The sequence below is a fragment of the Physcomitrium patens genome, chromosome 5, assembly GCF_059467195.1.
Source record: "Physcomitrium patens ecotype Gransden chromosome 5, ASM5946719v1, whole genome shotgun sequence".
NCBI classification, from domain to species: domain Eukaryota; kingdom Viridiplantae; phylum Streptophyta; class Bryopsida; order Funariales; family Funariaceae; genus Physcomitrium; species Physcomitrium patens.
The window spans coordinates 7,677,658-7,729,434 of record NC_143414.1 but is presented as its reverse complement, the minus strand read 5'-3'; the positions used below and the strand labels follow the sequence as shown (position 1 = coordinate 7,729,434).

Here is a 51,777-nt window from a genome sequence, read left to right as displayed (position 1 = left end):
AATTATGTGATATAAAGTTTTTATGTAATATTAATTTTTTGAGTCTATGTTCAAAAGATCTTTTATATATATATATATATATATATATAATGTAAGAAAATCATATGTAGCATTAGTTGTTTTATTTAAAATTTATGATTCTATAAATTTTAGAGCTTGTTAGAATAATAAATTTAACAAATTTGAATGATAACTAAAGAAACATAATATGTAATATTAATCCACTTGTTCAAAAACTTTAGATAAACATCTATTTTAAAAAACACAACAACAATTACACAAAAAACAATAACTTATTAGAAAGTCTTTAAATCTTGTGCATATTATTTAATACAATTTTGAAAACCAAATTCATGTCCTTGTAGGTTGTAGTCTAGATTCTTAAGAGCACTCAACCAAATTGTTGCATAGAGACATCCATATGTTTACAAAATCTTATGCTTAATCATATATATTATAATTACAAAAAAAATACAAGTACTTAATTGTATAAGATTATGTATATATATATATATATATATATATGAAATATTAAAATGACCCAACTATTTACTAAATCAATCAACCCTATTGTGGAGAATAAGAGAGGTTGGGATGAGAGATATGATTGTAATGATGGTTTTTGGAGATGATCTATTTTTCTAATGAGGGTTATAAAAGGGTGGATTGATTCAGGAGACAAATGTGTCATTTTAACATTTTCCTATGTATATAATTTATTTATTTTTTGGTTTGTATTAAGAACAAAAAACATTAGTGAAGAGATTTTTATGTGCCATTTGAGAGTATATGTTTTTATTAACTTATAATATAAATTTAGAATCTATATTAATAATTATCCAATAATAATAATAATATTATTATTATAATATGAATATCAAGGTATTACATTTTATTATACTAATTTAATGTTGCTGAAATGTTCTTTTTTAAATGGTTCTATTTGAATGTATCTTGAAGGCAACTTGATTCAGTCATTAAGTTTTCTAAAATATATAATTATATTTTAAGAAATAATAGTAGAAAAATGTTTATAAAATATATCAGAATTTATCAGATCAACATTGTTAAATAAATAGAAAAACATTCAATCTATATTAAATTAATAATCAATAAAAATATACTTTTTTCAGAACATGACCTTCATTAATTATTATTAATTACTTTGGATTTTTCCAATGAAATAAATTTAATTGAAATACATCTTCTTGCAATTATTTTTTTGTAGTTACTAAACTACAAGTTTTTCTTCTTGCTCTCGAGGTTCAAACATAAATTTAAAAATAAAATTACATATTTTTATTTTAATATAAATGTAAAAAATTATAATTTAAAGTAAAAGCAAAATTTCCGTTTTCATCATTTTGCTTAATTTTCTGTCTAACAAATTTACGACTCTATTTTATACATGCAAATGAATTATTTAAGATTTTGCAGATTCAACTCCAAAATAGAAATTGAAGTGAGTTTATTTAAACATTTTTTTTGTTCCATTTGTGATTTTTGAGTTTTCAACAATTTTTTCTTTGTTTAAATTTTTTTCTACCAAGTCATATAATTTAATGAATTAACTATTTCTATTTTTTATAATAATATCATAAAAAAATTCGTACAAGGTCTTTTACATTATTTTTAATTTTTAATTTACAAATGTAATATATTAAATGCATAGATTAATTTGTGATTATAAGAAGGTGCATCCCAAGTCATTATATTAGAAAAACAAGAGAAATAAAAGAGTTGTTGAACATAACTCGTTGAAATCAAGTAATGTTAATACAATGAGTCTTTGTAACAATTTACTTCATAAAACCAAAGAAACTATTGACTATATAAGGTAATATAGTATTGGTCGTGTTGAGTGAGAAAAACAAAATGGGTTGATTATAATTCAAATTTGACTTTAATGAGGTTAACTATAATAAAGGCTCCCTATGTAATTCTTTTGTCTTGTGCATAATTAGTTTATTTTATAAAATTATAGAATTCCATCAAATTTTTATATTCTTTTTCTAATTCTATTCATGTCTATAGCCACCTATGATATTACTTTGCAACAAAGAATAGCTTCATAATATATAAGTTAATTTAGCATCTTATGTATTAAGAAATTTTGAATCATCAAACTATTTTCTTTCAAATTGATTTTAACATATTTTTTAATGTATTTTTTTACTACTTCTTTTTATTGGAAGAACTAAAATTATTTTATAGCTTAATTATCTAAAGGCATTTGTTTGGGTAATCGAATTTTATCTCTATATAAATCTCTATGTATTTTTCTTTTTTTGACTACCTTCAAAATTGCTTCTTTGATCTATGGATCCTCTGTCTTTGTGGTATTTCTTAATGTGGCATGTCTTTCCATAGTGCCAACATTTCTTACAATTACTAATTGATCTAGACTTTGATCTTAATCTATCTCTACTAGTGTTTTGAACTTTATCATATCATCTATCTCTTATTAACAAAGCTTCAAAACATTTTTTGTTCACTCATCAATATCTTTATGAACTTATTTTTAAGAAAAATAGATGTAACATTATCTACTACAATGATTTCCTTTCTACACAACAAAGTCATAATAAGATGTTCAAAAGAAGGTAGTAACAATGTCAACAACATCAATGCTATGTTTTCTTCCTCAATCTTCATATTAATACAAGTTAACTCATAGATAGTACAATTGAAGGCATTTAGCTGCTTTATGAGTCTCTTCCTTCTTTCATTAGAAAAACATACATTTTTTTTTATATATAAAATCAACTAAAAAACAAAGAAAAATCTAATTATTTTTAATTTTTAAAATTTAGAAGGAATATCTTTTGCAAATTTAACTTGTTTCTATAAAAATACTTTCTATTATATCATTTTTTAAACACTTATTGCTAATTTATTCAATACTAATTTAAATAAAGTATATTTTATTTATTAATTTATTTTCTTATTATATTTTATGCAAATATTTATTTAAAAAATATTTTATTTGATTTAATAATTTTTACTTTTCTATAACATATTTAATTTTACTATCATAGATGTCTTTTATTTATTGCATTTATGCTTTATATTTTTGAATAACTAGAAGAAATAAATATTTAAGTATAAGATTATCTGTGCTTATGCTTATCTAATTGTAATCTACTTATTTGAAAATATTCCTTTCATAGATTGAAAATAGAAAATTTAAGAAAATTCTAGCCACTACTTGCCTAAGGCTTCTGATAATATTTGCACAAGTCTATGTCTTAGAAATGTTTGTATAATAGAATCACAACAATAAAATAGATGTACCATTTGTTTTGATATTGAAGCTAAGAGTGTTTCTTTTAAATCAAAAATATTTAGATTACTTTATTTTTGAAGTTTACAATATTTTTTTAGCCTCTTTACTTTAGATAAGAGATTTTATATTACTTTGAAAAAAATTATGTATAATATATTGTACTTTTATAGAATTTTTAGAATCATACCTATATTAAAGTAAATAAATTATTTTTAAAATGAAAGATATCATTTAAAATAATAACTTTGCTACGAAAATTGATTATTTTATATAATAATAATCTTATTTTATGTATAATGATTTTTACTAATAATTCTTTATATTTTAAATTTCTATTAAATATTATAAGAAAAATATTTAAGTATTTTTAAATATTGTGTATAATTTTTCATATTTAACTAATTATATTAGTCTTAAGATAATTTAGAGAATATTTTATTAAAAGCATATATATTTTGTTATTACTATATATAATTCTAAGTCTTACTAATATTTAAATTCTATCACTATGATTCTGATATGCAAAATTAAGATTCTAACTTAGATTAAATAATTTGTGTGATTAAAGTTAATTTAAATAAATTGTTATTTTCTTTTGTTAATATTCTAATACAATTAGAAAATTTATCTTTTTATATCTTCATTAAATTTTAAACTTTATATATAATATAAAGAATGTTTTTGGCAGTAAATCTTTAGGTTCATATTATCAAAATATATATATATATATATATATATATATATATATATTACGTGCATATTTTTCCACCTTAAATTAAATTCTATGAATATTTTAAAGAGTGATCTATGAAACTTTACTATCCATGAGAAATTTGTTATTAGTGACTTGATTTTTGGTGTGAAACAAAACAAAATAAAAATTCATAATTCACATACTTTGACTATATTTGGATTAATTACAAAACGACTGTCATATTTTGTAAAAATCAATCTAAACATGTATTGGACATTTGGCTATAGAAAGATTTGATCTTATCTTAAATTTGGATTTACAATCCAAAAAAAATGCATAAGGTGTATAAAGATATCTCCTTGGAATTGTAAATAACCATATTATGCTTTGAATAATGCTAAGTATTTTTATTAATCTTAAAAAAAATGTATAAAAATCTTACCACATTCTAATAAACTCTAAATAAATCTTTATAATCCTTAAAAATCTTGATATAATCTGAACTAAACTTCTACAAAAACCTTGAAAACTTTTATTAAATTCTAATTAAAGTCTATATAAAATTAAAAATCTCAATAATTATTTATCTAATTGCTAATCTAAATTTAAAACTTTGATACTTTTTAATCTACTAGTTGACAACAAGCATATCAAATTTGAAGAGAATCAAACATATAGATTAGGAGAATATACTCCTAATTTGTTTGGATGTTGGTTGTCTTACTTCTTTAGTATGAATAAATTTTTTAATATGAATAAATCTCTTTTGAACTATTCCTTTTCTATTAAAATTTGTAAAAATATTATAAACTAAGTGAATTATTAGCACATAAGAAATTATTCTAATCTAATTTGTAAATTGTACTAAAATGTGGAAACCTTCATTGCCCTTCAAAACCAATTTTTGGAACTCCTAATCATTTAATTTTCAATTACTTTTAATTTGACTATCTCAATAGCTCATTTTGACAATATACATCTAACACATTCATATTCACAAACTCGAAAAAAAATTATTTGTAGATTTGCTACAAAATTCTTTTGATTACATAATTATAACATTTTTTTACTTCTCTAAAAATGAAGTCATTCAAAACAACCCTAACTTTATAAAGTTCTTACAAAATCATTTTCTACTCTAATTTATTGAATCCAATATTTCAAAAAATCCAATCAAATTTTCTTGCAAATCATATTCTTTGATTAAAAATTAAAAAAAAATCCCCACATTTGCCATAGATACATGGTCTTGTATTTTATGATTTGGTTTTAATCCTAGTTCACAACAAATCTTCTTTGAGTATCAATCTAAGGTTTTTTTACATAATCTTTGTTAAAAGCTATCCTTTAAATTTACCTAAATATACCTATAATATTATTTTTTGTTTATTTGTTTGTTTTTTTGTCTTATTTAGGATCATATTAAATAAATAGAAATCATATTTACACAAAAATATTAATATTAATACTTTTACCAACTTCTTAGATTTTATCTATGTTTTAAAAGTAATTTTTTAGTTTATTGTCAATTAATCTTTTTATAATATTTTTTTCTACTTTTATCTAATATTTGTGTTATAACATGATACCGTCATATAGACCATAATGGTTGACTTAGTTCCCAAGCTCTTTTATAATGTAAATTATATTCTTAAATTATTATTAAATAAAATAAAATTTCATATTATTATTATAACTATCTAATTTTTTAAATTTAAAAAGATCATCTAAACTTCTAATATTATATTATAAAATATTAAATATCATTTAGATTAAAAAGATATAAGAATAGAATCTATTGTCTCATAATATTTATCTTAAAAAGTATTATCACTAATTTTATTAGTTGATATTTTGGTTGTCTTTTTAATTGTGCATAATTAATAATTATACATGTGTCAACCTTCTACTATTTATCTAAAACACTTTCAATCAAATTTAGTATAAAGAGTCATTTATATCAAAATTAAAATATTCAAAAATTTATTCTAGATTCTAATTTAAATCCTTAAAGTAATACAATTTAATGTTTAAGATATTGTTTTCATTCTATAGAATTTTCATGTAATTTAATCTTAAAATACTTAATTATTAACATTATATACATATAGAAATAGAATATTGAGTGCCAAGTCTTTAAATAATAGCTCTTTATTCCTATCAATTGAATTATAAATGATCAATATTACTTCTATTAAGTTTAGTTAGCCCTTGTTTAAAAAGATTATTTTTTATGATTTATTTATTGATTTTATGTATCTTAATTATTAATTATTTGATTTTATATTTAAACAAAAGATTATAAGATCATCTATTTTTTATTGGTATTTGTAAAATACTATGTGATCTTGTTTGTGAGCCTTTGGTTTTCTTGTGACTTGAATTTGATGCACAATTGTTATTTTTATTTTTTATCATATAAATTATCAAGAAATTTATTTTTTCAGCTTAGTTACTTTTTAATTCTATAATATTTGTATTCTTATTTCTTGTGTTTCCAAAGATTTATGATTTTTAGAAGCTTTGAACTATTTTGTAATATTGACCTTTGACCTTTGACCTTTGAACACTTAAATATCTATCTTTTTTATTTCTAATATTAGATAAATTTCTTTTTGATGTATTAATTCTATCAATAGATCGAATTTTATACCATTATTTGATTTTCTATTACTTCTATGTCATTGTTTTAAATTGATAGTATGTGTATTTTTGATTTGGTATAGGACCAGCTGTAGTATGACCTACCAATTGCTATTTATTAAAAATGTGATGTTCTTCTTGAGCTTTGTTACTAGGCTTTTTACTATAAAAGTCATCTTGTTATAATAAATCTTTTTATAATAATGTTATACTTTTGATGACTATAGTTGCATGAATAGTAATAAAAATTGTTGTTAAAGTCTTTTCTTGGTGCTTTACTCAAATATTTCTATTAATTACAATTAGATCATTGATTTTTTATAGTTTGATAATTGTAACACAAATTATATTTGTTGTGTTTACATTGGCTTGGAATACAATATAAATAAGTATGATTGTCGACCTCACATGTTATTTTGCATTGAATATATTTTTTTGAATTTGTTGAATTTATCAAATTTTGAAGAAGAAAAAAAGATAAAAATGGAGGAGAAAAGAGGTGGATGCCTTATATCTATTTATATTTTTTGAAATTTTTATTATTTTGGTTAGACTTAAAAAATAAATAATAAAATAAATTTATTACCATTTTTTTATAAATTACCTTTCTTTAATCATATTTTATAATAGATACTTTATTTTCTATTTTATTAAATTGGATATAATGTGTATTGTTTCTCTTGTTTTTTAGTTATGTCACAATTTCCTATTTTTTTAGAAATAATAATTATTATACATGTTTTTAATTTATAGAATGCCAAAAAATAAAACCTATATTTTGTTGGATAATGACTACGTTAAATCATGATTGATTTTTTGTTTTGAAGTGACATAGTAAGTGACTACTATTTTTGACTTCTATGTTTAACTAAATAGTAGTATCATACAAAACATAGATCTTGAAACTTATCATATATTAAACCAATTCTATCATTTTTTTTTTAACATAAACAAGTTTTTTTTTGCAATAATAGCATTAAATTCAAATGAATAATTATTTATAATTGTCAACATTAGAAACTTGAGTAATTTTATAAAAAAATTAAAATAAAATTTAATGTTTTTTTATTAGACCAAAATTTAAATTAAAAAGTTGAAAGATGTTGATACAAATAATTGTTTAATTAGTGACAATAGCAAAAAATAATTTATAATTTAAAATAAAAAATATCCAATAAAAATATCTTAAATTAATTTTTTTGAAATTTAAAATTAGATCTTTAATTATATATTACTAAAAGTGAGAAAAAAATTAAAGTAGATCTTTAATTGACTAAATGTATTGACTCAATCTTTAATCTTGTATCACTAAAACAAAGAAAGTAATACAAATAATAGTTAAATATAAGATAGAAAAGAAACTACAACATTTATTTTTAGTCATAAATAAATAAATAAATCTTGAATCAATACTAGAATACAAATTATATATAATAAAGAGCATAATAGCCTTGGTCTAACTTTTATATATACTAACTACAAAGAAGGTCTTGTAGAAACTTCTTGAAGACCACAAGGCTTTTGGCCCAAACATCAAGTTCTGGATTGCTTCAAATAAAACTTTCTAAAATTAGAAAACTTATAATAAGAAATTTTACAAGATAAAGGCAAAATCATGAGAATGAAGATCTATGATATAAAATTATTTCTAGATAATTTTAAAAAATTACTATGTAAAATATTTAAAGTATATCACATTAATACAATGAGATAATTCTTTGTCATATATATATATATATATATATATATATTTTCTTCCTGATAAAATCTTTGGAGGAGAGATAAAGAGACTTGAAAAGTTCGTCAAAAACCATCATGGTGCTAGTTTTGCCTTTTAACTATATTTTATATAATTTTATATATTTTCTACATGATACCTTTTGGATATCATGAGGGAAATAACGGCCAAAAATGCATTTAACGTTTATTATAGCAGTTTGAAAGTAAATTAATTCTTATAATATTTTGATTTCATCTAATTGTTGTTCATATTTGTATGTGTTGGGATTAAAGTAAAGATACAGAATGAGATCATAAAGTTGAAATTCTAAGGTAAATTTTCTAAAAAAAGTAAAAGGAAAGTGATAAAAAACGCAAGACACGGCTACCGTCCAGTCAAAGAAGAGGATTTATATATCAACCTCAAAGAAGGAATACAATAAATTAAAAACAAGCACTGGGATACTTTCATCCAATGGATGGTGCTAATGGTCCGAAGCTAATTGGCGGAGGGTGAAACTTTCCTAAATGGACGGAAATCATCCATTCGCTCCTTTGAAAACGTTCCAGTCCATATCCGACGTGGCAGGCACATCACTCATGTGCACCAGGAAAAAAGTGAAACAGGAGGATAACTCGAAAAATAAAATAATTTAAAACGTGTGAGATTCAGAGTTATCCTTCTTTTTCACTTTTCTCATATTATTTTTATTTGCCATTTTTCTTTGGTGAGAGTCTATACAAATGAGTAGAATAATTCACTATATTCAGGTTTTAATATATTAATACTAATAGTCATAATTCATAAGCTTTTCGATTTAAAAAAAAACAAAATTATGAGTATCCATGAGTACACAAGAATAACACATTTGAGCCTTCTTTTGATGTATTTAATGTGATTTCGATTACTTTCAGACAAGGCTTGGATCAAATGAAGTCTACTAGATTCACTCTAAACTTGGAACTTGTATGATGTGAAACTCCTTCAATGCTATCACCATCCAACGTTATATTGATCAACACTGTGATAGAAAACAACCAACCATCCTTTTTAACAAAATTGCATTAAGAATATTACAAAAAAGTGGCCAATGCAATAACATTGAAAAAAAAACGTGCTTCTTTTGCAAACAACAGTTCCACACTGTACTCAACCGTTCAATTCCACAACTCCCCCAAAAAATAAAAGATAACAATAGAAACAAATAAGGTCACACAGCAACAAATACACTACAAATTTTTTTTAAATTCCGGCTTCGTTGACGACCGAAAAAGTCCAAAGTTCCAAATCACGTCAGAATTAGCGACGTGACCGGCAGTTCAGACTGACAGGCGGACCCACATATGCACGCATGGTCGACGGAATCTCAATCAACGTCCATCGAGGGGAACGATTACCGACGAAAATGACGACGGGTGCCATCAATCACGTCCACAGTAATGTGGTCGACCGGACGAACGTTCGTCGGAGAGAGATGAACAGATCGTGAAGGTTGTGACGAACGAAGCCGAAGGGGTCGTGGTGGTGGACAGAAGCGAATGGCTCGGTGCAATGGACCCCCCCCCCTCCGTCCGAGGAGGGTCCGTCTGATCGGAGTGTCCTTTTTGTGTGGCGCCGCTGATGGCCAACCATCACACCGCGATCACTCGCTTCGGGGTGGCGTGGGCTTCCTCATCGCATCTGGTCTCGCCCTGCGTCCGCTGGATGTTTCTGCGGCGGCATTGGCTGTGAAATGAGAGGTTATTTGGAGGCGCTGGTAGTAGTGATTACTTTGTGGTGAAGTGAAGTGAAGGGTGTGTCTGTGTGTGTGGGTGTGTGTGGGTGGTGAAGATTGCGTGGTGGAGTGCTGGGTTGTTCGATTTTTTGAGTGTTGGGGCGGTAGAATTTCTCGTCATGGCGTCGGGGAAGGTGATGGACCCAGAGAATTTGAACCTGAATGTGAAGAAGACCGTGTATGCGGTGCGAGGGGAGCTGTACTTACGAGCTTCGGAGCTGCAGAAAGAGGGCAAGAAGGTGGATTGCATTTCGGGTTGAGTTGTTGGGTAGAATTTATGGGGGAGAGACGTTGATCGAGTTCGTTGGAAGGAGGGGAAGCTGAAGCGGCATGAGTTTGCTTAATGGTGGTGGTGTTGGTGTGTTTTGCCTTGGGGAGTGTAGTGGTTTGTTCGGTGTACTTGTCAGCTGTGTTGTGTGGGTGTACTGCGTGGTGGGGGAAGAAAAGAATAGAACGGTTCTCATGAGATTTATGGCTGAAATTTGTAGAGACGATTTCATTCTTGGATTGTCTTGGTCTTCGCAGATTATCTTCACCAATGTTGGTAACCCACATGCTCTTGGTCAGAAGCCCCTCACTTTTCCTCGTCAGGTGAAGTCCTTCACTCGTTCCTTGTCTTTCTTCAGCTCATTGATTGCCTTACAATTTAGTGAAGTCTACATCAATCGGTGAAATCGTAAGAGGGATTTGTCTTCATCTTCTCATCATTGACTTTGCTGTATTACGTCGCTAGGGGTGCTATGTGTTAATTGAGTTAAACGGCGGAGGCAATTAATTCTGAGCTGCTATTTTGCTGCTACAGGTCATGGCTCTGTGTCAGGCACCCTTTCTTATGGACGATCCACACGTGGGATTACTGTTTCCTGAAGATGCCATTGCTAGAGCGAAGCATTACTTGGCTATGACCTCAGGAGGCGTTGGTAAGTAAATCATTTGTTCTCTACTCTGCAGTTGAACTATGTGGAAATTTGAATGTATCTTTATTAGTATTAGACAGAAAGCTTTGTGGACGGTGAACAAGTTGGTTCACCTTAGTTCTGGTTGATTAGTAATAATCAACCAGGATATTGGTTACCTCACACACCGTTGAGAAGGTGAAAAGGGAAATGAAAGATGATGTCAGGCCCACTTTCTTGGCCAATCATCAGTTAAGGCCTGGTCGTTGTGTTATCAGTCTTCACAACCACAGGATATCTGTGAACTTGGGTCATGTTTTATACAGATGGTCTAAAGATGGGCAGATCTTCGGAATCAATGATAGATTTTCGCGTGCACAGGGTTCAAGCCCCAGACATTGGGTGATATTTTGCAATAATGAACAGCGTGTTAATCAACGTAGATTGTAAAGGATGCGCATTCTTGTTACCCCGTCCTAATCAAACGTGCCTACAGAAACTTATTTTGCTTTATGTTATGAGCAGGGGCTTACAGTGACTCGAGGGGGCTTCCTGGGGTACGGCAAGAGGTCGCAGAATTCATCCTGGAGCGTGATGGATATCCCAGGTGAACATCCACTGTGTGTAATCTTTTAGTAGCATCAGATATCTTAAGGAGTAATTTCATATGGACTCCTAGTGTTTTTCAAGGCGAAATTTTTACAGTTTGATTGAATTGCAGTGATGTGGAGAATATTTTCCTCACTGATGGAGCCAGCAAAGGTGTGGCGCAGGTCCTCAACGCTCTTATTCGTAATGAAAAGGATGGGGTAATTTCTTAGTCCATGCACTCGTAGAATATGTGTACCCCCTTGGTTTTCTGACTTAGCTCGTATGTGTTCAAGTCTAACCTTTTCCTTGTTGCATCATGGAAAGTATATTTATCTTCTAATCTTGATTTGAATAGATCCAGAAGTCTCCATGGACGGTGTGTCTTTCTCTTTGTGGTCGTTACCAGCATTTTGATTTAATGTTGTTGGGTCACAGAGTTTACTTTCTGCTACGTTAACGAGTCCCTAACAACGATGCAGGTGCTGGTTCCCATCCCGCAATATCCTCTGTACTCCGCAACAATTCAACTTTTGGGGGGCACATTGGTGCCTTACTATTTGACTGAAGAAGACAACTGGGGTATGGATATCAAGGGGTTGGAGAAATCTGTAAATGAAGCTCGCAGGAAGGGAATAACTGTAAGTTGTCTAGCCTGTAACATAACCTACTCCAGCGGTAACGTGCATTCCGGGTGGTGTATCTTGCGTGTCACTGGATCTGTATCTGATATTAGAATCATTCAAGGGCCAACGCCTTGGTCTCAAGGATCAATTAATTTGATCTCACGAACATGATAACAGTTACCAGGCTGATTCTGCCGGATTATGTCATGTTGTGCATACAACTGGGCATATGATCCCAATAGTTGATGTTCCATGAGCAGATTAGCGTTTCTTTATTTCAGAATTATGTTCAATTCTCGTAATGTTTTGCAATGACGTTTAGAAAAAGTGACCAGAAGTGTCAGCGACATTTTACAAGTTGGCTTTCTTTAACCTGTTTGTGGTTTATATCATGTTCAGCCCCGAGGATTGGTTTTTATCAATCCAGGGAATCCCACTGGTCAATGTCTATCAGAGAAGAACTTGCGGGGTTTGATCGAGTTCTGTATCAGGGAAAGAGTTGTGTTGATGGCTGACGAGGTTTACCAGCAAAACGTATATCAAGATGAGCGGCCCTTCATCAGCGCGAGAAAGGTATCGTGTTGCAATGCCATTGCTATTCTCCTTATGGGTACCTGAGCTCCCTTGTTTCAGAAGTTATTATGCAGTATTTATCTCTGTGTGTTGAAATCGTAGGATATATCTGTTGTTTTTGTCTTGTGGTATGCAGGTGCTTATGGGTATGGGACCTAGATATAGTTCAGCCTTGGAGTTGGTTTCTTTTCACACAGTGTCAAAGGGCTTCCTTGGAGAATGTGGACAGCGTGGTGGATACTTTGAAATGACCAACTTTCACCCCAAGGTTTTTGACTACTACTTCACCATTTCGCTGTGGAATCAAGACGAATATCTTCCTGTGTAGTCGCATTGTTCGTGCTCAATACATGTCAAGTGTCAATTGTAGGATCCCTTCATGGTAGTTCTCGGTATCAAGTATTATGTCTAACTGCTCTTCTTATGTCCAGACTGTGGAGGAGCTGTACAAGGTTGCCTCGATTGCTCTGAGCCCCAACGTCACTGGGCAAATAATGGTATGTGTTCTATGCTGGCTATGAACTTTATGCAAAATGAAGTCTAGCCCTCGCCCTGAACTAACATCCGCAGGAGCATAATTTAGGATACGGTACTGAAGTGAGTATTCGACTTGTGTGTGTTGTAGATGGGTCTGATGGTCAAACCTCCAAGACCAGGCGACGTCTCGTTTCCTCTATACGCTGCAGAGAGGTACCTTTTTACGAATGTGCTTAATATTGATGTAGTTTGAGGTCTTTGATTGCACCTATTATTGTTCGTACGGGGACAACGAAAACCCTACTCAATGGATGAACAAGTGTAGACATCTTTTTTTTTGGTTGATTGACATGTAACAGTATGTGTGCGCTAGCTATTGATTCACGTTTTATAGTTTGTTTACTGTGTGTATCTAACAGTCAGTGCTGTTTGTCATTACAGCGCAGCTATCATGCAATCATTGAGAAAAAGAGCGCATATTATGACGGATGGCTTCAATGCATGCGAGAACGTTGTCTGCAACTTTACTGAGGGTAATGAATTATACCATGTGTATTGATGTGTACTGATGAATTCTCAGTTTTAAGTGCGATTCTCTGGTGTTTTGAATCCAAGTTATGGGTTGGTTATCCATTTTATTGGGCACTAAAGCTGTCTCTTATAAGTGCACATCTCATATCTACTCAAGGCCGTTTTTGATTTCTATATGAACGGATAAGTCCTCTGGATGATGATTGTCTTTCTAAACTTAATGCACTAGTTGTGATGTGGTTGCAGGAGCTATGTATTCTTTCCCTCAAGTGAAGTTGCCTAAAGCAGCTATTGCCGCCGCCAGGCAAGCAGGCAAAGCTCCTGATGTCTTTTACTGCTTGAGGCTTCTTGAAGCCACTGGAATTTCCACTGTGCCAGGGTCAGGGTTTGGTCAGAAAGAAGGGTATGATTTTCTACACGTGCATTGCGTTTCTACCATCATCGTACATTATGCTTCAGTTAACTAAATAGCAGTTGATCACCGGAGTTGGATCAGGTGCTGCTTTCAAGCAGGAATGATTTTCTACACTGTTGATCACTACTGACGTCGGCCTTAATTTGTGCACAGTACTTTTCATGTTCGAACGACGATCTTACCGTCAGAGAAGGACATGCCTGCAATTATGGAAAGCTTTAAGATGTTCAATGCGGATTTCATGGCTCAATACTCGGACTCCAAGTCGAAGCTTTGAGCGTGTAACCCACACTATCTCCTACTTCGGACCTCGAGGCGAACCTCCTTCTTGCGCCACTTACCCTGTGGAGTTCTGGGGGCTAGAATTATTCTTCTTCAACTAGGGCACTACGAGAAGGATCTTAATGGCATAATTTTGTATTATGAGATATTTGTAGTTCGCTACAGGATGTTCTCAAACAAGTGTACCTTCAAGAGTGACCCTTCCCTGTCACCATATATGATAGCTCTCAAATGATTATTGTAGCATAAAAAACAACAGCCATAGAGGCTAGCGTTGATATTAACATACTAAGATGCTTCAAGTTATCTTGGAAAACAACCAAAACAACATTCTGGTTAATGTAACACACGCTTTTGGTGTTCCGGAGATGATGAATCGATCTTCGTGAACCAAATACTGGCTTGGATGGTAAACCGACTCGTTTCTCTGCTCCTTGTAACTGTTCCCAGAGAACTATCACAAATCTACAACTCATCTCTTTCTCTCAAGCACTTTCAATAAAATTCAAGGACAGCAGGGCAAGGTATCGCCACGTTGCACGAAGACACACATATTGAGGAGTTCAAGAATCAACTATCATAACAGCTGTTGCTGATTCATGCAGCTCAGCTGGATTCCACGCCACTCAAAAGAATAACGATTGGAACCCATGATTGAACATACCTCCACGCAGTTCACACACACATATCACATTTGTTCAGCAATTTTCCACCTCCGCAACTATTCAACACACAACGTAGACATTCTCCCAAGTCTCACACCGTAATTTTACTGCACTGTGCCTGCAACTGAGCATGGCCCAGAAGTCCAGAGAATCTAATAAGAATTTGTCGGGGAAAAGACCAAGGCTATCTGTGTTGGACTTCAAAGTTGAAACACGTGTGGATCGGTGGTGAGGTTACAGAAACTTTGGGAACCCAGGGAACGTGATCGGAGGAGGTTTTGTGGGGTCCATTTCACGTCCGAGCCTCTTCGCCTGGGTCCTCTTTGCGGAGGCCTTTGTATCCATGCCTTCAGTTGTCTTCCGCATTTACAAGTGCCAATCACCCATTCGCATCTAGGTTTCTAGCCTCACCTCGCCGTCTTTCCTGTCATTACACCACTCGCTGCCTGCGTATTTCGTTTCTCGTCGCAGCGTGCATTCTGATCTTGAGTTGGGCGATATTCCTTGTGGTGCGATTTGCGCGTGCAACAGGTTTTTGGAGTTGGTTTAGTGGGTTTGCGAGGGAGGAAGTGTTGAACACCATGTCGTACGCGTACTTGTTTAAGTATATCATCATCGGTGATACAGGTGGTTACCAAAAGCTTTGATTTTGATTTCACTGCTAGTCTTTGTGGTTTTTCGGCCGCGGGTTGGGGTTGTTCAAAGGATTTTGCGAGCTGGATGCGGCGGTTTTGGGTTGATTTTTTTTGTTGTGAGTGGACGTAGGTGTTGGGAAGTCTTGTCTGCTGCTGCAATTCACAGACAAAAGGTTTCAGCCCGTGCATGATCTGACCATTGGCGTGGAATTCGGGGCGCGTATGGTGACGATCGAAAACAAGCCCATCAAGCTGCAAATATGGGACACGGTATGTTTTTTTCATTGGTCGCCCTCGTATGCCCATCGAGTAGGACAAGATGTGGTTATATTGAAGAATTTGGCCCTTAATTGAGTATTTGGCGCACTTCCTGTCAGTGGTGAATTCTGTGATAATCATTTGAGTAGATCTGTTTTGCCATAAACGTTCACAAGAATCATTGTGGATTATATCCATTCATCTGATTATTAGGTCTGCAAATAGTTCATCCAGCCTGATTATGAGGGTGCCCTTGTATATCTCCATCTTGATTTTGGTATATAAGTTGGTTTTATGGTCTGTGCATCTCAGTAAATATTTGATTCTATTGAAGGAACCGTTAGATAATCTTTAGTTATGTTGGGGGTGTTCACTCGCATATTTTTGTCTTGACGATTATGGAGTACAACTTACTTCTTTTGAGGAGCTTTGAAGCTATGTATTCTCACAGTAAGTTTAAATGTGAATCTGTGCAATTAGTGGTCTAAAATTAGGGATTGTTGATAATGCGGAGTCTACCACGTAGTATAAGCCTGTCATAAGTTTCTTGCTTGTGATTCGTATTGTGGTTTCAACACTTTGCGCATGTTGTGGTTCCTCAGTTTTAGCTGATTTACCTCCGGAGATTTCGAAACAAACATATCATAATCATCATGTCCGGAAGCATTTAATAGCTCGAGCTTAGGAGCCTGTATTGACTACTTACAGGTACATGTAGAGTTTCGAAACTTAGACTAACATTTTGCTGCCCAGGCTGGCCAAGAATCGTTCCGGTCCATCACGAGGTCGTACTACAGGGGAGCTGCAGGAGCTTTACTTGTCTATGACATCACCAGGTTCTCAACCGGTGGCCATCTAGATGGGGATAAGGGGATTTGTTTTTACCTAAATTTATAGTTCCTCTTATCTGTATAATGCCGTACTAATCTTTGTTCCTGTGACCCTCGTTGAACATTGCAGGAGAGAAACATTCAATCATCTTGCAAGCTGGTTGGAAGATGCTAGGCAACATGCTAACTCTAATATGACCATCATGCTTATCGGCAACAAGTGTGACCTGGCTCATAGAAGAGCGGTCAGCACTGAAGAAGGTGAACAATTCGCCAAGGAGAACGGCCTGGTATTCATGGAGACTTCCGCAAAAACGGCCCATAATGTTGAGGATGTAAGTTGATTGCAGAGGCTGAAACCTTTCATGCTTGCTCTTTACGTCTGTCAAGTTTTAGGTATTTAACAGACGCTAAAATTTTCTGAACAGGCATTCATCAACACCGCCGCTAAGATCTATCAAAAAATTGAAGAGGGAATCTTTGATGTTTCTAATGAGGTAAACTTATCTGATCTATCACCATTGCTAAACTTACAGAATCTAGGGAATTTGTGTATTTTCTTCTTCCTACTTCTTCTCAAAATCCATATTTAATTGATGTTGAGATGCTCACTTGTTGCAGAGTGTGTAGTTGTTGAGTACATTATTATGACCTCTGGAAACATGAGACAAAAAAATACTGCAATAATAACGTTGCGAACTCGTATGACTGAATCCAAAATTTGATACTACACCCCATACGTGGAAAGAGTTTACGAGTCCATTCCATGTGACTGTATCTGCATGTATTTTGAAAGTGCGCCTATATGCGAAGTCTAAAGGTGATTTTCTGGCAGACTTATGGTATCAAGGTTGGGTACGGAGGAACTGCTGGTGCGGGCACTGGAGCTGCAGGTGGTGGTACTGCCGTTCAAAGAAGTGCTTGCTGCGGTTGATTGTACACTTAATAACCTTGTTGTTTAATATTTAAGTTTCATTTCAGGCCTTAGCGAGTTTGAGACTACCGAAATCCATTCATTCCAGTGTAGAGGCATTGTTCCATATTGTCCTGTTATACCTAATACCGTGTGCACAGCTGTTCAAGCTCTGACTCAGCCACTTAGCTCGTATTAGAAATCTTTGGGGGAAAAAAAAACTCAGTTGATAATAGATATTGGATGTAGTATTTTGACTTTTATGCACAATCATACGCTGCTGTTTTGACGCCTTCTCTACAAGCTCTTAGATGCGTCATTGGGTCTCCATCAGTGTTAGAAGTACTCCAACTTACCGTAGTTCCTTCTACAGTGACGCATGTCGTACATGAAGGCTGCGATCTGTCTTTGCTGGGTTGAATTCGTCAGTGGTACTGCTCTCATCCTATTCCGTGCTTGGATGAAAGCACTAGCTAAGGTTACCGAATAACGGTGTGAGGTACACCTGATGTATGTTTTTGCTTAAAATTTGTAATTACATTTACAAGTAGACTTCGACACTTACAAGCCATACCTTTCATTTTTTTCTGGAATACACGAACTCGACTTTTATTTGAGTTGATGAGCGTGAAGTTGTGTGCTTGGGTTTTCCCATCATGTTCGTCGTGGTTCAATCTCTGTTGAGTAGCCTTCAATGCTCTCATGGACATCGCTGATAAACCTGTAGAGGTTTGGGATTTATCTTTCCTGATGCACTTTTGTTTTTTGGTTACCAATGTTATTTTTATTTGAATCCGATTGCTGTCATATGCTGAAGTCAGGGTTGCAGAGGAATAGGTACCCAATGCATATCATGGTGATTTTCCATTCATGGATGAAAGGACATTGGGCAATTTTTACAAATTTTATATACCTATCTTTGCTTATGCCTACTTCCCAGTCCGCAAAATTTGGGACCGAGCAGAGGTCAAGGAGCCTTGCTAAGAGCCTGAGGGCTAAGAGAAAGTGGAGAGCTAAGACAAAGTGCTGGGGAGAAACGATTGAGCATAGAGAGGAGTCAAAACATAAAGTTAGCATACATTTCACATCAAGTTCGTAGATGGATTCAAATCCAAGACCAAGAAATCCCCATTGGGGTTATATTCTGCAAATAACATGGATCTATGTGCCACACCATTGGTTTACATGGCCATTAGCCAAATCTTTACAAATCATATATTCTATGAAATCTAGCATACCAATCTAAGATGTCTCTATTCTAAACTAAAGTATCATAGCCCATCTTCAATCTGTCTAGAAAAGTCCTTACCATGCAAGTTTGAAGTTGTTATAAACCTTGAGAGCAACCTTATTGTCTTGCATTCTTTCTCTACTTGTAAGTACTTGTGTTTTTAGCTGTTCTTAGATATAAGGTTGGTTAATTTGTATATGTAATATTCTTCTTTTATTATTGTCATGTTTGCAATTAAGGCCTCTTTGTATTGGTCTACTTTTGCATCTAATAGCAATTCATCTATTTCGTTTTAAAGTGCCATATTGAGAAACTTAGCTTTGTTTGTATTGAAGCATTTGATCAAATTGGTTGTTGTGACTCTTTTGTTTACATGCTCTAGTAGCCATTGGTATTGTTGTGGTTCTTGTTGCCTTTGATTTGTTGTGATGGATACACAATATTGATTATTAAAAATGGTCAATGGCTTTGGTTGTCTTCAAAATCTTATTAGGCTTTTGTCTATATTCTTTTTTTGTTAGATTATGTGTGTTTATCTTGCTATTGGGTCTTTGGTCCCATTGCCACTCTATGTTCTACTTGTCCTATTGCATATTCTGGGGGAAACTATAGTTGTATATTAGAGTCTAGTTCTTTTTTGTTGCATCATGTTGCCTTTGATTTTGCTATCTCATTGGTTGGCGTCTTTCGAACTTGAACCAAACCTCTTCAAATAGTATATCAATAGCCTTGTTTGGATGGACTAGTTGAGAATCTTTTGTATCAATTGCAAGTTGCAGTTCTCTTCCTTAAGAGTATTGCAAGTCTCTCCATGTTATAATGCTTTTGATCAATTGATTTTTTTGATATTGTTGGAGTATAGGTTGCAAGGTGTTGGAGAAGAAATGCCTTTAATGGTGTTGGCTTCTATTTAGGTCTAAATCCTTATTGTAAAAATGTCATTTTTGGTCAAAATTATTATGAATCTTTTTATTATTGTTACTTTTGTCTATGTGCTTTATTTATAGTGGAAGATCTCTTTCCAAATCTCTAAAACTACATGTATTAATAAAATACTTTACTTAAGTTAAATTTGTCTTGATTGAGTTATTGCATGTATTTGGCTACCCAAATATTCTATAACAAATTGCATCTTCGTACTTCTCCTATAATATTATATAATACATGGATTTTATCCACTATGTCTTTAAGATATTAGATCTTGATGTCTTACTATCTTAGTGCATTGATAATGCCAAGTAATACTATTTGCTTAGAGTTGTATGCTTTTAGTAAGTATGCCAATTGCTTTGATGATTTGACTCTTGTCCAAGCTTCTTTGATTTGTAGGCATGTGTATAATGTGTATGATGTTGTCTCGACTCTTCTAAATATATAAAGCTTATAAGTGCCTTTCCTCTTTTTTTTTTTTTTTCACTCTCCAATAGGTCGATGTCCTATAAGTATTAGCCATATCATTGTAGAGATTTTTCTTGTAGGCCGTACATGCCATATTTATTGATTAATTATTTGATTTCTTGATTTTTGTATCTTCATAGTTTGAGTTGAATGATCCTTAATATTATATTGAGAAATTTCAATAGATCAATCTTATATCCATATTTTATGGCCTAGCCAAAGAAATTTATCTTCATAAGTGTATTGATTTTATTCTATTTCCAATCCTTAGGATCCTCAGATAGGCCTGTATATATATATATATATTTTTTTTCAAACATCTATACTTTAAAGCCTTCAAGAAGTATATTTGTGGAATTGTATTTGTCTACTTTTTTTTTTAAGTCTATTTGTTAAGAATACTTAAACTTATTACAATAAACGAATTGATATTTATGTCAATTCTTCTTATTGTTGTATGAGTTTCTCCATATGTGCCTTCTTGTAGTCAATCGATTGAAACAATCCTTCTTTTCTCATCTGCAGGTAGTAGACAATGATTATCAGACCTTGTAACAATAAAATCACTCATTTCCTTGACTGTTTTTAAAGATCACTTTTGAGGTTATAGTTGGAGAGGCAACTGAGAACTAAGAGATGTTGTATGTTCATTGATTTGGACTTGGTGAACATTGCTATATCCTTCAAAGACTTTCATTCTCTTTTGTCTCTTTTATAGATGTCCTTGATGGCAAATATTTTATTAATATCACATATTAAAAAGTTAGAGTTGTGTTCTAAATTTATTTGCTCATTGTATGGTTGAATTATTAAGGGGTTTCTAAAGAGATATTATTTAAATTTTCCATTAGATTTGTTAGTTATATTTAAGTGAGACATGTCCTTATCTTTGACCAAGGTCATAGTATGGATTTCTATAATAGTGTTCCTTCATGAAGATCTCTTCTTGTGTATATGATCAAGTGATGGTTGGTTGGCCATCTTATTATGCTTGTAACTTGTGTCCATTCTAGTTTGTATTTCATGAACAACTTCTATGGTTTGAAGCCTAATTTCAAGCCATTGACTAGTAATTTTATCATCAATACATCTACTAAATTTGTAGATCTAGAATTTTTAAGCCTATAACTATTATAGGTTAAATTACTATATTCCATGATATTTTTGCTTTAATAGTACTATCCACTAATGCTTCCAAAGTATAATTTTGTATCATTGCTTTGATTCATTTGAAGATTATTATAGGAAAATAAGTGCATAAATAATAATACTATATAATTGCCAAAATAACTAGATTTATTATTAGGATACAACTTGCAAAAGATAGGTTCTTTGGGCTTTAACTAACCAAGCATTTGTTTACTATAAGCATAATTTTGTTATCCACCTCCTCTTGCATTATTTTAAATCTTAAGAAAAATCCTAGGTGCATTGTAGTTTGTTGTTCTTCTAGCCACTTAAGTTATGGATCCGCTTGCCATTGCTACTTTGATTGTTCTTGTATTTCAAATTTTTAATAATTTTGTTTGATTCAATTTAATTACTAATTTTATACTAATTTATTTTGAAGATATGCATTGCTATATCTTAGTTAATCTCTGTTTTGATCAAGTAAAGTCTTAAGTCATTTGCAAACATCATGATGGTTGTGATGGATCCTCTTGGTAGTCTAAAGCATATAAATTTTTTTTATTGGAATCTTTTAATATGATATTTAATACTTTTTTTTATTAATAGATAATGTTAAAGATATAAATCTTAAAAGCTTAAAAGATCAATACATTCTTGTATCACTCAAAAATATTAAAAAATCACTCAAAGATGATATAATATTAAATTAGAATAGCCAATGCCAAAGACAAAAAGACTAAAAAGTCTTGAAATAAGATTAAACATTAAAAAGGTATTAACAAGAGTGAAGAAGACTTTACTCTTGCTTCCATATATATTATCCAATAAAGAGCTATGTGTCATAGATATATATACTTATTTTAATATTTATTTATATGATTAAGAAGAAATACATAAAAATAGATTTATTTCATAATATTTTTTAGAGAAGCTTTATAGACACTACTTTGATTTTATGTGTATTTATAGTTGATTAGTAGGTTAGAAACTCAGTCAAAAAATTAATCATATATTGATAGCTTATAGAAAAAACTAATTATGTGGTGTACATATAAAAAAACTTATCTTATAAATTAAGATACGTGTCTTGCAAAGTCAATACATTTTTGAGATCTTATAAGCGATATAGTTCTTAGTTAAGAATACATATGGAAGCAAGAGTGAAGTCTTTTTTATTCTTGTCAACACCTTTTCTAGTCCTTAGTCTTATTTCAAGACTTTCTAGTCTTCTTATCTTTGATAATAGCCATTCTAATTTAATACTATATCATCTTTGAGTGATTTTTTAGTCTTTTTAAGTAACACAAGAGTATATTGATATTTTCGTTCTTTGAGGTTCATATCATTAATAGATAGACAAGAGTCATAACTTATTATTTTTATCTTGTTTTTGAAGTGAGTGGATTATTTTACTTCTATTATTATATTTTAAAGGTTACAGATTATGTTCTTTTAAACAAATTGTTTAATTTTCTAACACCAATTATTTTTCTTTAAAAAAAGTGGATTATACTTCTTTATGAAAAATTTCATTCAATATTAGAGGTTATAGATTACTTTCTTTTAATTTGACTTGTGAATTTATTAAATTATTTGAAATCAAAGAAAAAATCATGGATGCTATACTTAGTGGAAGTGAGAATAGATTGGCAACTATTCCAAGTCTTTAAGAACTTGTCAACATTTTTAGAATGGAAATTTCACACATCACCAGTGCCAACCACAAAAACATTAATCTTGTGCATATAAAAAAAGTTTAAAATCTATAATAAGAATTTATACAATTAAAAGAAGCAAGTAGATCAACTTTATAATCAAATCCAAGAAGTTTTCCTTCTACAAGTATAACAAGGATAGAAATTAGTATGCCTAATAAGTTTGATAGAATAAGATCAAAATTTTGAGGATTTTTGTAACAAGTGAAGCTCTATCTAAGATTTCATCTTTTCCAATATCCCGATGGATTTATTCAAGTTGGATTCATAGGCACACTTCTATTTGGAAGTATTCTCTTTTGATTTGTATTATTGACAAAAAATGATTCATGACTCCTTTATGATTTTAATTCATTTCTAGAAGTATTTATGGTTACATTTGGAGATAGTGATAAAAAAAGAGTAGTAGAGATCAAACACTTATCTTTACAATAAGGATTATAGTCAACTACCATATATGCTACTGAATTCTAAAACCTTACTTGTGACATGAATTGGAATGATAAAGCCCTTATCAATCAATTTTAATATGAATTAAAGGATAATGTCAAAGATTTGTTATTAACAATGCCAAAAGTAAAATCTTATGCTAAAATACAATGGTCCTTTATAATTACTGTTTGAGAGTAGTTGATCTATATTAATAGATAGAATATTATTTTAATAGCCAAAATCTTAGCTATTAACTTATATTTTAATTTTAGCAAAGCAATAAATTTAAAGTTTATAATTTGTATTAGATTGCTTGTTTTAGATAAGAAGTTAATCTTACTTATATTGAATGATTTATAAAAATTAAATTCTTTAAAGATCTTTATAATTAAGGCTAGCAAATTATCTTTTTTGCCATCTATAAGATTTTTGAGGATTTATAGAATTTTCTCTATCTTTGGCATCTAATATATAGTTTAGTCTTTTTTTATTTTTTTTTAATTTTTTAACTCTTATATATTTGGTGCTCTTATAAATCTTGAGTTTTATTCTTCTATTATCTAGATTAATACATTATTTAGGAAGTCTCATCTATTATTATAATTATTTTCTACCATGTTGTCTTTGGATTAGAGTGTTGTATAAAAGTTATTTATATAAGTGTCTATTTTGTATCAGTTGACCAAAATTCTATTGTCTTCAATTAATTCTTTAATTAAAATTAGTCTCTTCTATTTTATATGATAGTTGAAGAATCCTTTATTGTGCTTGTTTGTTATAGAAGTCTATTTGGCTACTACTTTGTTATATTTTTTTTTCTATTTGGTTATACCTTACCTTTTGTATGTGTACTTAAATTATATAAAATCTATCTCTATGTTCTTAAAATCAATTCTCTTGTAGTTTATATTTAGTTTCATGGACTTTGTCAAACTAGGCCTTGTATTCTACCTTCCATTCTTCTTTGAGCCTCTTCATCTTCAAATTACTATGGTATTTGATGGCAGCCATCACTCTTGCTATTCTTAAATTCCATATTTGATGCTCTTCTTTTGCTATTGTTGATTTCATAGCTTTAAAAGACCACCTTTTGCTTTTTTTTATTTTAAATAATTTTCTATTAAAAGAGAGGATTTTAACAAAGTTACTTTTCATTCATCTTAGCTTCAAGAATTTTAGAGCATGGTTTGACATATGTGATAGTGTAGACCATATACCAGCTTGTTTACTTAGTTATAAGAGGTTGGTTGTAACATAGATTTGATGTCATTATATAACAAGGCTAATAGGTAAAAGAGTGAAAAAAATATTATATTATAGAAGATGTTATTTCAAATATTGTATCAAATTATCTTAAAAATATAGATAATAGTAAAAAGATAATAAAATTAAAAATACAAAAGCTACTTTTTTACAAAGCAGGTTTTTATTTATTTTATAAGGCCATAAAAAAATATATATATAGATTAGAAAAATAAAGGATATAAGCATATATACAAGAAATTCAAGAATTGATTTAAGTAAAAATTACCTCAAAAAAATAAGAATTGATACTTAAAAAAGATTGGTTATCAATTAACGACAAAAACAGATTCCAAGCACAAAACCATGCTTCTATGGCGACTCCAAGATTCTTTTGCAAATCAAAGAGTGGAATTTGAAAGAAAATTTCATAGGATTTCTTTAAGCATTTGTTTTAAGCAATTTAAGTTTGTAATAACTTTGTAAGAGCTTTGCAAAGTTAAGGTATTTTTTGGTGTATTTGGTTTTGTGAAATAAAAGAAAGGATTTACATTTGAAAAAATTTGTAAGTTTTATAGTAGATCTATAAATAAAAATTTGTGGATTTGTAATTAAAGTTGTTTTTATTGCATGTTATAAATTTGAATATGATTGAATGGTTAGATTGAAAGTTATTGAAGTTCAAGTGGGTTGGAGTCTCAGAAATAGGATTTGATAGTTAGTAAAGATTTCTAAGATCTTTAGCAATCTACCACCTAGATTGAGGTGAAATTTATACATATAGATAGTAGACTTGATTTCCAATGTATATGTGAATTTTGAAAGGTATTTAATGATGAAAATAAGAGATTTAGGCTTAAAAAATTTGGCATTAAGATTGGAGAAGGAGATCAGCTAATATTTAAGTAGATTTGAGGATTTGTCGTCTACTTGGTATATTCAATCTTCTCAAAAATATTTTTGTTTTTTGTTAATTTAGTTTTTGAAATATTTACAAATTTTTAGTTAAAATCAATGGTTTGATTGTTAATTATCAAGGTTTCAATTTGACATATGATTTATTAAGAATTTATTTAATATTTAAAATTGATTTAAGATTTAAAATTTAAGATTTTGAATAAGATTTTTTTAGGATTTGTTTAGGATTTGATTATGATTTTTTTAGATTTGATTAGAATTTTTTTAGAATTTATTTAGGATTTGATTGGAATTTTTTAAAAATTTGATTAAGATTTGTATAAGATTTGATCATTATTTTTAAAATATTTTTATAAGATTTTTTTGAAAATTTTCAAAAATTTGATTAAGATTTAAATAGGATTTATTAAAGATTTTTTAATATTTTTTTAAAATTTATTTTAAAATTTAATTGAACTTGATCAATATTTGATTATATTTGTTAAGCTTTAATTACACTTTATTTATGATTCTATTAGAGTTGTTAAAACTTATTGTTGAAATTTTCTTTTACCTTCCACAACTAGGTGCTTGGTGCCTTCTCAAGCAAGACTTCACATAATACAATATCAATCTATATTTATATTTATTAAATCTTATCTTCTTTGGCAATTATTTCATGGATATTTATTTTTAATGATCTTTTAGTATGCAATTGTTATATGACTGTTATATATTTTTTGATAGACTATAAGATTATTCCAAGCTTTAATTTTACTTTTTTTGTCTTTTTGTTGTTCTATTGCCACCTAATTTACTATCTATGTCTTTAATCATATTGATGTCCTTCTACTTTGATCCACTTGGCCTCCAATAGATTGATGCTTTTGATTTTTTGCCATAGCAATGACTTAGATCCTATATAATTATAAACATATATATTAATGATGCTTATCTTATGCTCTCTTATCCATTATATGGTCATATATTGTACCCTTCTTAGTTCTATGATATTGTGCTTGCAAATTTGTCATAGTACGTGTTTGTTGGTAAATATTGTTGTTCTTCATATATAGCTATTTTTTTATTGCTAAATAAATTACCTTGTTCTATAATGATGATTCTTATAGAAAGTCTAAGTATTGTATTTTTTTAGATATTTTTCTATTAAAAAGTTATATTCTTAATATAAAGTTGGATTTTTAAAAAAAAATTATAATTTTTCTTCTCTTTCTAATGTATACAACATTTTTATCCAAACCTTACACATTGAGTGTGGCCAAGGCTATATGATCATTCAACATTGAGGTAATCCAAGTTTGGAAAGTTGAAGCCCTCTTGTCACACATTATCAAGGCAATTGTCCTTTAAGATGGTTGATTTGATTGGTCCTTCTTATAGTGCTTTAGATAGATAGTTGCCAAAAAATAAAATCATATCTTTCTTGATAAGACTTCAATCTAACATTATAATTCTTAAAAGTGCAATCAACATGATGTCTTTATATTTGAAAATTATGATATATTTATAAATTATGAATAATTTAATTATATAAATTATTTTATTATATTCTATCATGGCAAGAATGGTAAAAACTACTAATAGCTCTAGTAGATTTTTCTAATTGTAGAAGTTCTTTGTATCATTAAAGTTTCTAACTAAGTTTTTTCTTTTGATTTTTAAAAGTACATGGGGCTTCAAATATAACATGGTTTTATTGAATAGATATTTTTGGGTATCTTTTCATGTCTATTTTCTTTTAATTCATCTTTAAATAGAATAAAATGCTATTAAAGATTACCTTTTCTCTCTAATATAGTCAATGAATGCCTTACATCTTGTCTTTTTTTTATAATAAAATGTTGAAGCAATCATTAAGCAATATCTTTGATAAGCTAAAGATATGTTTGAAAATAATATTGCTTTCCAAAATGCTTCTATGATCTTATAAATTCAATATTCTTATTGGCCCTTAATTATTATTATTATTATCTTTGAATTATTTTTGTCTTTTTCTACCAATTATTAAACAAACTTGGATAGATCTTATATCTATCCCTTTCCTATTTTTTTTATTCTAAATACTTGTGGTCTTCATTGAGTTGTAGACCTGACTTGTATATAATATTTAATTTTTATCTTTTCATGTTGTTATAGATTTTTATTTGTTTTGTTTTTTTATTAGCTATTTTGTTAACTATTGGCATTCCAGTAAGTAGACAAAGGTTAACTATATATTCTATGGAGCTACATGTAATACATTGAAAGAAGTAACTACTATATTTAATATAATAGATAACTTTTTCTTCATCATCTGGCAAATCTAAGATTATTTATTTATATAAGATTGTAGATTTTGTAATTAAGATCCTTGCATGTACTCCTAAGAGTTTGGATGTATATGCCTTTGTATTGTCGACCATAGTTACTTTGGAGAAGATAGACACCATCTTTGTCAAATATTCAAAACTTATTACGTTATATAATAATTTAATGATTTGTACCTATAATATAAGCTTTTCATATTCTTGTATAGTATCTAAATCTATGTATGGTATCCATGATATTAAGATTATATCTTGTTATTTTAAGATGAATTTATATTCTTCTAAGATTTGTCTCTTATCTTTGATATATAAAAATTCTACATCTACGTAGTTTTTGTTCCTGGTGACAAGTGCTTAAATGAGTGATGGAATTTTTGTCTTACCTATTGAATAAATATTTTGAATTTGGAAATTTTTCTCACTACTCTATCTAAGATCATATAATAATTTATTTTCTCCAAAATATCCTAAAATTATTGATTGTTTTTTTCTTCAATGTACTTTTGACTACTTCTCTGATTAGGCCCTCTTTGCTTATATGTGCCTTTGTTTGTGTTTCTTGTGATGTCTTTGGTATTAACAAAAAATTGTCTTTTTTTGCATATTAGATATTTGGTGTTTTTTTTTTTTTTTTTTTTTTTTTTTTTTTTTTAAATTAATCTTGTTGTTGTTTTGTTTGGAGGAAAAATTGTTTCTATTTTCATTTGTATTGTGCCTTCTTTTGGAGACTTGTAGATGACCTCTAGCTCCTTAGCTTTCTTATATTCCTCTCTTAAGAATTTAGTTTGGTTAAAATATATTCTTTCAATTAATATTTTGAGCTCTTTGTATTCTATATGTATTTATAAAAAGTTTAGATAGTTGTATTATCTATGCATCCATTTATCGTATGTTGTCGTGAAGTAACACAACTAATAGGTGAAAGAGTGTAGAAATTATTGTAATGTAGGAGATCTTAGTTCAAAGTATTAGAACAAATTATCTTAGAAATATAGTTAATAGTCAAAAGAGTAGTAAAACAAAAAGGTACCAATGCTACCTTTTAGAAAGGTGACTTCTACTTACTTTGTAGGACCATAAGTAAGGCAAAACAAAGTAGATTGGAAAAATAAATAATATGGGCATCTTTAGAAGGAAGTTAAGAGTAAATTCTAGTAAAATATACTTAGAAAAACTAGATATTGATACCCGGAGAGGGCCGGTTATGAACCAGGGTCGAAATCAGACCCTGAGGCACAAAACCGAGTTTTGACGACAACTCTAAGGTTCTTTTGCAGATCGGATAGTAAGATTTGATGGCAAACTAGATAAGGTTTTTATGAGCATTGGTTTTGGATGATTTGGAGTTGTTATAACTTTGTAAGAGCTTTATAAAGTTAAGATTGTTTTCGAATGACTTGGGGTTTGTGAAATAAAATAGGGTTGATGTTTCTAGTGATTTCAAGAGTTCTGTAGCAGATCTATAAGTGAAATTTTGTGGATTAATGGTCATAGTTGTGCTTAATATGTATTGTAAAATTTAGCTCAATCTAATGGTTGGAATGAGGATTATTGAGGTTTAAGTGGGTCAAGATCTCAGAAAGTAGAATTTTAGGTCCAGTGAGGATTTTAAAGATTTCTTGCAATTTACTAGTTGGATTGGAGTGAAACTTATGTGAGAAGATATTAGACTTGTTTTTCTATGTGTATGAGAATTTTGAAATCAATCGAATGGTGAAAACAAGAGATATTGGCTCTAGGAGATTGGCATCAAGGTTGGAGAAGGATGCCGGCAAATACCCAAGCATGTTTTTGAGGTTATTGTCTATTTGGTAATTTTGATCCTTTTCAAAATTTTTGAACTTGTTTTCAACTTAGTTTTTAAGCGCTGTGCAAAATTTGAGTTAAGATCAATGGTTCAACCATTAGTTGTTGAGGTTTAATTTTATTATAAAAATTATTAGGATTTGTTTAGGATTTGATTTAGGATTTAGGATTTAGTTAGGGTTTAGTTTAGGATTTAGAGTTTGGTTAGGATTTTATTTAAGATTTGGTTTAAGGTTTGGTTTAGGATTTAGAGTTTGATTAGTGTTTTATTTAGAGTTTGGTTTAGGGTTTGGTTAGGATTTGGTTGAGGTTTGATTTAGGGTTTGGTTTAGGATTTAGAGTTTGGTTAAGGTTTTATTTAGGATTTGGTTTAGGATTTGGTTGGGATTTGATTTAGGATTTAGGGTTTGGTTTAGGATTTGTTTAGGATTTGGTTTAGGATTTAGGGTTTGGTTAGGGTTTGGTTTAGGATTTAGAATTTGGTCAGGATTTTATTTAGGGTTTAGGGTTTGGTTAAGGTTTGGTTTAGGATTTGGATAGAATTTGGTTTAGGATTTGATTAGGATTTGGTTTAGGATTTAGGATTTGATTTAGGATTTAAGATTTTATTAAGGTTTGTTTAGGGTTTATGATTTGATTAATTTTGGTCTAAAGTTTGAATGAAGTCCAATAAGATTTTAACTAGAATTAAATTAAGATTGAATTGAGATGTATTTGAGAGATATTTGTGATCATTCTAATATTTCTTTAAGATTTTTTATTATTTCTTTAAAATTTCTTTAAGGTTTTTTTAAATTTGATTAAAGCTTGTTTAATATTATTATGATCTAATTAGAGTTTAGTTAGTATTCTATTGTAGTTAGGATATTTTTGTTGCAATTTCCATTCTACCTTCCACAGCCAGGTGCCCAGAGCATTCTCAAGCAAGACTTCATATATTACGACAACGTGTATTTATTTTTAATTTTCAATTTTTTTGCAATAGGTGGTATATATTTTCATCAATGTTCTCCTATGTACTTAAGGTTTCTTGTAATCTCTCAATTGACCACCAATATTATAATGTACCTTATGGCATTATTGCAATTTATTTCTATAAAGAAAGCATAGTATTTTTCTTGTATGTCATATATAGTTAGTCTTTTTTTTTTTTGTTCTTGCATGGTTTTTAGAGAAAAAGAGTGTACTATATCTTGGCATTCTATTGAATGCTCAAGGTAATTCTTTTTGGTGTGTTAGTATTGTTAGCATTGCCAATGACACCTTCTTTCATATTGCAATTTGTGATGTCTCTCTTTCTTTTGTAGGTGGCAATTGTAATGAAGCTTCTAAATTTTTTTATGCAGATACGCTTCTTCTTTTTGTATATTACATGTGCAAAAATGCTCATGCTTCTTCTACTTCCTTTATCTTGAGTATATCGTTTGGTCCTACTATAAGTGTAAAAGTATCAAACTTACTTCTATTCTTTATGTTCTAACTCAACCGACTTCCCTATCTTGCTCCATTCTATTCCAAATGATGCAAAAATTAGTACAATCTATTTTATAAAAGATAAAAATTGCATTATTGGTAAATGAAACTCAATGCTATAATAAAACCATCACATAGAGATTTTTCAAAAACCTCCCTCTCTTCTTCTATATTTCAAAATCAAATCTAAGACTATCTTAGAACATAATATTGTCAATCATTAGTACCAATGTTACTAGTTTATGTTGTGTAATTTTAATTTCATATAATTCATAATAATCTAAATTTTATCTAATAAATAAGTAAAGAATTAATTTAAATTCATATTAATACTATAGATAGATAAATTTTTATATTATAATATTTAATTATTTATTTTTGGTTTTAATTTTAAAATCCATATTTTATAAATTAATATTTTAATTTATTTATTAAATAAAAATATATTAATTATGTATATGTAATTTCTATTTTATAATTATTATCATTATTATTTATAAAGAATTTAATATATTTTTTGTATAAATATTAAATTATTATTATAAGTATTATATATATATATATATATATATATATATACATATTTGTATTGGAAATTATTAAAGCCACATCCCTCTTTCCACGTCATGATTCATTTTTGTATAAGTTCTATGTCTCTTATTCCATTCTCATCCCACATCTCCTATTTTCATACTTCAATTCTACCCTTTTGATCTTAACTTTGCCACCTCGTCCCTAGCCCCCTCCCCCCCCCCTTAATCCGAACTTCACCACCCCATCTCTACTTCGTGCCCACTCTCCTTGCTCCTTTTCCACCATCTATAGCATGTCACATTAAATGCATATATAAAAATGAAAATCTCATGCTAGTACTTTTGAGTGATTTTAAATATACATGATAACCTACTTAAATAGTATATGACTCTCAATTTTTTAGTTTTTTATTTTTTGATTAATTAAACATAATATTCTATAAAATAAATAATTTTTCATATTACTTTCATATTTTACTGAGAGGCCTTTAGATTTAAAGTGCATTCTCATTCAAATATTATACGTATTGCTATTCATGATGAACATTCATTTTAAATCTTAAGTTTTTTCAATATAATATGATACTTACTTTAAATCACTTAAATATATGAATTTCATAGATTTATTGTTATTTTTTACTCTTATATATTTCAAGAAAACAGAAAAAATTCTCATCTATTATTGTCTTGTATTATGTTGCATAATCAATTAAATTTAAGATTAATTTGCAGCAAAAATACCATGTAAATTAAATATTATTGATCAAAAATTTAATGGTAATAACTAGTTCTTTTTATAATTACTTTATGAAAGATTTCATAATGAAAATTAAGTATCAATTTCTTATATTTTTCTTATATATGAATACATGCGCTTAATTAAACATAGTAGTTACTATAGCATGGTAACTTTTTAACACCTAGCATTGTTACAAAATTTTTAAAATCTTATAAAAGTATTTGAGTAAATCTTGTAAAAACATGTTGAAACTTCTTTTAAAAGTTTAAATTAAAAAAATCGTGGTCTTACTAATAAATTGTTCAAAAATAAAATCAAATCAAACATGTTTTTTGGAATTTATGGTTTTTTTAAAAGTAATTTTTATGTTATGTGCATATTCAATCTTCCTATTTTTTAATTGAATCTGGTGCATTCAATTTTTATATTTGTAAATTAGCTTTAATAGCATGATATGAATATTTTTTTTCAAAATTGTATGTTGTATTTTTTTTGTAGATTGATAATACATATTAGGATCTTATAAACTTTACCTTCTATTTAGTTTTGTTTTGCTTTTCTAATTTTTAAGATATATACATTATCTAGGACCTATTAACTCATTCATAATTCAATATTTTATTGTGTGAATTTTTATGCTTACAAAGGAAATTTATTATTATCAAGATAACAAAAATAACGTATGTTATAGTTTAGATGTAAAAAATAGAGACTAAGATCAAAGTTGCTATGCCTATGTTTACATCTATAATGCATTTCATGATAAAATTTTGTTATTTTTGGTGACAAGGGTGGGATAAGGTTGGAAAGAGTGGAGATGGAGTGGCGGGGTTAGGACTAGAGAAGATGTGGATGAAGTGGTAGGATTATGGTATAAGAACAGAAAACAAGAAATAAGGAATAGAAATGAGGTAGGAAACATGGAACTTGTACAAAAATGAATCATGAGGTGAAAAGGGGGATGTGGCTTTAACAAGTCCTTATATATATATATATATATATATATTTCTTGGACTTAACTTGAAAGTATAATTATTCCTAATATTTATTTTTTAATCTATATTTAATCTTTATTAATAGTTATGGTTGTTTTTTATTTTTTATTTTTTTCAAATCTTTTTTTTCCCACAAACTAATGCAATGAGTTGTTCTTTTATGGCTATATATTGGCTTGCACAAATTATTATTAGAATCATTTTTCTTGTTTCAATTGAAATGACTTTTTATGTTTTAATAATCATTATTCTTTTTTGTAGTTACAACCCTTGCTTTATTTATTAATTTTGTTGCTTCGTTAGTAAGTATAGATTGTTGAAGGACAATAACCACTAATTATCCAAATTTATAGATTGCTTTAGATGATATTCTTTTGATTGCTTATTTTAGATTTAATTTTTTTAAAGATTTTGAATCATAGATATTTTTAGAATATTAATCTTGTTTAATTGTTGCTCTACAAATTTTAACAGGGATATTAGACTTTAGTACCCAAGTTCAACAGTTTTTAAAACTTTCCTATTAACTTCAGCTTTTAGATTTTTTAGACATCAAGAGACCATTATAGTAAGTTACCATTTTAGTTTTATATTAATTAAATGCAATGCTAGATTCAACTTCATTATTATTTATAGAATTAATTATTTTTCCTAATCTTAAATAATTTATCATATTTTTTTTGTTTTGTAATACATCATTACTAGAAATGGTGTTGTCATTGCCACTTCTAATAGATACTTATATTTAGCAACCTCATATCTTCTATATTTTTGTTGCAACCACCTAATTGTTCTTGACATATTGGTCTTTAACTTCCTTTGTTTGTTTTGGTTAATTTGTTTATTTTTTCTTAGATTTCAACTAATTATCTTTTTTTTATTGCTTAACCAAACTTTTAGTTGAGTTAGTAGGAATAATAGTTTGAAGTTGGGTAGAATTATAAAACTAAGAATGTTTAAATTTTATGTTTATTCTAATAAGTTGAGATTTCTATTAATATTTTTTACAAAAACACAATATTATTTGCATGAAGGCATTGGATTCTTTAAGGTCCATACCAATAAGTTTTTAACTTATTTAGAAGCTACTTGTGGCCTTTATAAAACTACAAAATATGATCACCAATTATAATTTTTTTTAGTAGATAATAGTGTTTTTGGCTCTAAATAATACATATCCATTACTCTTAATTCATTATTATTTATCATGTTTCTTTTTTGATATCTTAGGTTTCGATATTTGCTAATTAAGTTGTTAACATCCATTCAAGGGTGCAATATAATTACCAAGTAGTACCTCAAGATAATAATACATTCCTAGTTAGAATCAATGAATATCTACTTATATTTTAATACCAGCCAATAAATGATATTTAATACCCCAATTTTCTACTATGCCACAGATATTTTTCATTGTTTTACTAATATCATCTAATTCAATAATTTCTATATACACCGTTCTGAAAAAGAAAAAGGAAAACATTATTTAAAAAATAATAATAATAACAAATAACATCGATCATAAATGATTTTTTGATGTAATTTGGTTTATCACCAACCAAAACAATCTTCAACTTTCTATATAACATTTTCTCACGTGACCTCAAAATATATACAAGATTTTCAACAGTTATTGGCATGCAGGGCTTACCACCAGGGAATGGTCATACTTACATATATTCTTCCTCTCCAACCTAATTCCGTTTGATTCTAAAGCCCTGACCCTAAAATACGACGACTAAACCCGAATTTGGCATGTTTTCGGACGATGAGCGACGAGGGAGTGAAGACATGGGAGAGAGTTGCATGGCGATGCTGCGCCGTTCGCTGCGTCGCTTCGTGCGCATCCTGCAGACCCTTGTGCGGGAGTGGATGGAGCCATGCCTCGCACTGCACTCGCAGCTCTTCGAAGCGTTTGTTGTCGAAGTTCTGCTTCTGGAACAGGTTCCGTTGCCGACATTGGAAGATCCTCTGCATGAGGTCTTGGTAGCTCGGATTGCTCGACGTGACCATGAAGTAGGTGTAGCCGCAGACCAAGCCACTAGCGGTGGTGAAGAAGGCGATGGGCTCCATGACGTTCCACGAGAACTCCCAGAACGTGAGCCGGAAGAAGAGCAGCAGTTTTATTACGATCCCGCAAAGGACTGTCCATAGCACCAATCGCATCTGCTTGTGAGCCTTCCTGTCGATTTCCTCCTTCTCCTTCAACAACGCCAACAGTTCCTTGCTTCGTGGGTTGTCCTCACCGATGAGAGACAGTGGCAGGACGCTCGCCACAAGCTCCGTAATCTGTCAATTCAATTCTCTCCGTTACTAATGTCACTCTGTTTACCCATCCCTCACACACCTCTCCCGAGTGCGCGAAGCTTGATTTTTTTATGTGAAGACTGATTTGCACGATAAAGCATGTAAGAACAGAATAGACGTGGACGAGAAGAGGCAATGATTCAATTCCGATCACCCGTGCGGTCGTTGAATTCATGGTTGCATGTCAAATTTCACTTTGAAGATGACCAATGTGGGCTTGTTCTTCCTGTCATTGCAACAACCAAAATGGCGAGTATGTGTGTGAAAACTCACCTTCTCAGGATGCAAGTGGACCTTGTCCCGGAACATTAGCATGACGCCGGCTTGGTTGAACACCTGCGCCATGCGCATGGCCTCCTCGTTGTTGGAGACCATCCTCGTTGTCTGGATAACGTGAAGAAGCTCCTCATAGCTGATACTGTCGCGCGAATCGTTTCACAGTTTCTTCCGAATAGATGACAGGTGCACTTGCTGTACAAGGTTCCTTGCTTCTGTGGTGGCGATTCTGGTCGACGCTTCCTCCACCTTCCTACCACAAACGCATATCGCTCCCCCTCTTTTAAAGTTTTCATCCTTTTCATCCCGTTCAAGATCGTCTTTATACGCCGCCGCATGCACAGACCTCAACGTCACACACCTCCACAACGACCACCTCAAGTCCCTTGAAGGACTCCACATCTGCACTTGCAAAAATGATATCGACTGTGGACACGGGGACGATGCTACCGCTGCATTCGAAACCGAACAAGAATTTCCAAATTCACTTGGTCTTCGCATCAAGTTTGTTGCGACGAAATTGCTGCTTGTAAACACCAACTTCGCATGACATAATCTACGCAATACTCCGCGGCAAGCAGCCATGACTCCGGCCCGCTGCCCCAAGCTGGTAGTACGAACGTTTCCCTTTCCCTGCAAATCTCGATTTGACTCATGCACCGAAAATCCTGACAAGGGGCTGGGCATGTGCAACTTTCACAAATCCATCCAAATCCATCAATTCTAGCACTTTAGGCCCTCATATTGTGTGAATTTCCTCATGCTTATCAGGTCTGAAGCTACAGAATCTGCGCATTTCGGCGGCGCAGGTAGTTGTTGGACATCAACTCCGTGGACCTCATGGGGGAAGGCTTCACATGGACGCGTGGGATAAGGATATTTGAGCTCTGGACTCTGCGGATGGAAGCTAAGTTCGCCGATTGATTGAATGCTTCGGACGCATGAGTCAGAGCCAACCCACAACTTGCGCAATCATCAACCGGAGATCTAAACCACAGTTGGAGTTCTCGTTAGAATAGATTTCATGTGTTTTGTGTGGTGTCTAGCAAGCCAACTTTGAAATTAATGACGTGAATCAGAGAACAGAGGGGGCATATTACGTCAACGAATTTTGCTGAAGATCCTTAGTGGCAATTTCATTTGATAATTTCAAGAAATTGTTACGGGTTTCTGAACATCAAAGTTTGCAAAATGTGAGTGTCTTTGCTTCGACTTCGAGATTTGGGTATTGAAGGCTACGGATTAGCAGAAATTGTACTCTGTCTGGTAGCAGCGTCTTGAACCCTGTTTTCAAGCTCCTAGCTACTGATCTCATCTTCATCATTACTTACGATTAAAATGAACTTCTGAAGCTTTTGAAAAATTAAGGAAGAGCAGCAACGCAATGTTCAATTGAGTTATCAGATTCCATTTCTCCTGAGTTGAGAATCGCGGGCTGTGCTTTGTGTGATGCTAATTCAGACATTCATGCGCGAATTTTTGAAACGTTCCATTACGAGTTGTCTGATCCCCAGTTTGAATTCATGGAACCACACCAGCCTTCACTTGGGTGGTGATGGCTTCTTTTTGCACAGCCGATGTGCAAGACCTTACACAATCTTTGCATGCACTCAGTACATTAATAGTGAATCAAACTGCTCGATTGTCTACTTAGTTCATTGCGAAAGTTATCTACGCTAACCTAGAAATTCACCAGGTTTCAACAATATTGTTGTATATGCATTGTTTATTACGGAGATTTAAATCAGCTGTTCAATGAACATTCTTCATTGAGGGGTAAATTAGAGGTATCTTGTGAGGGATAGGGTTTCTTTAAGTCTATGAAGTAATCACAACAAAGCTCTAAAATTCCAACAATGTAGAGTGCAAATCTCTGGCCCATGTGCATTCTGCAATGCAAGAGCTCAGTTCGAGGAAAAGTGTGGGGCCCTGGATTGTGTAACGCCCTCTGCCCGAGACCTCTACATGCAAATACCGAACAAATGCGGCGGGCGTTGCACTCGGGAGAGCCTGAAGATGGACAGCATTTGGCGGCATTGAAAGCACTGGAACAAACTTCAACACCATGAACACACATCCCCTCGCGTTTATCTCAATGGAATGCGAAGACACGAAACAGAATGAGGTTGAGTGTCTCCCACGTCGCTCTCCCAGGCACGACAACAATCCATTGCCAGTCTCCCAAGACGCAAGACATTCCTGGAGTTAAATCGATGTTACAAGTACAAGACCAAAAATGCTTTTTGCTCTGGTAGAGCTTGACGTCATCCTTTGGGTTTGGCCAAATACAGTAAACTTGCAACACGGAAAAGACAAGCATGTCTGCACCGAAGCATAACTCCAGTCGGCGTGTAGGCATCGTTGACCTACCAAAGAAGACTGTGGTACTTTACGATGTTCTTGGCGCTGAAAATTTTACCTCCTCTACCAAACCCCCGCCCTTCATTCAATCAAGCCCGCCCAGACCGAGAGGAACACCGAGACCGAGCCTTAGGTTTGGGCTAGGGCTTGGGCATGAGCTCATCGTGCCGGGATTATTGAGGTGCTCAGGGGACTTTTGGGTCCTGTTTCGTGAACATCTGCACATGAATATCGAACTTGCAATTCTACGAGTGATGCGTAGTTTCAAGTCTGTTGTTGTGGGTGAAGCTGGAGTACTTGGGTATGTTTTGTTTTATCTGGGGACGCTGTAAATCGCGTATTCTTTGATCACGGGAGAGGTTACCATGGAGGGTACTCTGACTATTGCTGCGAAGACGAAGAGGGTGGATGTGGATAACCGGCTGCCGTTGAAGTATTATTACCGAACGGCGGATAATCTTTTGAAGCAGGTGTTCAAATTGGATTGCTGGCCTGGGAGGGAGTATGATCGCTTAGAGTGAAGAGTTAGAGTGAAGAGTTAGATTGAAGAGATTAGGGCATTTATATTTGTATTTGTATCTAATCGGAAGAGGGTGTGCGATATTCGATCGTAATTAGGGGTTGCATTGAGTGGTTTGCAGGCTCGTGTTTACCGGGATGAGGGTAACGTCATCGATTACTACATTTTGCTGGTTCGATTTTCCAGGTGAATTGCGTGTTTTGCAAGTTTGGCTAGTAATGGGTAATTTGGGAACTCTACGCAGAACTTTTCGTACAGAGGTTGTCCCAATTATGACGCTAATTTGTGGATCAAGCTTTGCAATTGGTATCAGAAATGATGTGCTTCAAAGGCCCTGGCACACAGCTGGGGGGCTGATGAATTTTAGTGCAGTGAATGACTTGTTGGAATACGTTACGAACAGTTGTTGAATTTTCCGTTGATGATTGCAGTTTAGTGTCTGAGACCATCCCCAAACATCGCGAATACCGGTTGTATCCAAGGGAACTTCAAGACTACATCAGAGTAAGTTCAGCAATTCATTCAGTAATTGGTTGATACTTCGGTTTTTCCAAGGAAGGTGGCATACGAACGTTTACGTTCGACATTTATAAGATTATTAAAACGAGGATGTTAACAGCCCCATGCACACATCTGGGTTTGTACGTATTTTTTCCTCAAGATGTTTTTTAGCTATTTCTCTGCGTGTTAATTTCTTGCATTGGTGACGGGAATTACAGAGATTTCGAGATGTTATCACGGAGCTCGAAAAGCTGCAGCCTGAAGTTCGGAAGCAACTTGATCTGTACAACCAGCGTTTTCTCAAGCCCACGGCGCCTTCCTCACAGAGCTTGCCGTCTTCATACAGCACTCCTTCCCCATTCAGCTCTCCATCATATGTCACTCCCTCATATAGTTGGCCTTCCTATGACAATAAAACGTTGAACACTGAGGGTTCTTATGAGAGGAGCCACTCGTTCTCAGGAGTAAATCAAGATAAGGCATGTCGAATTCATTTACGTTCTATGTTTTCTGTTTTGAACTTGACTTTTGTTTAGGTTGATATTTATTGGCCGATCTTAGGTTTTTATTTTGCGAGTTTCTTGACGTAAAAGTTGTACCTCAATTTGTAGAGCTTATTCGGAAGTGAGTCGGGTTTATGATTGATTTTTGAAATAACTAGTTGAAATTTCAATTGAAACACCCTGACCACGTCGTTGTTTTCAGTTTGGTGGCAATGGAACACGAGCCCAAGTCCCAGGTTATGCTGCTTCAGGACCTGGAGATTATGCGCTAGGTTTAACTTACAATAGTACTTCTCTGGAAACTCAACTTAAAAATTCGTGAGTAACTTCTTGTGTGTTATAGCAATGATCTGAATTTGAATGGATTTGAAATCTGCCGGTCTTGCTTCTAATCTGAAAACCGTCGTTCTCGTCGTCATTCTTCAAATCCATGTACCTGCATCAACCTTCATCAAATAACTCATGGTTTTACTACACGTGGGACATTTGTAAAACTACTTTGAAAATGAGGTGCTTTTCAGTCAAATTGCATTTTGAATGCTAATCTTATAGTTGGATGTTAATTGTGGGTTTGTTTTTAATATGTAGGTCCCTGAACATTCCAAGGCCCAAGGAGGAAACACTTTCCAGACACTCTATCCTTGGACCGAGTACGCAGCGACCACGGAGAGAGTCGGCACCTCTTAAAGTATGCAGTAATTTAGCGGACAGAAGTTCGAATGAATGAAGGATTTTTCAGTTTAACTTCATTAGATATAAATTATAATATTGGGGACTTGAGGGATTAAGTCCAGTGATGATTTCTCCTCATTTTTTACTGTGCAGGTTCAATATCCAAGCCATATTGATGCTACACCAATTGAGCTACCAAGGTTTGTCACTGACTATTCCTTTTGAATCTATTTTAAATCAGTTTCTTTGGTTGCACTTAATCTTTAATTAGTTTTCTGTAGCTGCCTTTTCTAGCATTTGTTGACCAACAAACACAATTGGTGTTTCGTATCAACGTTGAAGTACTGAAAGCTAGATTTTCTGATGGTTGCCACGATGGGCGAATGGGGTGAAGCTTTTTCCAGGACTGGAATGCTCCTGCTCAAGCTCCTACCGCGTCTACCAGTGTGTCTTCAACTGTTGCCGCTTTGGAATCTTTATCAGATCCCGCCCTTTGGTCCGGTTCTCAGTCATCCGTGACAGTAGATGTTGCCCCTCCAGTTACATTGGTCAGACAGCCTTCTCCACCTCCTATTGCTGCTCCTGTACAAACAGTGCAAGCTGTGCTTGACACACATGATCACTCCCAAAGTCAGTTGTCACCTGACCTGGTGGCTGATCCTCGTCCTGGATCACCACAACCTCTAGACGATGATTTGTCCAAAGGACCTAAGCGCTTGCACATTGTAGGCATCTGCAAACTCAATCTGCATGGTTGCTTTGATTGCTTTTGATATTTTTTCTATTTGCCTTCGGTAGGCTGGGGGTAAAATCGATGTAACTTTGGTATGATGATTTACTGTTTGCAGCTTGTGTTCGCTCTTTAGTTTGTATTTCGCTCATTTATTTATTTATTTTTTGTCACGATTTTTGCCCCAGTCCACGAAAATGTTGAACGAATTTATGCGACTGTCGAAAGCAAATACTACTCGAAATCTCGAGACATGTGGGGTTCTTGCAGGGTCCTTGGTGAGTTCAATCTGCAAACATGTTAGCCATGTAGAGCTTTTATTTTTTCATATATAATTGCTTTGCCAGACCAATTTGTGACCGTGGCGGTAATGTCATTCAGTAAAAACTGAGCATACTTGTAAATTGATAGTGCCTCCTCTTGGTTATTTTTTGCAGAAGAAGGGCGTTTTTTACGTTTGTACTTTGATCGTTCCAAAGCAGGAAGCCACATCCGACTCCGTATGGCTATTTTCTCGCACACTGTTTTTCTGATGTTCAAATTTCACAAACAATAGACTTGCAGATATAATTGACCGTATTGATCTACTTTTGTAGACGTTCGTAAAGCAGATTTATATGATCTTTGTTCATGGGATGGATGACAGTAGAGTTAAGCTTGTTTTTGTTAATTTTACTTGTAAGCATAAGAAAGATTGGGTTATCCTCTTAATTCCTGTTTGGAATGTGTTTATCACAGTGTCAAACAATTAATGAGGAGGAAATATTTGATGCACAAGACAAGCGAAGTCTTTTTCAGCTTGGTTGGATACATGTAAGAAGATTGTTAAGTCAGCATAGGTTTTTCTAATTTAGAGATATAGGTCATGAGATACCTAGCATCTTTTCGTGCTTGATACGGCTCTTGTAAACTATGGAACGATTTACATGTGGCTATGAATACGTTTCTCTGTTGATTTTGCAGACACATCCGACACAATCGTGTTTTATGTCCTCCATTGATCTCCATACTCATTACTCCTATCAGGTCAGTCAGTCCATATTCAATTTTGACCATTACAATATGATTAGTATTATGTATAATTGACTCCTATTCACAGAGTACTGTATTTGAATATTTCCTGGCTGTCTAATACTGGTGGTGATAAGCTTTTCAGATTGTGCTTTTGTGAAGTTTGGGCATTATGTCATGCATCTTTGTAGTTCTTGTGGTAATCCTTGCCAGTTTCGCAAAACTTACTAAGTCATTTTTTGTAGATAATGTTGCCAGAGGCTATTGCTATAGTGATGGCGCCAACTGACAACTCTCGGTATGTGATGACGGTCATTATTTTTTTTCGTCGCGAACATTGTAGCTTTTGCACAATTTATTCTTGTTTGATACTTATTCTTCCGAGGAAATGACGAAATTGTTATGCTACATCCTTGAAAATCTGATAAAGATGTGAGAAAGTGATGTCAGTTTTTCGTTGCGTAGTACTGTTGTCATCCTATGTTAAATCAGTAGCGTCAGTCCTTAGTTATTTTGTCGAATTTATAGATAAACATTTAGATCTATGCACACTTTTTTTTTGTTTTTGTTTTATTTTTATTTTTTCATGGAGAGGGATATTAGACAATGCTTATTGTGTCCTTGAGCCAAATGTTCTAATGGTTTCAAGTGTATTTAAAATGCAGACCTTACGGTATTTTCCGCCTATCTGATCCTGGAGGTGTAAAAGTTATTCAGCAGTGCCAAAAGCGTGGTTTTCATCCCCATGAAAATCCCCCAGGTGGAGGCCCCATCTATGAGTGGTGCAACCATGTTTATATGAACCCAAACCTACAGTTTGATGTTATGGATCTACGAGCACAATGATAGGCACACGATCCAATTTGTGCAATTATCTGCAACCGAGCCAACAATGTTGTACTCGGGCATCGTTCTGATTTTATGCTGCTGTGTTGCAGTAATTTTTTCTATCATTTAAAAAGGATGCAGAGGTTTTCCACGTCCTATAAGGATTTTTTTTTCTTTTTTTTTTTTTTTTTAATTGTTTTTCTCTTTTCTCTCCCTCTTTTGTCTTCACAAAGTGCGCCCATTCAGGAGTCTTCACAGTTCAAAAGAACATCCTTCCGAAGGGTTATGCTCAACTCATGCATTTGTTATCAGTATCTCAAATTCTTAAAGATTCAATGTAATTGAACAAGAGATGTTCCAAAACTGGGGAGAAAATATGTATGATGGCGCTATGTTACTTTTACAGTAGGTTGCAAAATGTTAAAAGCAAATTTTGTTTTGAAAAGTTAAAAATATAATGTTATTGACATGATATATTTATATTCGGAATATTTGTTGAATTAATTCGATAATAGTTGGTACGATTTGTGGCCAATCACATTTTAAAAACAAAGCAGAGTTGATCATTATCAATCTTTGTTTAAATAATTTTAGATCAACACACAAAATTCAAGCCATTTAACTTTTATGTAGTTAATTTTTATTGACCTAAAAAATATGGCAGTTATTTGCATCTCTTTTAAACATGATTGAAAAAATTAACATACAACATATTTTGATGATATTGTTTTTAAGTATTGACATATCTTGTAATGATTTTAATTTTTTGAACATCATATTTGTAACAAGACATTATTTATACAATACCTTGATTATTTTTTAAAAAAAATTAGAATAAACATTGCTTGTATCATAACACTTTTAAATTAGATAGATACAAAAACTAACATTTAAAAAAAATCTGGACTTAAATGTTGTAATTCTACTTAATTTTTTTAAAAAACCATTTATTCTATTCTTAAGATTTAACATAAATAATAAATAAAGATTGAGAAACTCTTGAATTCCATGTAATTGATATGTTAGACCTAACCTCAAAGATAATTTTTTAATTTTTAAGATCTATGCTATTTCTTGAAGAAGGTTTTACTTTTTTCAAGTTATTGTTTAATATTATGGAGGTTAATTTCCATAAGATTTATCCAAATTCAACTTAATTAGTTCATATTAAATTTTAAATGTATAGTATACTATGTAATTTTTATTGAAATAAAAATTTCTTATAATAGATTTGAATGGTTTTTACCTTCAAACCCTATAAAAAAAAAAAAGACCACATGATGCATTATCTTTTAAATTTGAGTGAATAGCACTTGCAAATATAATCTACTGTTATAATAAAAAAAATAAAAAAAATAAAAAAAAATTCTAAAGACTAAATTTCGTTTATAAGAAGCTGGTTTGTTCATGATAGATGTAACCTAATTGTAGATTCTTTATGCTTGTGTGAATATTCAAAAATTATGTAGGATGATTACTTGCATCCACGAAATGAAAAAAAAGATAATTGATATTATTATTAGAATAAAATGAATTTCTCTATTTGTTCACAACCATCATATTTTACCAAATAAGCTACAGTAGTATTCTTTTGTTTATGCTCGAAGCTTAAATTGATTATTGTGATTGAAGCAATAATAAAAACTTTATCATAACCTTCTACTATATTTTTTAAAATGTTAAAATTGATTTAATTGCAATTTTTATTAGCTTAATAATAGAACTTTATTAAAATATAATATTCTTAATGTCATACCACCTCAATACAACTTTATCTTAGTAGGCCTTTTTTAAGGACATAAATCAAGTCAAAACTTGAAAAATACAATATATTCTAATGTAAATTTTAAAAAAAATTAGACAAATGGAAAATTGGTATAAAATAATAAGAAAAAAAATAATTATTAGCAAATACAAAGAAGCTAAATAGTCATGAACTAAGACTAAAAAATAAGAAAGGTATTGACAAGGTAGTCTTGGAGATATATATAAATATATATATATATATATATATACTTGAATAACAATAATAGTAAGAATAGTATTTAAATGACAAGAATAAACCAATTCATATTTTATTATTTATCCATTTGAAATAGTAAAATAGTGTAATTTATAAGAGTTGCACAAATTTGTCTCTTCATTCTCTGTTGTCACATCTTATATTAAGTATATATGATGGGTATTTATCTTTTCTTATTTCAATTTAAGATTCTTAAATTCTATATCTTTCAATCTTTATAACCAAATTAGATGCCAGTTAGGTTTAGCATAATAACCATAATTTATATATATATATATATATATATATCTTAATATTCTATTTTATTTTGTAAAAGTGACTATATAAGAAGATCATAAAAAAATTGTAAATACATTTATTACAAAAAATCATTAGTACTTGAATGATATAATTTGCTTAAGATATTTATTAATATGATGAAAAATCCATACACTTAGCATATTATGTAATAAACTCTTACTTGTTTCTATTCAGTTGCTTAAGTCTGTAAAGGTATTTTTTAAAAGCATTCTTTCTTATCTATCATCTTAAGAATCTTTGGCCTTCTTAATATCAGCAATAATAAGCAGTACAATAAAATACCATTGACTGATTTATTTGTCGATTGTAAATTTAGAAGTTGGTCTCTATGAATTTCTACTTATTGATTCTTCTTCTAAAGCAATAGTTGTATAAATAAATAAATTAAAGTGATTAAAAAATCATAAGTTTTAATATTTCTAAAGAAAAGAAAATAAAAACTACTCAATTATGGTTTAAAGTACATTGCATGATGATTCAAAGATTTTTTTTTAATTTGATTAATGACCTTAGTTTAATTAATAAGTTCTCATATATATATATATATAATTATCTAATATATTTATAATATATATAATATAAATCTATTTAAAATAGCTATTGTTTAATTCAAGTTAATTTTTCTTATTGAAACAAATGATTATAATAACTAAAATATCATTGTATAATTTTTTTGTTATATTTGAGGCATACATTAGTTTTAATTTTAAAACATCATCTTAAAAAAATATAATAATAAATTTATAAAATACTTGGAGTTTTTAAAAAAAATTGGTCTATTTTAATACTAGTTAAAAACATATAAAAAATTTGTATCTTTCAATTACTAAAATATTTGGTAAGATTTAAATACATATAGAGCATTTTTATAAATACCTATATTACTTAAATAATTTGAATGAATTTAAAATAATATATATATATATATATATAAAGAATATTTGTAATTATTTTTAAAATTTAAGTTATATCTATAGTTATTCTTTAATATATGATATGGTCAAAGGTGTATTTTTGAAAAGTTTTTAGATCTATGAAACTACTAAAAAAACACCTAAAAACTTACATATTTATTTTGTAAGCCATGTAGCATTTAAAAACCTTTTATAAGATTTTTTTTATTACTTGAGATATAAAACAATAAATTGAATCCATATTATTGAATCTATTTGAATGTGTAAAAATAAAAAATTGCATGGATTTTGCAAGTGAATCCCCTATGTTCTACTAACATGGATCTAATGACAATTTTGTGTCATTTGCTTAGTTGTACCATAATTCAATCTTTACTATTGAGCAAATAAAGATTCTATCTATGTTCTCTCTCTCTCTCTTTTTCTCTCTCTCTCTCTCTCTCTCTCTCTCTCTCTATATATATATATATATATATATATATACACACACATATACATATATGAAAACTCTATACTTGCTTTTTAAGCTATGTAATACATGTTTAAATGATTCATTTTAGAATTTAAGTTAAATAATGATTACATAGATTTGCAAATAGCTTTGTCCAACTAATATGCTTTTGTTTTGACTAATCAAAAATCCATGCTGTATATATGTTGGAATGATACCATATTTTTAAACTTCTAGGATTGAAATGCATAAAATAAAATTTATAAAAAACTCAACAAAAAATAAATATTATTAATAATAATAAAAAATTATTATACATAACTAGTATTATAAATAAAATTATGTATACTCATCTAGAATAAGAGATTATATACAATTTTATATATCAATGAATTTAAAAATCACTTGTAGTCTAGATTGATTCAATTGCTTTGTGTAAGTTTATATAATGGTTAGTTTTTAAGATCAATCACTCTTGGTCATTGTGCATACGACCAAACTAGTACATTTTACAAAAATCAAAATATATACTTTCAACTAAGCATTCTATTTATGTTATTTTTTAAAAAAATAATATTATTAATATAGTATTTGACAATTAGCTCGTTGGAATAAAAATATAATTTATGAAATATAAATATAAATACCAAATATATATATATATATATCTTTATATTAATTATATAGATAAATATATTAGTATAATTATTTATTAATAAAACTTTGATCTATTATTTTCTTTATTTCTTAGAAATTACAGCATCTAAATAAATTTAACAAATAAAATAATAAAATTCTCACTTTAACAGAAAAAAATGTAATATAAAGTATAAATAAAATTGTGTATATATATATATATATATATATATATGTGTGTGTGTGTGTGTATGTGTGTGTGTATGTGTACGTGTATATATAGTCAAAATATAGTCAAATATAGTTAATATTTATTAACTTTATTAAACTAACATATTATGTATCAAGTCAAATTAAAAATAAAAAATAAAAAATAATTATATTTATAAAATAGATATTATAAAAAAATAAAAAATAAAGTAAAAATAACACATGTCATATTATTATTTTTTTAAATAATAAAATTTCTTTTAAATCATTAATTTTTTGATGTAATTTCTAGTTTTTTCTTATCTATAAATATAATAATATTTTAAAACAGCTTTTATCTTTGTCAAAAAAATTAAAATAATAATTTTTTAATTTAAATTAGTATTTTTTTGTAAAATATTTACAACCTTTTGATGTAGCTTTATATAAACTCTTTCTAGTGACTTTCTTACATACATGATGATTTTTTGTTATTTGATAAAAAAAATATATTTGTCAAGTGTTATTTGATATCTTGTGCAAATAGAACTATTTAGACATAACTATTAAGAAATATTTAATCAATTGATGAGTTTAAAAATCATCATTTTTTCACATTTTTTTGATATTTTTTAAGACTTCTTAGAAAAAAAGAACTCTTTAGTGAAAAAACAGGTAATTTTCATCTAATTAGTTTATTACTAAATATTTTTAGAATATACATAGAAAATTAAATATTAAAAATTTATTTTTTTTAATTTTAATTTATATTTTTTTAAATTAAAAAAATATATATATATATATATATATATATATTAAAGTCTATTTAGAATTTTTGTATTTAGGTAATTAGTAGAAATACACACATATACATATTAAAAGAGACTTCTAATTTAAGGATCTGTTCTTAAATAAAGTGATGCTTTGCTTTGAATATAGGATTTTGAGCAAGATAAACTAAGTCCATGTTATTGTAGTTGAGATAAAAAATTATGTATTGTAGAAATATAAACTTTAAAAAAATCAAACTAAATTGATTCATTTGATAAATGTACAAATATCTTATATAGAAATAAAATATATAATTTAATAAGCAACCTTTATAGATACATTACTTCTTTGGTAAATTTTAAGAAATTTTTTTATTCTATCTTTGTTTTACTATCAAAAATAGTTGATTGTTGTTTGTTGGACTAAGCAATTAACCTGTGCGTAAGTTTAAATATACATTCAATAGTAGAACGCCAAGTCTTAAGGCAACTAAGGTAATTTTCATCTATAAATTCTTTAAGTACAAGATTTAAAGGATGCTTGAAATAAATTCTAAAATCATACATCCTCTTTATTTATTTCAAAATATGCTTAATTACTTCCAAATGTTGTTGCTATAGCTTGGCTACAAATCTTGTAATAATGCCTATTGCATATTATAGATTGAGTTTATATTAGAAAAGAATAGATATTTACAAACCATCTTGTAATATTAAATAGTATCAATCAATGATATCTTTATACTAGACTATGTAATAATTTTTCTTAGTAGAAAAATTTATTTAAGTAAGTAATTTGTTAAATCAAATTTATCCAATATTTCTTAAGAATAAAAATGTTGATAAAAAAATATTCTATTGAGCATGCATTCAAATTCAACTTTGAAGTATTTTTTGATTTTTCCTAAATTCTTTATGTGGTATTTGTCTTAGAATTTAATTTGATCATATGTTATACATATCAATAACTTGTGGTATAAGCTAATGATGTGGCAGACATATAAGACACTTGCCTTCCAAATTAAAATATAAGTCTTGTAAATTGATCTTGTATCAAATATCCTATAGAACATTGTGACATAGCTTCTACTTAGATAGTTTATATGGAAGCAAAAATGAAGTCTTTTTTACTCTTGTCAATGACTTTTTAGTCCTTAGTTTTATTTTAAGATTTTTTAGTCTTTTTATCTTTAGTAATAGTCATTCAATTTTTGTTACTATGTTAGTTTTAAATAAATATCTATTCTTTTTGAGTTACATAAGAATATATTGAGTTTTTGATTCTTCTATATTCATTTCTTTAATAATTTTATAAGAATGCTAATTCATTATTTTTGTCTTGTTTTTAGAAGTGAACAGAGTATTCTACTTCTATTCTTGTGTTTTGAAGGTTATGGACTACCTATCTTCAATCTAAAAATTTAGTTCTCTAAAAATGATTTTTTCTTTAGAAAGTGTAGACTATCTTTTTTTATTAAAAATTTTAATTGATTTAAGAGATTATAGATTATCTTGCTTTAATTTGACTTATAGATTTTTTTGAACTATCTATACAAAAAAAAAATCGTATAATTATTCTATTGATCTTCAAGAAGGAGCTTAACTACTATTTGGACCAATTTATAGCCTATTTTAGAACAAGTTAGTTGCACTTAAAGAGTACATTGATGAAAACTTAGCCAAGTACTTTACATACCAATCTAAATCTCTTATAGGACTCTTATTTAATTTATGAAGTAAAAAGAAAAATCTTTGAGTGTATATGAATTATTAATGACTCAATAAGATCACCATCAATAATAGATACCTTATATCTTTGATTTCAAGAATTCTTAATTAATTCAATTAAGTAAAGATGTATATCAAAATAGATCTACAAAGAATATACAACCTAATACAAATTTTAAAAGTGAATAAATAAAAACTATGAATTGAATTAGGTTTGGACATTTTAAATATAACGTAATGCTTTTTGGACTCAAAAATGTACAAAACACTTTTTAATATCTAAAAATTATGTCTTTCATGAAATTTTTTGATGATTTTTTTGTCTATTACTTGAATAATATTTTAATCTATTTTAAAATATAAAATAGCATGAATTTCATATTTATTGTATATTAAAAAAATTAAAAGATTTAAGATAATATGTTAAGATAAAAAAGTGTATATTTTAAACTATTCAAGTTAACTTCTTAGGATACATCATTTCAAATAATGGCCTTATAATGAATCCTAATAAGGTTTTAACTATCATGAATTTAAATATTCTAAAAATAGTCAAAGATGTGTAATATTTTTTTGGAACTTGCCAATTATTATCAGATCTTTATGAAGAACTTTTTTCAAATTATAGAATTTTTTACACATCTGACATATATAAAAAAAATTAAGTGGAACAAAGAAGTTGAACCATCTTTTGAAGCCTTGAAGACATCATTTATTTTTATACTAATCTTGTATTGTATCAACTTTTCTAAGGCATTTTTTATAAGAATAGATGTATCAAACTTTACTATAGATGTAGTTTTGTCACAAATGGAAGCAAATGATAAACTCAATTTAATAGCTTTCTATTCTAGAAAATTTTCAACAACCAAAATTAACTACAAGATCTACAAGAAAGAGCTTATTGCAATTGTAGACTTATTTCAAAAATGGCATCATTATCTAGAATGTACTTCTAGTCGAATCACCTTATATACAAATTACAAGAACCTTAAGTATTTCATATTGGCACATGTGTTAAATGATTCTTAAGTCCTTTGGAACATGTCTTTATCAAAATTTGATTTTAAGATGACTTATCAATCCAAAAAACAATATGATTTGCTAAATATCTTTTTTAAACATTATTATCTTACACCAATAGAAAAAGATGCAGCTTTTCATCAATAAAAAATAATTCATGTTCATATTTATTTAAGATTATAAATTTAAAAATTAATATTTTTGATCTATTTTTTAGCAATAAAATCAATGTTAATTTTTTATTCAACCTTTCTCAAGTAAGTTCAATCAAGTATATTTTGTGATCTTTTTTTATGATATTAAAAATAA

The 51,777-nt window shown here is 30.3% G+C and overlaps 4 protein-coding genes across 4 annotated transcripts; 3 read left to right on the top strand and 1 right to left on the bottom strand.

The window, feature by feature from the left end:
• The first annotated feature begins 10,123 nt into the window (after nucleotides 1-10,123).
• On the top strand, nucleotides 10,124-14,919 carry LOC112282312 (glutamate--glyoxylate aminotransferase 2). The gene is made up of 13 exons (XM_024519764.3): nucleotides 10,124-10,356; nucleotides 10,643-10,708; nucleotides 10,920-11,037; nucleotides 11,539-11,620; nucleotides 11,735-11,822; nucleotides 12,084-12,242; nucleotides 12,627-12,800; nucleotides 12,937-13,068; nucleotides 13,232-13,297; nucleotides 13,426-13,490; nucleotides 13,719-13,810; nucleotides 14,055-14,211; nucleotides 14,377-14,919. The coding sequence occupies exons 1-13, from the start codon at nucleotides 10,237-10,239 to the stop codon at nucleotides 14,498-14,500; spliced, it is 1,443 nt and encodes a 480-aa protein (XP_024375532.1). The 5' UTR covers nucleotides 10,124-10,236; the 3' UTR covers nucleotides 14,501-14,919.
• A 615-nt stretch (nucleotides 14,920-15,534) lies between these two features.
• Nucleotides 15,535-18,377, top strand: LOC112282313 (ras-related protein RABB1c). The gene is made up of 7 exons (XM_024519765.3): nucleotides 15,535-15,567; nucleotides 15,702-15,797; nucleotides 15,936-16,075; nucleotides 16,817-16,899; nucleotides 17,024-17,228; nucleotides 17,322-17,390; nucleotides 17,729-18,377. The coding sequence occupies exons 2-7, from the start codon at nucleotides 15,752-15,754 to the stop codon at nucleotides 17,825-17,827; spliced, it is 642 nt and encodes a 213-aa protein (XP_024375533.1). The 5' UTR covers nucleotides 15,535-15,567; nucleotides 15,702-15,751; the 3' UTR covers nucleotides 17,828-18,377.
• Nucleotides 18,378-35,385: 17,008 nt separating this feature from the next.
• On the bottom strand, nucleotides 35,386-36,526 carry LOC112282034 (calcium uniporter protein 1, mitochondrial). The gene is made up of 2 exons (XM_090250864.1): nucleotides 36,210-36,526; nucleotides 35,386-36,014 (listed from the first exon to the last, which is right to left on the bottom strand). The coding sequence occupies exons 1-2, from the start codon at nucleotides 36,405-36,407 to the stop codon at nucleotides 35,436-35,438; spliced, it is 777 nt and encodes a 258-aa protein (XP_090106990.1). The 5' UTR covers nucleotides 36,408-36,526; the 3' UTR covers nucleotides 35,386-35,435.
• A 2,226-nt stretch (nucleotides 36,527-38,752) lies between these two features.
• LOC112282033 (AMSH-like ubiquitin thioesterase 1) lies at nucleotides 38,753-43,608 on the top strand. The gene is made up of 14 exons (XM_024519155.3): nucleotides 38,753-39,139; nucleotides 39,311-39,375; nucleotides 39,621-39,693; nucleotides 39,909-40,169; nucleotides 40,396-40,511; nucleotides 40,782-40,881; nucleotides 41,019-41,065; nucleotides 41,260-41,590; nucleotides 41,784-41,873; nucleotides 42,033-42,095; nucleotides 42,334-42,408; nucleotides 42,559-42,621; nucleotides 42,852-42,904; nucleotides 43,272-43,608. Exons 1-14 carry the CDS (start codon nucleotides 39,035-39,037, stop codon nucleotides 43,450-43,452), a joined length of 1,623 nt encoding a protein of 540 aa, XP_024374923.1. The 5' UTR covers nucleotides 38,753-39,034; the 3' UTR covers nucleotides 43,453-43,608.
• Nucleotides 43,609-51,777: the final 8,169 nt, after the last annotated feature.

What these genes read in the sequence shown, in the direction of transcription:
- LOC112282312 (XM_024519764.3), top strand. Translation starts at nt 10,237, where the DNA reads ATGGCGTCGGGGAAGGTGATGGACCCAGAGAATTTGAACCTGAATGTG. An exon ending in CTCGCAGGAAGGGAATAACT is followed by an intron (nt 12,243 to 12,626) that starts GTAAGTTGTCTA and finishes TATCATGTTCAG; the next exon opens with CCCCGAGGATTGGTTTTTAT. An exon ending in ACGTCACTGGGCAAATAATG is followed by an intron (nt 13,298 to 13,425) that starts GTATGTGTTCTA and finishes TGTGTGTTGTAG; the next exon opens with ATGGGTCTGATGGTCAAACC.
- LOC112282313 (XM_024519765.3), top strand. Translation starts at nt 15,752, where the DNA reads ATGTCGTACGCGTACTTGTTTAAGTATATCATCATCGGTGATACAG. An exon ending in CTTGTCTATGACATCACCAG is followed by an intron (nt 16,900 to 17,023) that starts GTTCTCAACCGG and finishes TGAACATTGCAG; the next exon opens with GAGAGAAACATTCAATCATC. An exon ending in TCTTTGATGTTTCTAATGAG is followed by an intron (nt 17,391 to 17,728) that starts GTAAACTTATCT and finishes ATTTTCTGGCAG; the next exon opens with ACTTATGGTATCAAGGTTGG.
- LOC112282033 (XM_024519155.3), top strand. Translation starts at nt 39,035, where the DNA reads ATGGAGGGTACTCTGACTATTGCTGCGAAGACGAAGAGGGTGGATGTG. An exon ending in GACCTAAGCGCTTGCACATT is followed by an intron (nt 41,591 to 41,783) that starts GTAGGCATCTGC and finishes TTTTTGCCCCAG; the next exon opens with TCCACGAAAATGTTGAACGA. An exon ending in TTCAGCTTGGTTGGATACAT is followed by an intron (nt 42,409 to 42,558) that starts GTAAGAAGATTG and finishes TTGATTTTGCAG; the next exon opens with ACACATCCGACACAATCGTG.
- LOC112282034 (XM_090250864.1), bottom strand. Translation starts at nt 36,407, where the DNA reads ATGGTCTCCAACAACGAGGAGGCCATGCGCATGGCGCAGGTGTTCAAC. An exon ending in AAGTGAAATTTGACATGCAA is followed by an intron (nt 36,015 to 36,209) that starts CCATGAATTCAA and finishes TTGAATTGACAG; the next exon opens with ATTACGGAGCTTGTGGCGAG.